Below are 60,948 nucleotides of genomic sequence, written 5' to 3' on the forward strand. Positions count from 1 at the left end.
CGAAAGAAGAAATACTAATTGGAGAAATTAACGATGAAGAATTTATTATTTGAAATTCTGATTCAGAGGATGATAATGAAACTGATAACTCATGTCATTGTAACTTTTACAAAACCATCATAGATATGAATGATTTAAGCTTAAATACTCTTACAAAAGAAGAAAGCCTGATTATCAATCTAATTGATAAAATTAGTTACCCTGAGGCTAAAAAAGAAGCATTAGTGCAATATATCAACATGGCCACAAATCCTTCTAAGCCTACCACTATAGTTTAGAATCCTTCTAAACCCTCCCTCATTCCAACAAAAGAGGAGTATAGTTTTCAAGATATTCTTAAGAGTTCAAAACAGAACCCAGGCTGATAGGGAACCTTCTACCCTTGAGTGAAAACATGAAATTAATGAAGTTCGAAACGAACTGATAACCTTAAAAGCTAGGGTTCAAATTTTAGAATTAACCACTATTACTCCTGATAGAGAAAAATATATTAACAATGAAATCGAATTTAATAATTTGATAAATGATTATCACCATGATCATCAACCACTTGAAGTTGAAGATACACTCCCAAAGTTTTAGATAACGAGGAAGGTGATGATGAGTGTAACATGATTAGAAAAGCCAAAATCCAGAGTTTTGAACACATAAACCTCATGGATAAGGTAATAGCCCAACGATGGTCCACAATAGTAAAAATAGCAGTACAAAAGGAATACAGTTTTCAAACTACTGCTATGATTGATTCTGGCACCGATCTGATTTGTATTAATGAAGGTTTGGTGCCCACCAAATATTTCAGCAAAACTACCCAAGTTTTAAACCCCACCGATGGTAGCAAAATGTTAATTAATTACAAACTTTTTGATACCAAATACAGTGGAGCAGGATATACACAGATAATGAATTAACAGAAATAGGTAACTTAAAGGAAGAATAATACAACATAGTAAAAACATAAGACAAATCTAATTACAAAGTAAAACAAACTTACATTAAGGGTAAGATACACAGATGGCAAGATGCACGGCTATGTGATATACCACCAGATATACAAGCACACTTTTACACTCAAAGCAACAAGCACACTCTAACTTTCAAAGCACAAAGCGCACTCTAAATCTCAAAGCACAAAGCACTCTCTAACTGACGATGCCTCTTATGAGAGAGGCTTCCCCTATTTATAGACTGAAGGTTGGACTTCAAAGTAAGATTTTGGAATCCGTTGAATTATTGCACGGACGCACAGACACTACAGCAGAAAAGTGAATTATTGTACAGACGCACTGACACTACAGTAGAAAGGTATTTATGTCAACCGTTAGCTACAATGAAAGATGAATAGTAATATTCTTGATGTCAGCCATCTAGATGAGTATCAACCACTTGTTATGGGATTCGTGTCTTGAGCAATTGGGAGTCTCACCGTCCCCTTTAAAAAAGCATTTTCTTTATGTTTCTATTTTTGGAAGAAAAGTAATTCCTTCACAATCGTCTCCATTCAGAGGACTATAATCCTCTTCTTCATCTTCAATTTTGGTTGATGTAGACATTTTGTCATCTTTATCATCTTCTTCTAGGGCTAGTAACAGCTTCATTTTAAGCTCTGCTTTAGTTAATCTAGGATTTTGTTGCTGCATAATTGTAACATATTCAGTTATCCCCATTTTAGGATTATCATGTGGCTAAAAGGTAGCGATTATTTTCATATAGATATTCTTAGGTTCTAAGGACTCGTTCGTATAATTGTTCCACCATTTTATGGTTATTTGCCTGTGAAGTTCTAAGATATAATCTCATCTATCCATGTCATCTTCGGTAATATTTTATGTCCATTTAATGATCCAAGGGACTTGGTATAAAGTCATAAAATAAAGATGGTAGTTTCTTTTTAAACAACGTTTGTTGTATTTAGAGTTCTCTGGGATATTTTTATTTTTTCAGAAAGAATTTGTTCACATGATCCCCATAGAAAAAACCAGTTTTTAAACAAGTTAGGGAATTCTGTAAAGTCAGTTAAGTTGAACTGAACATACCAACTATGCGAGGTTTTCGCGTTCTGATAGGCAAACACTTCATCCCATGCTTTAATATATTCAAAGTAATTGTAGGTTTTAATTTGAAACCCTTTGGTATTTAATATCCTTGGCTTTAACGGATCGAGCCCCCAATCTCTATAGGAAATGATCTTATGTATCTGGAATTTTGAATATGCAATTTTGTTGTTATTGTTTTTATAGTGGTGAACTATTGTCGCTGATCATTTTTCCATAAGGATAGCTTCATAAAATTCTTGGCACTTTTCTCCTTTATTTGGGTGCATATGGTTTTTGAAGTATATCGAAGCTATATCAGCAGGATCTGAAATTTGCGCTGACATTCCTAATGCCTTTTGGGATAGAAAACCACATTGTAGAACTCCCTTATGAACAAGATTTTAATGAGCAAAAAAAAATTCCAACCAAAGCAAGGCCTATTCAAATGAATGGTAGGTTTTTAGAAATCTGTAAAAAGGAGATTCAATACTTACTTGTTAAAAAACTGATTCAAAAAAGCTCATCACCATGGAGTTGTTCAGCTTTTTATGTTGAGAAGGCCTCTGAAATTTATATCCCAGAATTTCACAGGGAAATAGCCGTAAAATGGTGGGACAATTAAAGAAATGAGTCCTTAGAACCTGTGAATATCTACATGAAAATAATCCATGTCTTTCAGCCACAAGATAATCCTAAAATGGGGATAACTGAATATGTTACAATTATGCAGCAACAAAATCCTAGATTAACTAAAGCAGAGCTTAAAATGAAGCTATTACTAGCCCCAGAAGAAGATGATAAAGATGACAAAATGTCTACATCAACCAAAACTGAAGATGAAGAAGAGGATTATAGTCCTCTGAATGGAGACGACTGTGAAGGAATTACTTTTCCTCCAAAAATAGAAACATAAAGAAAATGCTTTTTTAAAGGGGACGGTGAGACTCCCAATTGCCCAAGACACGAGTCCCATAACAAGTGGTTGATACTCATCTAGATGGCTGACATCAAGAATATTACTATTCATCTTTCATTGTTGCTAACGGTTGACATAAATACCTTTCTACTGTAGTGTCAGTGCGTCCGTACAATAATTCACCTTTCTACTGTAGTGTCAGTGCGTTCGTGCAATAATTCAACGGATTCCAAAATCTTACTTTGAAATTCGGCCTTTAGTCTATAAATAGGGGAAGCCTCTCCCATAAGATGCATCGCCAGTTAGAGTGTGCGTTGTGCTTTGAGAGTTAGAGTGTGCTTCGTGCTTTGAGTGTAAAAATAAGCTTGTATATCCGGTGGTGTATCACATAGCCGTGCATCTTACCATCTGTGTATCTTAACCTCAATGTAAGTTTGTTTTACTTTGTAATTAGATTTGTCTTATGTTTTTACTCTGTTGTATTGTTCTTGCTTTAAGTTACCTATTTTTGTTAATTCATTATCTATGTATATCCTGCTCCGCTGTATTTGTTATTAGAGCCAAGTTCTGAAAAATTTGCAAGTTTGAAATTAGAACTAAAACCAAAGTCATTGTGACCCAAAGATCATTGTTAATGACCTGGAAGGTTAAGAAAGGTGTAGGGACTATTTCCAGTAAACTCGATAAAAAATCCAACATGAAATTAGTAAGTTTAAAACAACCCTTGCAAAAAAATTGGCTCTGACATTCCGAATGCGTTTTGGGATAGAAAACAACACATTGTATAACTCCCTTATGAACCAGATTTTAATGAGCAAAAAAAAATTACTACCAAAGCAAGGCCTATTCAATTGAATAGTAGGCTTTTAGAAATCTTTAAAAAAGAGATTCAAGATTTACTTGTTAAAAAACTGATTCGAAAAAGCTTCTCACCATGGAGTTGTTCAGCTTTTTATGTTGAGAAGGCCTCTGAAATTGAAAAAGGAGCTCCTCGATTAGTCATAGATAGAAAAAAAAAAATAATAATAATAATAATAATATATATATATATATATATATATATATATATATATTTGGGCTTGTCTAGAGTTAACAACCCCTCAAAATACAAAGGTTAAAGTTAGAAGTGTGATGTGTGTATATATCAAAAAGATGATTATTTTTTGTTTAAAAATTATTTTTATAGGTAACTTAACCTTTAAGCAAGGAAAATTGTGAAATTTTTACAAAAGTACAATGGCATATTGGAAGTTAGTATTATAGAATTTTATTCGTAGAGTGCCCTTTTCTTTTAATAAAAATTTCAACTTTTCCCTTTATGGAGATGACAAAAGTAACCTTTGTCATGTAGTAATATTTACAAAATTGCCCTTACTTAATGATGAAGATATCATAAAAAATTATTTTTTTTTAGAAAATAGACTACAAAATTAGTAAATCCACCCTTCACAACTCTCTATATCATTAACCTAAGTAATTTGAAGGGTTGTGAAGTTTAGATTATCCCAATATATATATATAAAGCCACAGTTAAGAGGTGGATACATATCACAAGAATAAAGTGGGGCCCTATCGATGTAAGACATGTGACCTTCAAAAAGAGAAGTTCAATGCATGATGTAGGATATCTTTCTTCTTTTTTTTTAAGGAAGAAAATTCTATAGAGATAGTGAGAATAGGATAGAAAAAATCTTTATACTTTGAGAGATTTTAGGAGAGAAGTATATCATGTATGGGATACATATTATTAAAAATATTTGAAAGGGAAAATAAATATATTATAATGTATATTGGATCATTAAAAATTATAAGTAAAATATAACCAATTAAACATATTTCATTCATAATATTATAATTTATAATTTTCATAATAAATATTTATTTGAGTAAATGTTCAATTGATCACTACTTCAATAATAAATACTTCAAAATAACAATAATATTATGACCTATATATTATAATATCTAATAATGCACTATTAATATAAATATATATTATAATATATTATAATATAATATTAATATTATAATAATGTAATATTAATATTAATACAATATTATAAAAATTTATAATATAAATAAAATGTTAAGAAATATATGGAATATTTTAATATTATGATAACATGATATTATACTACATTAAGCTAATAATATTATTTGATGATGATATTTCATAATGAATATTTATTTAAGTAAATATTTAAATGATCAATATTTCAATAATAAAATATTTCATATATAAATAATAATGGATGATGATGATGATAATACTAATAATAAATATTAAATATGGATATTATACCTATATGGTGTACTAATTATTATGATTATATAATATTACAATATCGTAGATTTAATATTGAGATAGTAATATGACCTCACAATAAAAGTATTTCAAATACCAAATTGAAGTGATTTTAATGAGAGTGGAGTATTTCATATGGGTAATTTTTCTTTTTGTTTCCTAAAAGGTGATAAATAAAAATATGACTAGATAAAATCTCCATAGGTTCTCATTAAATAACTAGATCGTAAGGGCGAGCACCACACAAGATAATCAAAATAAAATAGCATTAATATATTTTATTTATATAATGGGACACATGTATGTGGATGCACACTTACATATCAATTTGTTGAGACCAGTGGTTTAAAAAACGGATCGGTGCCCCACATTGAGCACCCCAAATACCCATCCGGATTGGTTAATCGACGATTCAAATTGGGTGTCCACCAAATTGGTTGGATTAAACCTTAAAAAATCCAAAAAAATTATTAAATTTTTTTATAAATGTTGTTTTTTTAGAATTCAATAAGAAATGGGGGGACTGCATCATTAACTTTCATTTTATTTCATCAATATGCGAATATTGAGATGTTCGTCAAATATTTATTAAAATCTAACTAAAGACAATATTATATATTGAAATTAGAATTATCGGTATGTATTTTAATATTTTATCATCATTTTACTATACAAATAAAAATAAATTTGAATTTTGTCTTATAATATCAATCTAAAAAATTAACAATAAATTAGGAGAATCGGACAAATCAGCAAATTTTGTTTCAAAATATTTTTTAAAAAATCATTATGAATATTTAAAAATAATGTTCTTTTAGTTTCTAAAAGAAATTAGAAGTGATGCATTATGCATTCTCATTACTTTGTAAAAAATAGATGAATATTGTGACATTATTTTCCTGTCTGGATGTCTGTATAATTATTAATTATAATATTGTTATAGACATGATTTCAAAATTATTAGAAAACGATTCCATTTCTTTTCTTTTTTTTGGGTAAGTAATTCCATTTCGTAGGATTAAAAAAAAATAGAACCCCCTATAAATTTTAACATTATGATATTAAAACAAAAAAAAATTACCCTAAAAAAATAGAAAAAAAAAAGATAATAAAATTAAAAAAATAAAAAAGTGGCTTGTTCATCAACATTGCCACAATCCAATCATGTTTATTTCTGTGACAAAAAACAAAAAAATGGCATCAAGTAGAAGAACTACTTAGAGAAAAAATGGCATAAGTCTTCCATCGCACTTGAAAGCAAGCAGGGATAATCCCACATCTGACGATGTCTGAAATAGCCATATAAAACTTGATCTGTTAGCCCACATAAAAAGTCTTGTGCTCATCATGGTGGTGGCTTGTAGGTACTAGGTACTTGCTGTAGACGTGTAAGAAATTCATATTAAAATAATGTAAACATTGGCTAATTATGGTGGTAGGTTGTAGGTACTAGGTACTTGTGGTAGACGAGTAAGAAATTTATATTAAAATAATGTAAACGGTGGCTGTAGGTATGTGTTAGAAAAAGAAAATTTTACATTAAAATAATATAAAAAATCAGGTTCTTCTGGATCCCAATATATTACTGAATTAGGATCACTTTGGACAACATCCGATTCGGAACGGGCAATTTCGATCGAGATCAACGATTTTTCAAACATTGGTTGAGACATATACATGCGGATGAACACTTTCATATAAATTTGTTATTATATAACAAAATTGCAATTTTTATAAAAAAATTATAATGATATAGTAATGATAACATATATAATGATATATTTACTTGTTTCGCGATATTTTTCATATACGTTAAATTTCCGCAATAATATACCTTTTGGAAACTCAATCCTTTTAGGTCATGAAATTAAAAGTGCACCAAGTATTGGACTTACACAAAAAAAAAGTTAAATACTATGAGACTATTTATTTTTTATACAAGGATATCACAATTACTTTTGCCCATTGGATGTGAAATGTAATAGATCAAAATATGTAAAATATTCGAGAAATTTTATTTTGGATTTTATGCCTAAAAAATGATACATACTCAACCACTTGATTTATCTAATGGTCAATGCTAATTGTGACCTTGTATCAAAAGCAAATGGTCTCATTGTATATATTTCCTTCATGTTCCTCTTATTTCTTTTGTAAGAATGCTACACGAAGATGTATATCAATTTAATGTAATCATAAAATAAAACTCATAAATAAAATAAAATAAAAAAATTTGTTACCGTAAAAACATTAAAATTGTTCAACAGTCAACACATACCCATTAGAAAATATCTATTTTGTCTCACCTTTTGGTGTCTTTGATCACATCAGTACAATATTGGGTCAGTGAGGCTAGTTTAGCGTAAAGGGTTCAAGTGTGGTGAATGTTTAAAATATCCAAGTGGTCTGCCTTGGATATTTTAACCTATCCATAATTTCTCCAGTCAAGATCAGAGTGTCTACATAAGATCTAAAAGGGAATACACCTAAAAAAGATCTTTTCACAATATCAACTTTACTCAATTCCAATCATTGATTTCTTTCTATCTAACTTCCACATATGTTTCTATCTCCATCTATCTCTCTACATCTCATGTTATTTTCTCTTTTTAAACGATAATAAAAAATAATTCATACTTATATTAAAAGATAAGCTATTTCCTAAACAAAAAGATAGATATGCTGTAACAATCCTAAACTTTCAAAAAAAAAAAAAAAAAAACTATTAATACATGACAATTCGTTTGAACATGATGGTCCTTAGGGACCATCGTTACTTTTAAAAGCTTTTATTTTAAAAGCTTTGTGTTTCCTTGCTCTTGCCACCTCCACTAAAGGACGTGGGCTTTAGGTGTTTAAAGCGTAAACTAACGCTCACACCTGTAACGTAATAAAAGATTTAGGTGTTTAAAGCGTAAACTAACGCTCACACTTGTAACGTAATTAAAGAATAAAATAATATGTTAGTAGAATTTAAATTCAGAGAGGTGAAGACTCCTACCTTAAAAAACTTATGAGATTTTTCTCTCTGGTCGAAACACAGTGAACTCTTCTCTCGAGCCGAATTTTTATCGGAAGCTCCCTCTCAAATATTTGTGTGTAAGTGACATCATCTTCCTGAAAAATAGTCTGTTTTTAATAAATAGTGATATTTCCGTCCAGGATCTTTATTTTATAAGTTTTGTGTATAAGTGACCTCATTGTCTCGAAAAATAATCCATTCTTTTTAAAAATGAAATGAAATAATTATTTATGCTTATTATCATGAATTTTAGGCGAGATAAATTTTATGCACACGTGACCTCATTATCTTGAAAAATAATCTTTTTAATAAAAATTGTGATATTTTATCTATGTTAGAAATTTTGAATGCTGTAAATTATGAAAAATAAATTTATTTATTTTTCTTGTCTATTATTAGAAATAAATGTGATATTTCTGCTTTTAGTAAAATTGTGATATTTCTTTCTACTGTTTTGAATATTCAGACATTGTAAAATTCATGTGCAAATGACTGCCTTATTATTTAAAAATTGACATTTTTGCAATTGATTATAGTATTGTTGTGAAATGTTTATTTGTGGATTGATATCCCATAAATTGTGATAATTCCGTATTCTTGAATTTCTATAAGAATTTTTCTATACATATTAAATTGGCAATTATGTTAGAATGCCTTTACAAACTGCTATCTTTCTAAATTTGAGCCCAAAATATTTGATTGGTTATTTTTGAAATGTTATAGAGAGTGACTGTTATTAATGGTTTAAGTGAAATTCATATTAATGATTTCAGTGATATGTTGAGTACATGATATTGCTGCTTTCGAATGTTTAAAGAGATTTAGAAATAATTTAAGTATGCAAGTGGACTCATCCGGTTCGCCGGTGAGGTATAAGCGGACCTATCTGGGATGCCGGTAGAGATTAAGTGGACTCATCCGGTACGCCGGTGAGGTATAAGTGGACCTGCAGGGATTAAATGGACCTATTTGGGACGCCGATAGGGATTAAGTGGACCCATCAGGACGCTGATGGGGTATATAGGTGACCTACTTGGGACGCCAGTAGGGTATTTTGTGAAATCCTTTGAGTTATGCACTGCTGTTAAAAGTGTTATAAGCATTTCAATTACTCGGATTATACTTAATTATGCATTTATTGAAAGTGAAACTGTTGATGCATTTCTGTTAATAGATCTCATTTTAGAAAATATTGATATCTTTCAATCATGATTATTTTTAGGATTATGATGATCACTTACTGAGTAGCCAAACTCATTAAACTATGGTAAACATTTTTTCAGGATAACTGCGGATTCATTTTGAGTGTTAGTCAAGATCAACCTTGGAAGATATTGTTGTTGTGCTAGCTTTAAGACCTCGCCACTATAAATTTGTCCTATCAATAGATGTATATATGTTTTGTCTTTCACATCTCAGGAATAACAGTATTGTAAATTCTTGGGGTGTGACAATTATGGTATCAGAGATTATTAGGAAATTTAAAAAGAATGTACTTAAAATCACATTTATTGTGTGTACGGACCGGGACAAAGTCAGGATCCAGAATAGCTGAGGCTAATATGGAAGGAATTCACAAAGCCTTGGAAAATGTGGTTACTCTAATGCAACATCAGATGGAAACAACTATCCACCCAGGCAGTCAATTACAGGAAATGGTGGGAGTAATATCGAACAATTTAAGAAATTGAACCCACCTTCTTTTAAGGGTGCTGTAAACCCACTGAAAGCCCGGATGGATTATGCAATTGGAGAAAATATTCGAGGTAATGGAATGTCCTGATGATAGGAAAGTGGCCTTGGAAGTCTTTATGTTAGAAGGTGAAGCACAACACTGGTGGCGAATAGCAAAAGGAGTATTGGTCAAAGAAAATAAACCCTTGACTTGGGAAGTATTTCTAGAGGCATTTAATGAAAAGTATTTCCCAAATTTTATTCGAGACCAAAAAGAAATGGAATTTCTAAAATTAATCCAAGGAAATAGGACAGTAGCACAATACGAGGTCAAGTTTACTGAATTGGCCAGGTTTGCACCACATATGGTTAACAATGAGGCAAGAAAGGTGAAGAAATTTGAAAGGGGTCTCCGGCCAGTTATTAGAAGCAGAATATCAGTCTTGAAATTAAGAACTTATGCTGAAATAGTGGATCGAGCCCAAATTGTCGAAAAAGATTTTGAAGATTACCAAAAGACGAAAAATCAGAAAAGTCATATTAGACCTACATCATCTAATCGACAACAGTTTGAAAAGCCAAACAAGAAGCCAAGGCCCTCGTCATTTCAAAACCCAATAGAACCATATAGAAAATGTGGGAAAAATCATGGATCAAGCCCTTATTATTGGAATACCGGAGCCTGTTCTAAATGTGGAAAATTAGGACACCAGATTAGACAATGTCCTAGCTTACCGACACAACTGCTTCCAAAGCAGGGAGAGATAGCTCCAAAGCCTCAGATGAAGGGAAGAGTATTTGCGACTACCGAGCAAGACGCTCAGGCCTCAAAATCAGTGATCCAAGGTACTCTTACTATCTTCCAAAAAGTAGCTCATGTTTTGATTGATCCTGGATCTACTCATTCATTTGTGTCACAACACTTTGCATGCCACTTAAAGGTAGAACCAGAACAATTAGAATACATTCTAGAGGTAGCCACACCAATGGGAAATTCAATTAACACCAATATAGTGTACAAATCATGTGTAATAAAGATAGAAGAAAATGAACTGTTGGTTGATTTAATACTATTGGAAATTCAAGATTTTGATGTAATCTTAGGCATGGATTGGCTTTCTGCATACCATGCAAGTATTGATTGTTATAAGAAAATTGTTACCTTTAGTATTCTGAATCAACCAGTATTTTACTTCAATGGTGTCAAAGAAGACTCCCCATCATATTTAATCTCTTGTATTCGAGCTAATCGCCTCCTTCGAAAAGGGTGTCAAGGCTTTCTTGCCTATATCGAAGAAGATAGGAAGGAAGAAATAAATTTTGATACCACTCCGGTTATCCGAGAATTTCCCGACTTTTTTCCAGAAGAATTGCCAGGATTATCGCCTGACAGGGAAATTGAATTCTCCATTGAATTATTGCCAGGGGTAGCACCAATTTCTAAGGCACCTTACAGAATGGCTCCTACAGAACTTAAAGAACTGAAACAACAATTGGAAGAATTATTAGATAAAGGTTTTATCAGGCCCAGTGTGTCACGTTGAACCAAGTGACAGTGAAAAATAAGTATCCATTACCTAGAATTGATGATTTATTTGATCAATTACAAGGATCACAAGTGTTTTAAAAAATTGATCTTAGATCTGGATACCATCAGCTTAAGATTAAAAGTGAAGATGTACTCAAGACAGCTTTCAGAACAAGGTATGGCCATTATGAATTTTTAGTCATGCCTTTTGGATTAACCAATGCACCGGCTGCATTTATGGATTTGATGAATCGGATCTTTAGGCCTTTTTTGGATAAATTTATTGTGGTATTCATCGATGATATTTTAATTTATTTCAAGAATCAGAAGGAATATGAGCAGCATGTAAGAATGGTATTGCAAATATTAAGAGAGAAGAAATTGTATGCCAAACTTAATAAATGTGAATTTTGGCTTGAACAAGTTACATTTTTAGGACATGTCATATCAAAAGAAGGTCTATTAGTTGATCCTTCAAAGGTTGAAGTCGTTGTCAATTGGAAACAACCAAGTAATGTGACTGAAGTTCGAAGCTTTTTGGGATTAGCAGGATATTACAGAAAATTTGTAGAAGGATTTTCTCGAATCGCAACCCCATTGACTCGATTGACACATAAGAATGTCAAATTTGAGTGGACAAGTGAATGTGATGAGAGTTTTCAAGAACTAAAAGTTCGATTAACTTCAACACCTATTTTAACTATTTCTGAGGGGAGTGGGGGATTTGTGATTTATAGTGATGCTTCACATAAATGCTTGGGCTGTGTATTAATGCAATATGGGAAAGTAGTGGCATATGCATCCAGACAGTTGAAAGAATACGAGAAAAAATATCCAATTCATGATTTGGAGCTAGCTGCAATAGTATTCGCTTTGCAAATATGGAGGCATTATCTATATGGTGAGCAATTCGAAATATACACGGATCATAAGAGTTTGAAATACCTCTTATCTCAGAAGAATTTAAATATGCGGCAGATAAGATGGATGGATTTCTTAAAAGATTATGATTATACAATCCATTATCATTTAGGAAAAGCTAACGTTGTGGCCGACGCTCTAAGTAGAAAATCTACGGGAGTCTTAGCTCATCTAATGATCCAAGAAATGAGATTGTTAGAGGAAATAGTGCATTGATATCCAACTCCGTCCATTAATGGTGTGGTAAGTATGATTGCCAATATTAAGGCAGAACCCCAATTAATCCAACAGATTCGATTGGCATAAAAGAAAGACCATCGGCTTATAACAATTATAAAAGAGGTGAAGCAAGGAAAGAGAGATGAATTCTCCGTATGTCGCGAGGATTTGCTAAGATTCAAAGGTCAGGTTTGTGTTCCGAATGATGAGAGTGTGAAGAAAGCTATCTTGGAAGAAGCACATCATTCTCGTTATACGATACATCCCGGAAGTATTAAAATGTATTAGGGCCTGAAGAAAATCTTTTAGTGGAATAATATGAAAAAAGAGGTAGCACTATTTGTGTCAAATGCCTAACATGCCAGCAAGTAAAAGCTAAACATCAAAGGCTCGCTGGGTTGTTGCAGCCTTTACCCGTGCCAGAATGGAAGTGGTGGCACATCTCTATGGATTTTGTCTCTGGCTTGCTTAGAACAAATTCAGGACATGACAGCATTTGGGTCATTGTGGACCGGTTGACCAAAGCTGCTCAATTTCTATCGATTCGCACGACGTACACTTTGGATCGACTGGCCCAGTTGTACATTAAAGAAATAGTGCGGTTGCATGGAGTTCCGGTCAGTATTATATCGGACAGGGATACTCGGTTTACTTCTAAATTTTGGACTAGACTACAGTCAGCCATGAGGACAAGACTCACCTTTAGTACTGCCTTTCACCCCCAAACTAATGGACAATCGGAGAGGACCATCCAAACCTTGGAAGATATGCTGAGGGCTTATGTTATTGACTTTACAGGAAGCTGGGATGACCATTTACCCCTGATTGAGTTTGCTTATAATAATAGCTTCCAAGCCAGTAGTCAGATGGCACCATATGAAGCCTTGTATGGAAGGAAATGCAGGTCACCCATCTGTTGGGACGAGATTGGTGAAAGAAAGCTTTAGGGGCCAGAAATTGTCCAGATAACTACAGATAAGATAACATTAATTCGTGAAAAGCTTAGAACAACTCAGAGTCGGCAAAAGAGTTATGCCGATAACCGACGGAGAGATCTTGAATTTGAGGAAGGTGATCGAGTTTTCCTAAAAATCTCACCAATAAAGGGTATTATGAGATTCGGCAAGAAAGGAAAGTTGAGCCCACGTTACATCGGACCATTTGAAATCCTAGAAAGAATCGGAGGTGTCGCTTATAGACTTGCCGTACCACCCGAATTGGCAAACGTCCATAATGTCTTTCATGTATCTTCACTACGAAAATATCAGCCCGACCCATCCCATATCTTGAAATATGAACCTTTACCGATCAGGAAGGACCTATCTTTCATTGAGCAGCCAATTTTGATACTCGATAGAAGGGTGCAAGTGTTGCGCAAGAAGGAGATTCCTTTGGTCCGTGTATTATGGCAGTACCATTCAAGAGAAGAGTCGACTTGGGAACGAGAAGACGATATCAGAGAAAAATATCCCAATATTTTTCAGTAATCAAGTACACAAATTTAGAGGACTAAATTTCTTTAAGGGGGGAAGAATGTAACAATCCTAAACTTTCAAAAAAAAAAAAAAACTATTAATACATGACAATTCGTTTGAACATGATGGTCCTTAGGGACCATCGTTACTTTTAAAAGCTTTTGTTTCCTTGCTCTTGGCACGTCCACTAAATAACGTGGGCTTTAGGTGTTTAAAGCGTAAACTAACGCTCACACCTGTAACGTAATAAAAGCTTTAGGTGTTTAAAGCGTAAACTAATGCTCACACCTGTAACATAATAAAAGAATAAAATAATATGTTAATAGAATTTAAATTCAGAGAGGTGAAGACTCTTACCTTAGAAAACTTATGAGATTTTTCTCTTTGGTCGAAACACAGTGAACTCCTCTCTTGAGCCGAATTTTTATCGGAAGCTCCCTCGCAAATATTTGTGTGTAAGTGACATCATCTTCCTGAAAAATAGTCTGTTTTTAATAAATAGTGATATTTCCGTCTAGGATCTTTATTTTATAAGTTTTGTGTGTAAGTGACCTCATTGTCTCGAAAAATAATCCATTCTTTTTAAAAATGAAATGAAATAATTATTTCTGCTTATTATCATGAATTTTAGGCACGATAAATTTTATGCGCACGTGACCTCATTATCTTGAAAAATAATCTTTTTAATAAAAAATTGTGATATTTTATCTATGTTAGAAATTTTGAATGCTGTAAATTATGAAAAATAAATTTATTTATTTTTCTTGTCTATTGTTAGAAATAAATGTGATATTTCTGCTTTTAGTAAAATTGTGATATTTCTTTCTACTGTTTTGAATATTTAGACATTGTAAAATTCATGTGGAAATGATTGCCTTATTATTTAAAAATGGACATTTTTGCAATTGATTATAGTATTGTTGTGAAATGTTTATTTGTGGATTGATATCCCATAAATTGTGATAATTCCGTATTCTTGAATTTCTATAAGAGTTTTTCTATACATATTAAACTGGCAATTATGCTAGAATGCCTTTACAAACTGCTATCTTTCTAAATTTGAGCCCAAAATATTTGATTGGTTATTTTTGAACTGTTATAGAGAGTGACTATTATTAATGGTTTACGTGAAATTCATATTAATGATTTCAGTGATATGTTGAATACATGATATTGCTGCTTTCGAATGTTTAAAGAGATTTAGAAATAATTTAAGTATGCAAGTGGACTCATCCGGTTCGCCGGTGAGGTATAAGCGGACCTATTTGGGACGTCGGTAGGGATTAAGTGGACTCATCTGGTACGCCGGTGAGGTATAAGTGGACCTGCAGGGATTAAGTGGACTTATCTGGGACGCCGATAGGGATTAAGTGGACCCATCCGGACGCTGATGGGGCATATAGGTGACCTACTTAGGACGCCAGTAGAGTATTTTGTGAAATCCTTTGAATTATGCACTGCCGTTAAAAGTGTTATAAACATTTCAATTACTCGGATTATACTTAATTATGCATTTATTGAAAGTGAAACTGTTGATGCATTTCTGTTAATAGATCTCATTTTAGAAAATATTGATATCTTTCAATCATGATTATTTTTAGGATTATGATGATCACTTAATGAGTAGCTAAACTCATCAAACTATGGTAAACATTTTTTCAGGATAACTGCGGATTCATTTTGAGTGCTAGTCAAGATCAACCTTTGTAGATATTGTTGTTGTGCTAGCTTTAAGACCTCGCCACTGTAAATTTGTCCTATCAATAGATGTATATATGTTTTGTCTGTCACATCTCAGGAATAACAATATTGTAAATTCTTGGGGTGTGACATATGCATTCTTGGGTGACAACTCACGCCCCTACTGAAACTCAAGCACAAAACTCCTCCCACCTTACTTATCCCAGCACAATTCCTATTCTTAAAAAAACATAAACAAAAAAGTAATAACACTAAAATTTTGATAAATTTCTTTGCATTATTGTCCTCAAGTTGGAAGATGCTTGACCTCAAGCTTATCGAACTTAAATATTTTAGAGACCTTCTCAAAAGTTATGCACCTCGTTACTTTTTTTTCAATTTATTTACTAAACTGATTCATCAAATGTTTCGTGCCTATCTTAAAGACTGTGAATACTACATCACACATATCTTCTTTTTTATAATTGATTTTTCAAAATTTCTTGCACATTTGGGTTAATCAGCATCATCTTTTGTATAGAGATCTACCTTTTCATATTCTTCCTCTTCAGATTGATGGCTATGAAATAGATCTTGTAGCTTTTGTTCTATAAATTTGCTAACACGCTCTGCTAGGTCTTCCTTGAGTCTCTCAAATCTTTGATATAGATGCTTCATAACTAGTTCTTGTGATCAACATAGATCTCAGGGCTCTGATGACAACTGATGTAGGGAGAAATAATAACAAGAATAATAATAATAATACGAAGGGTTTGAGAGAATATACCATCTCTCAATGTCTATAAGGGAATCCACCCAAAAAATAAATTTTCGCAAGATCAACTTTGCACAATTCCAATATCTGATCTCTTTCTTTCTAACGCTCACGTAAGGCTCTATCTCCATCTATCTCTCTACATTTCATGTTATTTTCTCTTTCCAAAAGATAATTCCTACTTATCTTAAAAGACAAGTTATTTCCTAAACCATAAGATAGATAGGTATTCTTGGGTGACAACTCACGCCCCTACTAAAATTCACATACAAAAATCATCCCACTTAACTTATCCCAGTACAATTCCTATTCCTAAAAGAATATAAACAATAATAATAATAACATTAACTTTTTTACAAATCTCTCTGCATCATTTATGTATAGAGTAGTTTGATTAGTTTCATATTTTTTTATTTTATTGGTGTATATAGTATTGCATTTTTTATGGACCACTATTTACATATTTGGGTCTGTGTTTTGTTTTAGTTAACTGCAGTCCTATACTTTTTTCTTTGAACAATAAGCATATATTTAAGTTTACAGTTCTTGTTAGTTACTTGTAGTCCTTATGTTTAATATTATTCTTGTTGTTTCATTTTTATGCTCTCAAAAAATCTAGGATATGTTTTGTATTGTGACAAATAGTAAACATTGTTATTTGATTTATTTATTACTCTAATGATACTAGGTAAGGCCATAAAATTATTGTTTAATAAATTTAGTGTATCTATACAATAATTTCAAATCATAGCCCTATAATATGTATCTTTACATATCCGATTTTTTCACTCTGTTGCCAAATTCTAAATATTCATGTTTCTATAACTTACTTTATGTTTTGGCGATCCGTATTTTTTATTGGAATCCTATATTATGTATCTTTACATATCCAACTTTGTCACTTTGTTTTTTCCAGCCAAATTCAAAATATTCACGTTTCTATAACTTACTTTATGTTTTGGTGATCCATATTTTTTATTGGAATCCTATAATATGTATCTTTACATATCCGACTTTGTCACTCTGTTTTTTTCAGCCAAATTCGAAATATTCACGATTCTATAACTTACCTTATGTTTTGGTGATCCATATTTTTGACCGGGTTTTTTCCTTTGACTTTTTGAAATAAAAACCGATTTATTATAGATGTTTTGGTTCACCGATTATAGTTCCCAACTTGCTAGCTATGCTCAAAAGGGCATGTGTAATTATAGGCATATGCATAATAGCACGCATGTTCATACATTATATACAGACACATACATGGTGCTGTCTTTAGAAAATATGTTTGTGAATAGACTGGTCTAATGTTTGAAAGAACATACAACCCGATCCAACGTTTCCAATATTAGACCGCACCATGCCCTGCAACATGATAAAAATGCAAGGTTGTTCGATGTTTAAAACACGAACCACTCTACCAATGGGGCGATTCGATTTTTTTCACATCGGGCTAGTCTATTGATATTAAAATTTAAGAAATAAAAATTAACAAAATGTCCGATGTTTGAAACATCACACTGGGGGCATAAGTTGAAAAAAATAAATAAAATCCTTGGATAGGACCTCCGTATAAATCTGCATGTTTTTTGACCATTTGTTGTAACAGAAAAATATAATGGCAATGACTTAATTTTTCCTAAGGAAAATTACATCTATGCCATTTTATTTGACTGTTATTACGTGATGATTCAAAAATATCTGATATTTAGGTGGAGGTCCTTGTCCCGTTGATTTTTCATTTTATTTTTCAAGTTTGATCAATGTTTTAAACATTAGACCACATATTAAATTTATTTTTTTATTTTATGACCACCTTTTTTTTTTTGGGTAAATCAGTGGCGATAACGAGCCTCTACCCGTTTTTTAATTTTTATTAATACTCTCAATAAAGATTACATGTGGACAGTTACAAATACAAGCACTACACAACCCTTTCGAGGGGGACATTGGCAAGGTCCCGCAAAATGAAAGGAATTACAAAATCTAGGGGATGGGCCCAACATATCATGGCTTGAGCCATAGATGCCCACTCTTTGCTAGACAATCAACGACCATGTTCACCTCCCGAAAGGCATGTGATACCTTCCAATGGTGATTAATGAAGGACAATAGCTTTGTCCTGCAATTGGACAAGCGCAGCCTTCAAGGATCTGAGCTATGATGGTAAACGATTCCACTATCAATTTAAAGTTGCTCTCAATGATGAGTGGGCGATTGTCCAACTCCTATGCAAGATAGATGCCCCAATCCAAAGCATGAAATTATGCTGCATTGTTAGAGGTGGGACTGAGAAGGGTGGAAAATGCTGCTACATAACCTCATGTATCAATCCTGATGATCCCCCCACAACCCCCAGTGCCCGGATTACCAAGGGTTGAGTCATCGATGATGAGCTTGAAGTGCCCCATGGGAGGGAAGGACCGTGTAATCTGGATTGAGGTGGGTTCGACATACCACTGAAACCTTAGTTTCATGGAGATGTGGAATTCTAATGGGTGAAAGGACCATCCCTTCCCATCTGCAAGCTTGCTGACGAAGTGGGTGATGCGCCCTAGTAGTTGCTCCCTCGAACACTTTTGACTGTCGTGGATATGTGTATTATGCTCTACCCATAAGAACCAGGCAGTAGTGGAGAAGTTGGAGAGCCATACATTGTTCATCCCCTTGGATTTGAAACGAAATTTGAGCCATTTTGTCATCATCATGGTTGGGGTTTGCACGAGTGACATAGTTTTGTCAGACCTCCGAAGAATGGACCGACATAAAACCTGTGAAAACACACAGTGCATAACAATATGATTAGTGGATTCCTCCTCTTGAAGGCAAAAGGGGCATCTGGTAACCAAAGGAAGCCCCCTAGATTAAAGCAGGGCCATGGTAGGGAGTGGAGAGTGCAAGGCAAGCTAGGAAAACCACGTTCCTCTAGGATGGGATGGGGTTTTTCAGAGGACCTTGAAGGCTGCCATAGTCTGGGTACTTTGCCTGATGTGATCCCAAGCACCGGCCACTAAGAACTTGCCATGAGTGAAGTGTATCCATACCAACTGATCTTGAGAGGGATGGAGCGGTAGTACATGGGTAAACCTCCTCCCAAGCACAAATGAGTGGGAATGAGGTAGGTGTGGGAAGGGACAACCTTTGGGGTGTGCATTGGATATAATCCGAGGCCTTGGGCTTAGTCAGGTTGCCAAGTTTCTTGTGAACCTCCACACCATACTTCTCCCATAAAGAGCTCTCTAATAGTCATGGGTCAGCCCAGAAGTCAACCAACTAACCATCTCTAACTATCTATCGCACATTACCTTGCAATCTTTTCACTCCCAAGGCCACACCCTTCCAAGCATGCGAGTAGTTTTTAGGTTGGGCATACCAGATCGATGAATGGCGGAAGTATCGGTGCTTGAAGAACCATTACAGGAGAGAGGAGGGTTTAGCAATGATTCTCCAAGACAGCCTCATCATGCTTGCATGTTAAAATCACGAGTGTGACAAATCCCAAGGCCACATTCATCAGTTTTCCGACATATAGTCTCCCAACTCACCAGCGGTAACCCCCTATTTTCTGTCATCCCTGCCCATAAGAAGTTGCGTTGGAGTCTCTCGATCAGCAATTGAAGCCAACCTACGAAGGATAAGGATAAAGTTGCCAAGAGCCTATTCGACAAATGGTTTTCCCAAATAAGACTATGGTAGTGTAGATGTCTCGGTGTGTCATGGAAGAGCGGGAGACCAAGATACTTGACAGGAAGGTTGCCTAGTCCGAACTGAAGTACATGAATCTCAAATTTGGCCGAACTCCAAAGAACATAGCCTTGCTCTTATTACTATTTAATTTTTCGCCCGTCACCCTACAAAAGTTATCAATGATATGTTTAATGACAATAGCCTCTAGGATAGAAACCTCGCAAAAGATAAGGGCATCGTCTGCATAAAGGAGGTGATTGACCCCCATAGTTACATCCTGAAGGAAAAGCAAGGGGGAGAGAGTTATTAGCAATGCTTGCCTCAATCATTCTATTAAGATAGTCTATAACAAGGAGGAAAATGTTGGGTTTATGTGGTCTTTAAAGGCCTTATGAGTGCTTGTAAAATGAAATGATATAATGGAACATGAACTCAGTGGGAGTGTGGTCCCTCATAGACCATACCAAGCAAACGATATTTGCTGATATTGAACTATGCTTGACGATCTAGGCCAGTCGGTTGGGAAAAACTCATGTTACCTGAGCATAGAGAACAAATCGAGAAGGGTTCTAATGGGTCATCCCTTGATGAAGTCGAAGCATATGCCTAGATGAGTGAGCCGAGGGACTGTGTAACCCTTGTGTGTCTTGGTGGTCTACAAAGACGGGGCCGAAACCTCATCCATGTGCCATCACACGGCATGCATATTGATAGATCATTTGGAAAAGCAAGTAAGTCACTTTTTAGGGTGAAGCGTATGCATGTGCGAGAGATACCCCTATGCACCATAGGAGTTGTGGTCGCATCAGGTCTAAGTGACATTGACTCATCTCTAGGGGAGGACCTAATATCCACAGACTGGGATTGCAACCCCTTGGTTCATCGGCCAGACTTTGGGGACTCGCTAATGAGCCCTTGCTTAGACTGTGGGTCATGGGAAACACTGGGTCGGTCTGGTAAAGCAAGTGTGGTTTGTAGTCCACAGTTGACAGTGGAGTGCCCCATGATTGTTTATTTAATTCCTAAACCATATGGATGATTTTTCCATCAAATTAATTTAATATAGTTTGTTTTATGATGGAAATTATTTTAGAATTATTATTTGAGTTTTTATGAACGCTTGGATATTTCATTTAAATATATTGATTTTACAATGGTTTAAATATTCAAATAATATTCTAAAATATTTTTATTAATTTTAAATATATAAAAATATCATGGAGGCTCATTATGCACATGGGCTCATCATATTTCTAGAAGGTGGAGCCCATGAGTGCCTCCCTTGGATGGCATGCCCACCCTTATTCTCTTTCCCATTTTTGTGGTGATATGGTATGTGGCCATATGGTTGGAAGATATTGACTAAATATTGACTTGATATATCTTTGAAAGAATTTGTGGAAAGATTTAGTAGACTTGTGCTATTTTATGGTATGCACAATATTTTGATTAGATTTAATTTATTTAATTTTTATTGATGAAAAAATGGTTTAGAAAATATGGATAATAGTTCATGCACATTCCATAATATTGATGGTCTATCTATGAAATGGATGGCTCAAATCTCTCACCCCACAAGTCACCTAAGATCAATGGTCCATATTCAATCTTACAAGAAGAGACAAGCCAAAGAAAACCCCAAGAAACCCTAATCTTATTCAAATCCTATAAAAATGGATTGTCTTTACCCAAAAATCTCTACACCTTATCTCTTGTACCTAATTCACATCTTCTCTTTCATATCCCACAAAGGGGCACGCCCCACTTAAAATTTCTCTCTCCCCCTTAAGAAAAGTTTCTCTCTGTCTTGAAAGCCAAAAAAGGGGGCACATCTCACTCTCTCATCTTTGAGATCTCTCTCTTTCACACATTGTAAAAAGGGGCTAAGGGTTTAGGCTATGAGGTTATTCTCTCTCTTATCTCTCAACTATAGATTTGTAACTAAAGGGTTTAGGGTGTAGCAAAAAGAGAATCCATCTATCTTAAACTAGGTTGCTAAGAATTCAATTAGGGTTTGAGTTTATAATCAAATGGGTTCATGTTATATTGGTGTGGCTTGGCCTAAATTTGCTTTCCCAGTTGAGATTGAAGGTTAATCATTGATCCCGCGCCATCGGATGTTGGTGACTCAGTGTGGGGTATAATAAGCCTAGTTGAGGTAATCTCCGGCATCCTCTCTTTTGTTTCTTGCTAGATTTAATTATATTGGTTTTATATTCCCAAGCATAAGAATTGTGGATACTTTTTTTGTTTAAAGAAAATTGGTTTAATAACATCAAGGTTTTTAAGATCTTGGATTTGTTAGTTTAATTTTCTTTGAAGCAAGAGTTATTGTAATAAGACTAATTCTAAGTGATCTTTGCCAAAAAAAAAGAAAAAAAAGAAGAAAAGGGGTGAAAAGAAGAAAAAAAAAAAAAAAATTTCCGGCAAGATCGCATTAGTCTTTCTTTCAAAAAACATATAGGGATAGTGGGTCTCCTTATCTGAGGCCCCTCTTGCCAATAAAATAGCCTATTGGGGATCCATTGTGCAGGATAGAGAAGGAGGGTGTGGTAATGCACTGTTGAACCCATGTGATGCAATTATCTGGAAATCCCATAGCATGCAGTATATCTGATATAAATCTCCATGAGACCCTGTCATATGCACTGTTAAGGTCTAGCTAAAGACACATATTTAGTATGGCTGAGTTTTTGTGGTATAAGGAAATGAGCTCGTTTGCCATGAGGATATTATCAGTGATCAACCTTCCCCTAAAGAATGCGGCCTGGTATGAGTGAATAAAATTGTCAAGTACCCTCTTCAACATGTTCGCAACAATCTTGCTTATGATTTTATAAAAGACATTGCATAGTCCAATAGGTCTAAAATCCTTCATAGTTGTAGGGCAGGTGATCTTGGGAATCAACCATATGAAGGGTGAGTTTACCTCCTTAAGGAACTTGCCTTTACCAAAAAAGTCTTTTTGCGCACTCAAGAGATCGGCCTTGATAAAATCTCAACTAAACTTGTAAAATTCCACTCTAAAACCATCTGGTCTTGGAACACTCTCCAATTTCATGTCCCATATGCACTCTCTAAATTCCTCTATGGAGATGTCCTTTGTTAATGCCTCACATTGCAGTTGTGTGAGTTGCCTATCTGGAACGAAGTCATTAGCCGCAGTGTTTTAAAAATCGGCGAGTCGCAACGGACTCGTCCGAGTCGAATTGGTGACCCCGTGTCGATATATGTGTAAAACTGAGGAGCAGAATTGCCGGTTCTGCACAGTACGTCGGTTCCGAGTCGAATTGGTGACCCCATGTCGATTTATGTGTAAAACTGGGGAGCAGAATTGCCTGTTCTGCACAGTACGTCGATTCTAAATAGTGAACTGCCCGCATGGCATCATAAATAGACAAGAACACCGGCCTGAACCGCCAGTATGATACGTCATAAACAGGTGAGAACCGCCATTGTGACTTGCATCACCGTGCACTGCACGCTGCGCGTGTGAATAAATCTCGCGTACGTCACGCGTGTGCCACATGACGTCATAAACCGGTGAGAACCGCCATTGTGACTGACATCACTATGCACCGCACGTGTGAATAAATCTCGCGTGCATCGTGCGTGTGCAAAAATCTCATGTGCACTACACGTGGTTCTCGCCTCAAGTTAATTTTCAAGAGCACTGATGTTCCAATTATTTATATAACCATTGTTTGTCCCACCTTTCTTCGACGTGGGACAATTCTCAATGCCCAACTTTGAGATCTTAAATCAATATATTGATTTATTATAGCATAACTTGTAAAACGTGGTGATGTGGGGAGTTGGTTATCACGTTGGATATTATATAGGAGGTTTCAGGTTTGAACATTTGTGGTGTTAACATTTTTTCTTTTGTCAAATGTCATAAAAAATGGTTTTTTTTTTTATCAAATAATGTCACAAAAAAAATGTGTTTTACTTTTGTCTTAAATAATGTCATAAAACATAATATAAAGGAAAAAAAAAAAAAATAAAGAGGAAGAAAATAATGTCATAAAAAAAGAAAAAAAACGTTTTATTTTTATCTTTCAAAAAAAATAAAAGGCAAAAAATAATATCATCAAAAAAATAAAAGGAAAAAAATAATATAAAGGAAGAAAATAATGTCATTGAAAAAGAAAAAAAGTGTTTTATTTTATCTTCCAAAAAATAAAACGAAAGAAAAAATATCATTACAAAATAAAAGGAAAAAATTAAAATAAAAGATAATACAACATGCATTTCTTGTCAAAAAACAATTTATCTTCTAAAAAAAATAAAAAGAAGAAAATAATGTCATCAAAAAAATAGAAGCAAAAAATAAAATTAAAGATAATACAATAATTCGAGATTTTGGTGGCCATTTTTTCATCGATTTAATCCATTTTTTATTGTAGTCCATGTATGATTATATATTTTATCTATGATGATTCTATGATTTTTCTTTTATGTAATGTAAATTTAATGATTAACATAAGTTCAAACAGGGAAAGAACATCTCAATATTCGCAAATTGATGAAAAAAATGAAATAATAATGTAGTACCCCTATTTCTTATTGGATTCCTAAAAAACAATATTTATAATAAATTTTAATAAATTTTTTGGATTTTTTTGAAAGCTTAATTGGACCGATTTAGCCGATTCTTGATTTGGATCGCCGATTCACCGATCCGAATGGATTTTTGGAGAGACCGATCCTGGGCACCGATCAATTTTTTAAACCATTGGTTCTAGGGGCTCGGAGCTCCTCAAAGTAAGAAACGATATGACTTTCAATGGCTTTAGGGTCTAAAATTTGAGTGTTGTTGGAATCATGAAGGAAAGTAATTTTCTCATGCTACCTTCTAACAACATAGGACTTATGGAAGAATTTTGTGTCCCCCACTTTAAGCCAAATTTCCCCTGATTTTGTCTCCACATACATTCTTCTTATGCTAGGTACTGCTTTTATTAGGATGTAAGTTGGGCTTCTTCGATGTTAAGAGCAATGTCATTGGGGTTTTTCAACTAGGATTTTGTTATGACCACCTTAGACTTTGTTAACATCATACCGCCTTAAACCTTTTAAAAAATGAGGTCTAAACACATTTAAACCTTAAAAAAATGATGTTTAAATGGGTAATTGATGTTACCATGATGTTTAAAAATACTGGCTCAGAGATAAATTTGTCAAAAAAATAAAAAATTTCAAGCGGTCCGTCCTTTCGAGTAATAACGGACGTAAATTTCCCTTCTTTTTTCTCTAAATAATAACTCAAATATGGGATTGCTCATTATTTTGTGTTTTTTCGAAGCCAAGGTTCATTGCTCATTTAGGTTTGGATCTTAATAATTGATCGATTGGATTCCTCACCTCCCTACTTCCATCATTGTTTCTACCCATTTGCAGTGCCAGGTCCACGAGAAAAAACATAGATAATCCCTACTGGTAATTTCATGAACCCTAGTTTAGAGAGAGAAAGCTGTTTGTTTTTGTTTCCTTCTGTGCGATAAACTGTTACAGAGAGAGAGAGAGCTCTTTCCTTTTGTGCGCTAAACGAGAGAGAGAGGGGGCTCTTTCCTTTTGTGCGCTAAACTGCCGAGTATATATCCATTATTGCGGGAAATTTTGAATTAACTGGTTCTAGTCTTTGATGTTCATGTTGGGCACCTTCTAAACTCTTGATTTAGGTAACGTGATTTTTGCTCAGATTCGGAAGACAAGTTGGGGTTGAAGGGACAGATTCCCTTCTCTCTACTTTACTGGTATGGGTAGCCTCTTCATTGCTGTTATTACTATTTTTATTATTGAATTTCATGTATCATCATCTTCTTCTTTATGATAATTATCATTCATAATATTGTTGATATATTAACACTCACAGTATTGCTGATTGGTGTTATTTTTCTCACTGTAACTGTTTATTATATGGGCAGTGCGCATTTGGAAAATGCCAGACGTGCAAGCTTCTGTTAATGAGTTAATCTCCAAGCTAAAGAGACGGTCTGTGCTTACTGTTTTACTGCAATTTTAATAAATATAGGATAATTTTATTTTTCATGTGTTCTCTTCTGTAATTTCTAGGGTTTACTATTGATGTTTATCACGTTATTATTATCATGTTGTTAACTTATTAGTCTTATTATGATTGATTGATAATTGTTTGATTAATTGATTGTTACTGTTTTGTTTTTGTTGTTGCTGTTGTTTGTTGGTATTTCCATGTTAATTTTACAAATTTTTTGCATTCATTCATTATTTCCGATAATGGGTAACAGTCAAGTCGAGGGATCGCATGCTACTGCAAAGGAAACCGCCATTCTACTTCGAACAGTGGTTTCACAACATCGGGGGCCCAATGCTAACCAGGCTTCATCGTTTATTGATGCCGTAAAGGCAGTAGGATCACAGCTGATCACTGCAAACCCTGTTGGTATTCTCTCTTAAATGATGTCATTTTCTCTCTTAAATGATGTTGTTTAACTTCATTTGCTTTTGTTTGGCCTAATTTTGTGATAGTTGATGAATACTAAGGTTTTTAAAGGATTATCGTTGTTGGAATTATCTTGGGTTAAAGAACACCTTTACTTTTCTTGGTATATATATCTTTGTTGTATGCCCCTTGTTTATGTTGATGCATATCCTTTCCTGATACGATGAAGTGCCATGTTTCGAAGTGAAATCACGCAGATTTTATTTTTTATTTTTTTGATAGGTGATAATCTTAAAAGAGAAACAAAATGAGATGAAAGGACCTGAAAAGGAAGGCCTTGCAGTGGCATTTGATCCAATTTGAATTGTGTCAGGTCCCTCAAAGGGACCCAAATATACATTTCAGGAAAAATCCTTTTCTTCTTCTTTTGTTGGCTCAAATTCAACTCAATGAGACACACAATATTCACTTGACATGTGAAAACTCCTCTTTCATTTTCAACCATCATGTCTAAATCAATTACCACATCATTTATTATATGGTGATTGATGCTCTCGGTGGCCATGTTTGGATCAAATAACTATGGAACTTTTACTCTTTGACATATTCGTGAAATGAATTTAAAAGTTTCTTACTTTTAAGCATATTTCCATGTTTGTCTCAATTTGTTGCAACTTGGCTATACGCTTTCCCTTCATGTCAATGGAATATTACTCATCAAACAAAATTGAACAAAAATTTGAGTTGCAATAGGGTATTTGACTATTTGTTGGTTCGACAGAGCTAGCAGTAGGTAACATAGTGAGGCGTGTTCTGCACATAATCAGAGAAGAGGATCTTTCTTTGGCAACAACTGGTATTGGGGGTTTGAGTGTTTCTGCTGGAAGTGACGATGATGACGAGACCGATCGGAATGGTCGCTTGATGCTTTCTGCTGCCTCTGTTGCCGCTGCTTCCAGGAGTGCCTTGCGTGCACCATCCTTGCATACGCTTCTTGAAGACCTCCCTGACCAGTCGGGATCTCACCATACAAGTTCTTCAGGGGGAGACTCTGAAGGGAAAAGCAAGTGTAAGCCTACTTTTCCTCTCTATCTCTCCTCCCCCCCCTCTCTCTCTCTCCTTGTGAAACACACACATACATGCATGCATCTCATACACAACCATCCATGTGAAGATAGATGCAGATTGTATGTGGCAGTTTATACTCTATTGTAGAAATAACTGTTAGTGAAGACTAGTCTATGATGTATGCATTGGACAAAAAATGTGGAAACAGGCTTAAAATACTGAAACCTTGAAATACAATTTTATGAAACAACAACTGGGATGAATAGAGAATACAATAAGATTTTTTTTTTTTTTTTGAGAAAAAGGTGACGATATATTATAAATGTAGTATTGTTACAAAAAATCCTCATGAGGAGTAAGGTGTCATGGCTGCCCACAGACTGGGTGCACGTTTACAAGAAGTTTAGGTAGAGAAGAGGAAAGAGGAATAGAGTGCTTGGGGGAATATAGAGTGAGAAGAGTGTGGGAGTTATGTTTGAGGGAAGCAGGGGGCTGCTGAAAACCCCTGCAAAAAGGAAACTCCTTAAGGAGGAGGCGCTATTATAAAATGTGCTGTCAAAAAATCATGCTGTTCAGAAAAAAAGGGGTGAGGGGAGGAAGCAAGAAAAGGGGTGAGGAAAAGAAGAAGAGAGAGAAAAGGAGGGGAGAGAGGGAGGGAAAAAGGGAGAGGACTAGAGTAGGCCCAGTGTAAGAGGGCAAGAATGAAAACCATGAGAAAAGGGCAGCCCACATACCGGGTGCCCAGGGAAGAAGGGGAAGGAGAGGCAACCCACAGCCTGGGTGCTTAGACAATAGAAGTAGAGGGGTAGAAGGTGGGAGGAGGGACAGCCCACATACTGTGTGCTTAGACAGAGGAGATATAAGCGATAGAGAGATAGAAAGAAGGGAAGGAAGAAGGGGGGCCTGGGGGGGTAGGCTGGGCACTCGGACCATGGCAACGGAGCTGAGCATCTCCGAAAAACCACCTGCAAAATGGTAAGAGCAAGGGAGGGGGCATTGAAGAGAGAAAAGACAGCGAGAAGAGCGAGAGAGAGGAGAGTGAGAGGAAGGGGTGGGGGAGAAGAAGAAACAAGATAAAGAGAGTGAGAGAGGAATGAAAGAGAGGCGAGAGAGTGGAATTGAGAGAGGAAGCACACATTAGTTCAAAAAGAGAATTTGTTAAAGGAGGGTTCCTTTGCAAGGAGTCTCTTTCCTGGGCTAGCGATGCATTAGTGCTAGCCTCCTGCTAGATATGAGGAAGGCGACTTGAAGAGGGCCCTGCACAAGTGGTGAGGCACCATGGATAACATGCAAAACCTATTAGCCCATTGGATAACGTTGTAGCTGTCCCCTTCCACAATGAGTTCATAGACCTAGGAGGGGTCAAATCTTGAGAGACCTTCAAGTAATGCATTTGCCTCTGCCCAAGTGGAGATAGCCATTGAATACAAATATATATTGTCACAAATTGTGTGAATCATTGCCTCAAATAATTTTAAGAAAGTTAAGGATGATTAATTTGAAAAGAATGGATGCAAGTATCAGAAAATGTAGACATTCATTTTCATTCAAATATTAAAAATCACGAGGCCCATTTTGCTTGGTTCTTTGGACAGTTTTGAGTAGCATGATTAATTTGCATTGTTGAATTCCGATTACATGTATCAAAAGAAAAAGAAAAAAAAGGATGAACTAGAAGTATCTAAAAGAAGTACTTCACTACCATATGAAACTTGCCCACTTCATCGAACCTCTAATATCATAGGCAATTTCGTGCCATTTTAAATATGTCTAACACACTGGATTCTTATCAAATGAGCAGAATATATGGAAGAAGGATGAATTAGATTATTCTCAGGATCATAGGAAGATTAAAGTAGTTCCACAGATGAGATAAAAATAGCTGGAGAACCCATCAAGGAATTATCACACAAACATACACAAAAAAAAAAGAAGAGCCTGCGTTGAATAGTCGGCTCTCATCATTAAAGTTTCACATTGGTTGGATGTCTTTACTTATCAGTTTTTCTTGGTTCTCTGTTATTTGTTTAATTAAAGAAGTGGACGTTCCTAATACATGATATGTGCATTGTAATTTCAGTTGAATACCTTTCTCTTGTAAAGCTCAATAATGATAGTATTATGCAGTGCTAAAGGATATGACCATTTTTCTTTGCAGCTGCTGATAAGAATTCGAAGAGCTGGAAGTTGAAGCAGAGTGTTATTGAGGCAATCAATGAATTGATTGAGGACATAGACAATTGTCATGCACAAATTGCTGAACAAGCATTGGAGCACATACACCAAAAGTAACCTTTGCTTACTGCGTCAAGAATCAAATTTAGCTTTTTAGTCTTATCAAGCTTTACAAATGCCATGGCCAACTGATTTGTCGATAGGCTTGCTTTTGATTGTCACCTTGTTGGGTCAAGTTGCCCTTCCCTTGCTATCTTTTGATTCCTGAAATTAGTCAACCCTAAAATGTTTCCTTTCATTGTTATAAATTGAAAGTTTGGGAAGTTGCCCTGAAATTCTTTCAAAAATGAAAATTGCTTTAATACAATCAGCATGATAAAAAAATCTGCTTAAATTTATGATCATTTGTGATTTAAACTTATGCATGTATCTTGTAAGATGAGTTGCTAAAGAGAAAGGAACATTTTATATTTTGGATCAGGATACTTTACTAACTATACACTCTCTTCTTTATTTGTTAGTACTTCAACTTATGGATACGCACACACACAGAGACTTTGTACGAAATTTCTCCATGATGCATGGGGTATCATGACATCCTACAGATTGGGTGCTTTATAACTGTAATGGAAAGGAAGAATGAAATGTGGGACAGTAGGTCCCACTAGGGGACTGAGTCAGTGAATATGTGGTATGGACAAAAATGGTAGGTATACAAACAAAAAGAGTGGTGGCCTGAGGTGCCTAAGTGCTGCCTGTGATCCCCTCAGTTGCTCCTCTCACGACGAATTAGCATCGAGTTGGCTTCATGTCGAGTATGCTGGAAGGAGACTGGGAAATTGCTAATGGAAAATATTGTTATAAATATGAGCAAGTCACCAAGGACAAGGAGCTGAGTGGGAGGCCCAAGCATGACATCTTTTGAGTTCCCTTCAACTATGAGATGTCATCCTCGTGACAGGTTGAATCTCGTGATGCTTCGAGAACGGCCATTGTTGTGTCGACAGTCTCGATGAATCCTGAGAAAGAGAGGATTGTATATCCATGTTTGTATCTAAAAATTCCCCCAATAGTATTTGGAACCTACCAACTCAAATCTTACTTCTGAAATTGGGTATGCTACTCGTCCTTCTACGTAAATTACATTAAGTGTGCTATTGTCATTACAGAGCCTTGAAATTCCACAACCAACACCCTCCCTCCTCACCTGCAGGTTGTCTAGTAAATCTTCCAGAATATTGGCTTCCCTGATAATAGGATTAATCCATGTTCTAAACGATTGTTTCCCTGCTCAACAAGTGTGAAGTGTCTAATTTCCTATGAAGCTCTTGGCAATCCTTAGCCATCTAGATGCATGAAGCTGATGCTTTTCAATGATGAAAGCTTGCTGAAATTAGTGTAGGAAAACTTGGGCTAGGAGGGCTATTCACCCTGCCGGACCCTAACCAAACATATGGGAAACAGTTAAATTTTGCCAACCAGTATGATTTTTTTTTTTTCCGTAACTGCCTTTATAGAATTACACTCCTACCAATTGTGAACTTCTTATGAAGGTCATGATCATTAGGTGGACTTCAAACCTTGTGGTTTCTGCAGCAAAAATCATTAGAGAAATGAGTGACGAGAGAGAAGAAGAGAATTCTACCGCAAACACCCATAAAGGAATGATGCCACAACCTTCAGTCAAGAGAGAGAACCAGCAACGTGCGACATCGAAAGGATGATTGGTATTTTTGTTCAAAGTAAGTCTAAAATTCAGTCCATGTGAACGGCTTCATGTGCCTTCTTTTATACACATAAAAATGCAGATAATCGAGAACCCTAGTTCTTGTGCATTTTTGCCTCCAAGCTTCCAACCCCTCTAAGGAAACGCAAACCTGATCTAATTCCCACATTCCTAAGCATTGTATACGCAACCTTCATCAAATTCTACGATTCAAGGACTCCTGTGTACTCTCCAAGTGGAACAAAAAGATAAAACTAAGTAAATGATACATCCCTCAAAAATGAAATAATGTCCCCCTTCCCCTAAAATAATAATAATAATAATAGAGAAAGTCCAAATGAAGAAGCCAAATTGAAGCGATGGTTAATCCTTAACAGCATCACTCCCTCCCTACTGAAAATTACTCAACTGCGACGAGCTTGCTGCATCGTACTCTTCAAGAGTTCTCTTATTGGCAGCCCTCAAGTCAACTTCTAGAATCCATGTACTCTCTGGCTGAGGTTTTCCCATCCACTGAATGAGAAACTTTCTGATATTTTCCTTGGAATAAAAGGCACCAGAAATCGCCTAGGTGGTCAGTCCCTTGGCTGCCTAAGTGGCATTCTGGTCGCCTAGGCAGGTGAATCATATTTAATGCACTCCTAAAACTATGACAGTGTTGGGGAATGTTAAGTAAGATTTGATTTTGATACCAAACCCCCTTAACTATTATCTTTTAGTAATAAATAAATCTTTTTTTTGTGCTTCTATTGTATTGTGCACACATGCATGAGTTTGAAACTTGAATTAGTAGAAATTCAGAAGATTGAAACTTGCCCAAAAACTTAGTTGAAATAAAAGAACAATCACTTTAGTCATACAATATTGGGAGTATGGATATGTACAATGGGTCACTTTGGCCCTTGTGGATTGAACGGTTACATGCTATTCCATACAAACAAAGACAAGTCCTAGAAGGTCTATGAGCGCACTCCAAAAACACAAGAAAACAAATGTCAAATTGCGATTGAGATTCAAGTTCCACATCCTTCTCATAATCATCGCCTCCATCTCCACCATCTATCACTTGTGTTTGATGCCAAGCCCTCGATCAGAGTCACCCCCTCCTCGACATAGTGCTTTTCCTATCTCGTTTGAGTCAGCGTCCTCCACCTCTATTGATCTTCCTTGAAGATCTAGTAGTCACATGGGGCTTGATGAGCTTCCAGTGGGCCCACGAACTTGGCCCCAGCTCAAAATCTCTCTAGGGAACACCTGATCATCTCCAGCATTGATCAGCCAATCACTGAATCATCCATAACTCGCCAAGCAATAAAATTGATATGAAAGCACTCATAATAGTGCCTTTTCAACATTTGGTTGTATTGAACATATACAAGATTAATCAGTCTCTTCAAGTTTGGTTGTCGTTTCCATATGGTTTTTTTGGATAATGCATGAATGCATGATTTGTAATGAATAATGCAAGTTAGGGCTGCCCCTGCCCCAAGGCATATGAGGGCTTATTAGAGTTGGAGAATTTAAGTTAGAATTTAGAAATTAGCAATTGCAATGATCTAAAGTTGCATTAGCAACCAGATAAGTTGCAAGTCAGGTTCTTGCAAAGGGCCATCCTATGCAAGTTCTTGGCTTGTCACCATGTGTGTGTGACCTACCATAGAGCTCCATTATAAAAAACAGATTTATATAATACATACTTTATAACAGTTTTATAGTAGTGTGGTATTATTATATTTATAATTATACTTCTGATATACTATTATGCAAATCAAGTACTCAAAACACAAATTCACAATGAAGGATATACAGAGGTTAATTGGATGGATTTTAGTTCTTTACCTTATTGCTATATTTGTCCCGAGTGACTTCATTGAGAACTTACATATTTAACCGTTGCGAGGTTTAGGAGTTCCACAGCAGGTGTCTCATGCTGGTCATTTTGAATTTATACATGATGAATCCTTAAGTCAACATCACAATCAATTTAAAAGTAATAAGGGTTGAAAAAAATACCATATTGCATGCAAGGGCCATGTGGCTGGTTGTTCCACTTACAATCCACAATCTCCAAAATGGGTGAATGCTTTGGCTCATAATTCTGGGAACCTTGGGGGTAAGGCCATGGTTCCACCTTAGGAACTCGATCCCTCTGTTCCTCCAAGGGATCTTAGAGGGAGCTGGATTTAGAGAAATAAGGATCTTGCTCAATATAAAATGGGATCTCGGCGGTGTGCATGCTTGAAGAGCTATTCTACTAATTGAACTACTTCTCCTCTCTTTAGTATTATAGATTTATTTCTTTAGAATATGTTAAACTGTGGTGCATATCACATCATGGTATACTTGAATTATGGTATTACAATTTAATATCACAGTAATTCAATTTATAATATTATTAAACGGTATTATTGTAATAAATTGGAATACCATAATTATGGCATTAGCAATAAGCTAAGGTGAATGATAATGGATCATGCGGGCATTGGCTTGATCCTAATTTTATCATATACTATTAATTGATCTTATTTTATGTATAATTGAGCTTAGATCCATCCAAGTTAAAACCTCAACCCTAGTGACATGGGATCTCGCTCCGAGGTTTCCTAGGTTCTAGCTCCTTGACTTGTTGAACGTACGAATCTCGATCCTAAACCCAGGGAGCTTCCATTCGATGGGGTTTGACGTTCCCCAAACCTATCCCTCTCCTGAATCAGCTCCCGCCTCCAACAACTATGCTTTGGCTCATCTTATAGATCTTTGATATCTCTTCCTTGGCAACCTGCATTGCCTCGTAAATATGACCCATGGGTAGTCCTGTCTCACTATCCACCATGTTCAAGACCTTCACTAAAGCATTTACTTGGAAGGAGTAGGCCACCTCGTTCCAAAACTAGGGTTGGAAAACAATATCAGACACTCTTCCCCTTTGCATGCTTGGACCACTTGCTCTTGGCCCAGTCTTTAGAGAGAAATATAGCCTCCCAGAGGTTGTCTTTTTTGGGCTAATATAGACTAAAGGGATGAATAAATAAGTGGCAAAATTTGTCACCTCTGGCCTCACCACTTCATCTATGCACTGATCTACTATACTGGAAATGATATTTGCGTTATGGGTTTCACATTCATCGGTGAACTTTGAAGATATTGTCCCAGTGGACCAATTCATCATCATATTCATGATATTTCTCCCCTCGTAGCAGTCCATGGAGCGCGGGATCGAGATTCTGGGGCGAAAGCGGACCCCTAGATGGAACTATAAGTCATGGAACTCGCTCCCTTCCCCTAATCGTGTACGAAGCTCGCTTCATTGCCCAAGGAACTTCGAGCTCTACTCACTCCTCGCTCTCGTTCCCGTTCCCATAACTTCTCACGTTCCCGTTCCCGATAACTATGGTTCAACAACCCATTCAAGAAAAAAGAAGAGCTGTATTAGAATGACTCCGCCTGATGAGGCCTTATCCCTCTCTTTCCCTCCCCTCCACCAGAATTACATCCATGTGCTTAGACCTTCCCCACTTCTTTCCACTATACCCACACCATCTCCTGCCCCATCCTTATCCCTACCTTCCCATCCTGCAGCCTCACCTCTTCCCATCCAGTGGCCTTGTTCCAGCATTCCTCCACTCTTTGCAGAGAAGCGAGTGGCAACGTTATCTCCTTGACTGGCCAACACATCTCGTTGCAAAGGCAGAAGCTCCTCTCTTCCTTGGTGTGCTATTTCAACCCCAAAAGCGACGATGTTAGGGAAATAGAAAAATTGGGTCAAAGCTTTTAGAAGAAAGCCCGACCTCTCTTGCTATCGGCTTTTGAATGGCTTCGTTCTTTTCACCTTCCCCTTGGAGTTATCTGTTAAACGAGTCCTTGAATACTACCCTCCCTTGTTCAAAGAGCCACTCTATCTGTAGAAGCTTGGTCTTATATCTCGTGAGCTTTCAAAAAACAGATGATCTAGCTCAGGGTTGTAAATATCCCTCTTCACGTGTGGCAATCGTCCACCTTTAAGGTCATTGGCGAGAGCTATGGGAATTTTTTATCGATTCATTGGAAGTCGTGCAAATTCCTACCCTTGGCTTATGTTCAAATGTTGATCAAGGTCTTGAAACCCTCAATCCATCCCCTCTAAACTTTGGCTGCACATCGAAGGTGCTTTTTACTGCATCCGCATTTCTTGGGCCACAGCCCCCCCCACCTTTGGCTGCCATGTTCAAGGACAGGGTGATGCAAACCCTCTTGCGGACCACAAGGCTGGACCATGGTCACCAAGCAGCAATGTTCAAAACAAAGAGGCGGCCGCCTAGGCGTTTTAGGGTCCTGGCCGCCAAGGCAGGTGCCAAAAAACAACATGGGGTTGGAGGCTCGAGGGGAGTTCGGGGGCATCTATTTGTGTGTGTGTGTGCGAGCGAGAGCTCATATGTGTGTGTGACTATGTGAGATAGAGGCCTCGCGTCGAACAATTGGAGGGCATCTTCTTTTTCCTCTTCTTCAGTTCTTCTTATCCATAGAGTGTGAGAGAGAGAAGGGCCTTGAGCCCTTAGCTAGGTTTATTTTTTTAAGGGCGCTTACACTTTTTTTTGGGTGGCACTTGGTTTGGGGGGGTAGATTTGCCTTGCAAAACCCTTCCCCCACCCTCTTCAGGGAAAATTACTTTTTTTGCCCTTGGCCGAAGGCTTTTTTCTTCCCTCGGCCAAGTTGCTCCAAGGTGCCCGCCTTGGCGGCGCCTTGGAGAAAGTATGCCTAGGGCACCCACCTAGGCCCCGCCTAGGCATTTTGTCCTGCCAGCTACTGCCTGGGCAGCTAGGCAGCCGAATTTTCAAACAATGTCAGGTGGCATTGGAGAACCCTTAATCACAACCGCAGGACTCACCATTGCAGGGGACAATGTTCATCCCAACCGATCGACCACTTTAGACTGTCCAACGGTTGATATTGCTGCTCCCCACCCTTTTCCTCCGTCTTTCTTGGTCATTTCTCCAAGGGCTGAGACATTGCCCCCTCGTCTTCCACTTCTCTCTCCCTTCTCGGCCGGCTGTCCCTTAACTTGGCCCCAGCTAGCGATGTGTCCTCATTACCTTTCACTGCTGGCTACATGTGCCCTCTACTTGCCCCCTCGAGATCAAAGTGTAACCATCCTTTGCTTGGTTTCTCTTATCGGCGAGACACCTGTCTTCACCTCCCCCCAGCCCACGTGATCCCCTCACCTCCCTCTCTCGTTCAGCCGCCTTCCCAGCATGCTCTCCGGACACCTGTCATTCCATTGTCTCTCACAATTTCTACCTTGGCATCCAACGATCCTCTTTCTCTTCCTTGCCCCCCCCAAGGCCTCATCATTGACGCCCCATCATGTGGTGCCTGCTCCTGAGGCCCTTGCTTTACCGCCTGGCTTATCATGCATACTGCATGGACCTTCTTTCTCATCTTCCCCTTCCTATCCCAGGGTGGGCCTCTCTCTCTCCTTGTTGACCTGCTTCAATCCCAACCTCTTGCAGACATAGATCCCCTTTCCTCCCCCCGCTCGACCCCCATTCTTCTTAGTGGTGACCTCGCCCTCTCCTGCGCCTGCTTATTCCGCGTCTACCCTCCCCCCTGCCCCTTCTGCCTCTCACATGTTCTCTCTTCAGACTCCCCCTCATCTACTTCCCTCTCTCTCCCCATGGCTCACCAACCCCTCTCTTGGTTCCCAGCCACCTCTTTCCTAGGTGCCCACACCTCACCCCTTCCACTTGTTCCATCCCACCCCACTTTTCCCCCTTTCGACCTCCTCTATTCCCATGGAACCACTGCTGCCTTTTCTCATCCCCTCCCAACCCGCCATCTTTCCTACTATCCACCCACCTTTCCTTGGCATAGCACCCCTTGTTCCCCGTCCCTGGTTTCTTCCAAACTTGCCCCACCCAAGTGCCCCTTCTTACTTCACCTACCACCCGCTTCCTGGCTCCAACTCTTACCTCCCCGAACCCCTTCCCTTGGTATCCTCCCTTCTCCTTGGCTCCACCCGTCCCCCGCTTCTTCTACCCACCCCGCTTGCTGCCACCCTGGATCCTCCTCCCCCTTTGTCTTCCTTGGCTTCCATCTCCATCCCTGCACCCTCAACTCCCTCTGCTCATGCCCTTTCCCCTTCCTCGCCTCTATACCCCATCTGTTTGTGGCCTTCGGAGGCCGTAACCCTTCCCCCTAGTTACTGTCCCCCAAGGCTCCACCACCTCCAATGGTTGCAGGTTTTGCCACCCTTAGTTGCTGCCTCCCCCTCAGCTCCACCACCCCAACTGGCCCAGCCCTCCATGGCCCATCCTTTCAGCTCTTTCTTAGGCTCCCTTGCGTCATCACCACCTTCGGTGGACTCGAGATTTGTCAATGACATGGACAGGGTTTAGGGCGACATCCAACAGATCCTCAAGGTCATGGGCTTTAGGTACGATGGTTCTGAAGCGGACATTGACGCCTTACTCAAAGCAGACGCCCAAACTAGATTCAAAGAAAGTAAGAAAGGTAAAGGGAGGTTTCAAATCACAATTTTCAGAGTGAATTATGACCCAACAGCTTCTTCTTCCTCCTGTGCTCCTTCTCCTGCCATGGTCTCTGCGGCCCACTAACCCCTCGATGCTCCTCTAAACGTACTAATCCCAACCCCTCCCTGTAAAGATACTTATCTGAAATATTAGGGGTCTAGGTGACCCCCTCAAGCGCAACTTTGTTTGCTCTTGTCTAAAATGCTCCTCCTTCCATTCTCACTCTGATTGAAACCTAACAACCCTCTCCCTCTATGGCAAATTCGAGAGGTCTAGGGTAGGAGGCGGAGGCCCTGCCAATGCGTGGCTCTTGAAGCCAATAGAGACTCAAGGGGCATATGGTTCTTCTCGAACCCTGCCTTTCATGCTCTTTCTTTCTCCCACATCACCTTATATATTGTTACCATTTCTCTTACCAGAGTTTCCGACGAGCTCCCCTCGAAATTCATGGCCGTCTACAGCCCCAACTCCGATAACTCCTGAAACATTCTTTTGGGAAGAACTCGATGAGATCGCTACCCATCCCCTCTCGAGATGGTGCCAAGGCAACGTCACTAAATGGTTTTTCGAGAGGAGCTCTAGCTTTAGAGTCTCCCAAGCGATGTTAGATTTCTTGGACTTCATATCTAGGAGTGAACTCATTGACATTCTCCTCCAAGGTGTTGTTTTTACCTGGTCCATCCACTCAACCTCCCCCTCTTTCTAAACTGGATCGTTATCTCTCTGGCCTTGAGTGGACTCCACCTTCCTTGGTACCCATGTCACCACCCTTTTGAACCCACCTCTAATCACAAGCCCATATTTCTTGACACCCAACCTGCCTCCGGAGGCCCTAAATCATGTCGTTTTGATATGGCATGTCTCGAATATCCTCTTGGTGGGTGTCTTTCTCCCACCAAGTCCATGGCTGGGCATGCTTTTGGCCCCAAATGAAAATCCAGCTTCTCAGGGGCTTCCTTAGGTTTTGGAATCGTCAACTACCTGGTAACTTTCACACCCTAAAAGAAGCTCTTATTCACTCCATCCACGAGTTGGATCTCATTGAGGAGTCCCAGCTACTCAATCCAAACGAGCTACTCCGTAGAACCCAGCTCAAAATTGACTACCAAAGTACCCTCAAGCAAGAAGAAATCTATTAGGCCCAACGGTTCATAGTCAAATGGCTGTAATGCTGGGACTTGAACACATCCTTCTTTCATAAAATTGCCAACTATAGGAGAAGAGATAACACCATTACGTAAATTAAAGTCCAAGGTGTTGTTTTCCATCAATCTCCTCTGGTCGAAAAGGCCACTGACTTCTTTAAGTAGTTGTTTGAGTTACCGTCCAAACCCACTCCTAGGATGCGACCTATCGTTTCTCTTCATGCCCCCAGCTCAATGGCTGGAATGCCCCTTATCTGAGGATGAGATTCTTAGAGCCATCAATGAACTTGGCTACGACCAAGCTCCAGAATGAGATGGTTTCCCTATTGCCCACTTCAAACACTTTTGGGAACCACTCTGTGTAGAGAGAATAGATAGAAGTCTAATCCACAAAGGCATGAATGCCACTTTCATCGCTCTCATCCCCCAAGGTGGAAGGGGGTGACGAGCTTAAAGATTTCAAATCCATCAGTCTAATCAACAGCTATTACAAAAATTCTGTCCATGGTTCTTGCCGCTAGACTCAAGGAGGTCCTGGGCTGGGTCATTTCCCCGCATCAAGGGGCCTTTGTCATGGATTGCCAGATCCTCAACAGGGTCCTAGTGGCATATGAGTGCGTTCAGTGATTCAAAAAGCAGACCGCTCAGCGCCTAGGCGGTCCGAAAGGCTTGGGCGCGTCGCCCTGGCCTAGGCGGCCAAACTGGGCAGCCGCCTAGGCGGTACGGAACCTAATTGGAGTACTTTTGAAGGGGTAAGGCTATAAGAGTAATTTTGTATAATTTATAAATAATACATGAACCATAGATATTAGATTTTAATTAGTTTCATTTGATTTTGTTAGATTCATACAAAGAAGAGGAACAAGTTTGAATCAAAGAGGCTCAATGACCTAGTCTATGTCAAGTACAATCGATTCTTAAAGGACATGTTTGCCAAGAGAGATAAGAGAGACCCCATCAAATAAAAAAAAAATGGACAATGCTATAGAGTGGTTAGTTGATGATGATGAGGTCGAGGGGCATGAAGGATTGACATGGGACATGGTCATAGTTGCTTCAGGGACATCAGCTGACCCTCCTAGGGCCACTAGATCTTCTTCACAGAAAACAAGTGTGGAGGAAGAGGAGGAAGAAGAGGCAGATTTAGAAAAGACGGAAGAGGACGGGGACGATCAATATGTTGAGGAGGGTGACGACTCCGATGAATATGATGCCAATGCGGCTGACCCAAAATTTTCTGATGCTGAATGAAAGATGAATGCTGAATAATTATTACACTTTGAACTTTGATTGAAGTATTGAACTATTGAAGATTCGTTTGAGTCTTCAAGTATTACTTTCATAGTTTCATAATTCAATTTTGTTTTCTTCCTCATGGTGGTGTACTGCAGTACTGGTTTGATACTATTTGGTAAATTGGTTTGATAATTTGGTTGGTTGGTAAATTTTAAGTTTTAGTTGGATATGGAATATGAATCGACTTATGGATTATGGTTATACTTATGGAGTGTGTGCTAAATGCTAATATGTAGTATAATTTGAATTAGGATGTGCCCTAAATACCTAATTTTTATTTTTTATACAATATATATAACTGACATAACTGCATAATCCTTTTTGGATTCAACTGGGCTGCCTAAGTTCTGGGCGCCCGCCTGGGCACTGGGCTGCCTGGACCTCCCGGGCCGCCTAGGACCTGCCTAGCGCTTTTTGAAACACTGAGTGTATTTGTTCCTGAAACTGCTCCAAAATCTTGGGGCTCATCATAAAGTTCGTTTGGGAGAAGGCTTACGGCCACGTTGGTTGGGCCGTCCTGGACGAAACCCTTCTTAGGAGGGGTTTTGGCAACCAATGTAGAACTTGGATTCGCAGCTGCATTTGCAACCCTTTCTTCTCCATTCATATTAATGGCTCACCTAAAGGTTTTTTTCCCTTCGTCCAGGGGCCTTTGGCAAGGAGACCCCCTGTCCCCCTTTCTCTTTGCCATCATAGCTGAGGTCTTCAATAGATCCAATGCTAGATTGTACCAACATAGGCTACATGGCATGCTAGAGGGCTTCAAAATTGGTAGTACTAGTCGTTAAAGATTTGGATAGTAGTAGATTCTGCTATAGTAGAATTTGTTATTCCTATGAACCCTAAGAAGTAGAAGATTTCCCCTTCAGGGCTGCCAAGCTGCCTCCATACCCTGAGGGGCCTCAGTTACCAAGGGAGCACCCATCTGCGTTTAGCTTGAAGCTACCTTGGGGTTGAGGGGTCTAAAGGGGCCTCAGTTTGAGAGATCTAGGGGCTAACATACAATGTTGTGCCAATTTCTCCTAAGGTCCTCAGCACTTAGACTTTTAAGTTGTGGGAGACACTTTGCCCATGAGATGGTGTCGGCTGTAATTTGCTCAAAGATGGCTTGGGGCAGTTGGCGTACCTCTCAGAGGGTTCCAGCGTTCCTCTCCTTCCAGAAACCCCAAAGCAGTTTGAAGACTGAGGCAGACCACAAAGAGTGGCTGACCTTGGGGAAAGGAGGGGAGATCCATGCAGTCTGAGTTGCCTTACAGACTGTGGGGTGATCCAATGAGTCTGAAGAACTGAAAAAGGCAAGACCGAAGACTCCTGGCAACTTCACAGTGGAGGAAAAGGTGGTCAATATTTTCTTCCTCTTGGAGTTACATGCATCAGCGACTTGGGAGGTGTAAGCCTCTCCTTTGAAATTGGTCAGCAGGTAGCACCCGGCAGTGGGTTAGGGTTTATGAGAAGGCTTGGGCCTTGTGCGGCACCAGACGGGACCAAATTTTGGAGAAGAGGGAAACTTGGGGAGGGGCCTGCAGGAGAGAATATTGTAGAATGAACCTATCGTGAAGGTTCCAGATGGAGTAGAGGTCAACACCACTTGATCCCTCCCTTCTAGGGCCATAGATGCTAGCAGGAAAGAAACAGGTGCTGAAGTGCTTCGCTTTCGGCGTCCGTGAGGCTCTGTCCAAAAGCAGAGCACCAGACCAAGTTTGCCAGCCCTGGTTTGCTACCAAGTCCTCAATGGAGGCATCTTCATTGGTAGCAATGGCTCGGAGCTGAGGGCACCTGCTACCTAAGTCGATATCTCCCCCCCAACAGTGTTTCCAGAACTCGACTTTGTTGCCCTCGCGAGTTAAGAACTTATTGAAGAATCAAATCTGAAAGCTTGGCTACACTTAGCAATATGAGTCCAAGTTTTGGAATATCTGTGAGGGGGGGCATTTTGGGGAACCATCTAACTTCGTCGATACCATATTTATCTGCTATGACCTCTCTCCATAGCTAGGACTCTTTGGTAGCTTTGGGGCTGCACGCTTTTTCCCACGCAAGGAGGTAGAACTTATTGTTGCCCTCTGCCCCAGACCACAGGAAATTTCTCATGAGGCTTTCTACCTCAAATACTACTGAGGCTGGCATCTGAAATAAAGACATGCTACGGATTTGGATGTTTGCAGAGTTGTTTTTATCAAAGTGATCCTGCCTCCTAATGCAAGGTATTGACCTTTTTGGTTTGCGAGTACTTGCTGAAAGTTTTCTACGATTGGGTCCCAAATGCGTTTTGGGCAATCCCCACATGAAGTAGTACACTGAGATAAGAAGAGGGGAGGTACTTTGTAGCGCAGCCAAAATGTTGAGCCAATGCACTGACCTTGTCTTGGTCTGTACGGACCTCTAGCATCTTGATTATGGACATGTTAACCTTCATATTTGTGGCAATTATAAAAAAAAAACCTTCATATTTGTGGCTATTTTGAGCTTCTGAGGAACAACCACAGGTTTGTATATTTGTGTGGGGCATGCTTTACAAAAGATCAGTGTCATCTGCGTAGAGTAAGTGGGAGATTGTGGGAGCAGCTCTTGAGATCTGGAAGCTACTGAGGATGCCTCGGTTGAATAGTCTGGAATGGATTGGGAGAAAAATTCTCCCATTATTGAGAACAAGTGTTGCAGGCCCCTTGTAGCTTGAAATATCCTTCAGGTAACCCATTGATGAGAGCTGAGAAGATGGGGCTGGAACCACGTATCCAGCTTCTCCATTTGTTACATAACCCCATTCTTGACTATATCTCCTCTAAGACCGACCAGTAGACGTGGTCCTAGGTCTTTTCCGAATCTAGTTTAGAACTACCGCTTTCCTGCTTGAGAGGTGTCTGGAGTCGTGGGTCTTGTGAGCCAGGAGGGCCCTGTCCAAAATTTGTCTATCTGCCACGAAAGCCAATTGGGACTTAGAGATGGTTGTGCCTAACAAAGGCTTAAGTCTGGTGGCTGGCACTTCTGTGAGGATTTTATAGGATGATTCCAAAAGGCTGATGGAAGGGAAATCTCTCATCTTCACCGCATCTTCTACTTTAGGACTAGAGCAAGGAAGGTGGAGTTCAAGCCTTTTATGTAGTCGTCCTCTATGATAAAATTCATAAAAGAAGGCCAAAAGGTCAAGGGCCAAGACATCCTAGAAGTAGTTAAAAATGACTATGAGGAACCCTTTGGTCCCGGGGCCTTGTGTTCAGTGCCTTGTCTTCGGCAAGATCTGATATGGCCTGTTTGATTTTGCTCTCTTGTAAGGGATGCTCCAACAAGGCAGCATCTGATTGCGATAGAGTGTTGAAGGAGATGTCAGCCATTCTGCAAGTTGCACCCTGAGGGCAGGAGAAAAGATATCAAAAGTAATAGATGATGGTCATGTTGACATGTTGGGGATTGGTAAAGACCCTATCACCAACTAAGATATGGGTGATGGCATTGTTCCTTCTTCTGGAGCTTGCAGACTGGCAGAAAAAGGACGTATTTCTATCTCCGTGTCTGAGCCAGCTGACTCTAGACCTCTGGTACCTGTAGTCTTCTTCGTGTTTCAGAGCTAGTGAGATATTGGTTCACGCCTTGAGCCATTGCGGCCGTTTGAATTCTGACAAAGGCCTGGATTCCTTTAGGGTGTCCAATTTAGAATCAAAGGTTTGCGGTTGTTAGGGCGAGACTTTCTCCAGAGTTTGAGAGAGGATTTAAGGAATTGCAACTTTTTTGTGAGATGGAAACCTGCCTAACCAAAGAGAGTAAAAGAAGACCGCCATTGGCGAAAGTTTTGTGCAACATCTGATTCCTCCATCCACTGAAGCTTGAACCTAAAAGGTTTGTAGGGTCTTGGGAGAGGGTCAGTATCTAGGGGGATGGGCTTGTGGTCCAACGTGGTTTTGGGGAGGGCACAGGAGAAAGAACCAGGGAAAATAGATACCCACACATTTGGTAATAAGAAGAAATCAAGTTTGGTTAGGAGAGGGTCTCCTGCGTGGTTAGACCAAGTGTAAGAGCAGCCTTCTAGAGGAATATCGAGGACAGAGTTTCTCCCAGTCAAGTTTGAGAAAGCTCTCATGCACAGAGGTGACCCCCTTCCTCTGTTTCTCTCATGGGTCCACCATATTACATTGAAATCTCTTCCCAGGAGCTAGGGGACTCACTGATTGGGGGATTCCAATTGAAGATCCGGCCAGAAGTCCTGCCTGAGGATCGAGAAGTTTTGGCCATAAACAAAGGAAGCCTTCCGCAGGAGGCCTCCAGAGGATCTGGAGGAAGTTAGAAACAGCCTAACAAAGAGGAGAATAACTGATGAAGAGTAGGTTCCCAAATGACCCAGATGCTCCTACCACCTCTTTGCCCTCCCATTGGCAAGGTCTCCTGCCCCAAATTTCCCTAACCTCCATGATAAGTTACTAAAAAACTCACAGCTAAATGATGTATTCTATATCTAGGAAGTTCTGAGCTGCTCTAGTGCTGTTGCTTGAGATGCTGATAGGCCTGAAACATTCCAATAAGTCAAGGTAGATATGTAGAGGCCAAACAACTAAGTAAGAAGAGGTTCAGTTTCTAACATGCATTTTTATGTTAACAAAACAACGGTTTTTACAAAGTTTGAGACCTGTATTCTACACTGATATTTTCCTTAATTTATGAGAGATGAATTCTTTTGCATTCTATTTATTAATCTCTAATAGTTGGTGTGCCTTCGAGGTGTTGATGATTGTTGTTTTTTCCGTGCTTCACCAGTGAGGTGATTTTAACTTTGGGTCGTTCTAGAACAGTGAGGCAATTCCTATGTGAGGCAAAGAAAAAACGTTCCTTTCAGGTTTTTGTTGCTGAGGGTGCTCCTAGGTTTGTATGTCAACATTGAATTTCTTAGATTTCTACTGAGTAAGTTACTTTATTTGGTATTTCTCCTCATGATAAAAGTTTGTCCGGTTTCTTTCTTGAACAATACAATTGCTTAGATATCAAGGACATGTCCTTGCCAAGGAGCTGGTAGCGAAAGATCTGCAGACCACAGTCATTACAGATTCAGCAGTTTTTGCTATGATTTCTCGAGTGAATATGGTAAGTATACGTCAGAGTATTCAAATAAAATGATCATTGTTGTGTCTGTTTTTAACTTGGAATCCTTCACGTGAAGGTGATAGTAGGCGCTCATGCAATAATGGCTAATGGAGGAATCATTGCTCCTGTGGGGTTGAATATGGTTGCACTTGCTGCTAAAAGGCATGCTGTACCATTTGTTGTAGTGGCGGGCAGTCACAAGGTATGTTCGCATCTACTTTTGTATCTCTTTCAGTGAATGATTGAATCTTGGAATTGTTGTTTCTTTCTTGTATGCTGAGCAAAGAAGTGGCTTGACTATCATCATTTCTGCAGAGGATTAAGTTTTAATTTCTCTATAATCTGCTTCTACCATTTTACCCAATTTATGCTGGATATGGATAAGAGACATGATACATAGGACTTTATGAATTGTTATGGACTGGAGAAAACTGCATGGAATAAGCACTAGACGGTGTCTATTTATGATACACAGAGAAGTAAACTCTGCTGAAAATTTTGTATGTGTGAACTTGAAAGGTGTTCTGAAAATTTTAGCTTTTTGAGTCTCATAAAGGATTTTATGATATATACTAGTCATGACATTGTGCACCCCATTTATTTATTGTGATACATCTGTCTGTGATATTGTGTGATATATCCCACAGTAATATGACACAAAGCTATTTTCAACATAGTTGAATAAGAAAGAAGCTATAGATGTATGCCTTTTTCCTCTTTCATTGTATGAAGCTGTATTTCTATGGTCTTTCAATAGTTTGGATTTCCCACTTTGGCAGCCTGATATGCGTGTGTCTCTGGCTTGCCCAAAACTACCTGATTAAGTTTATGACCTCTAACCTCCACTCAATCCTCCTCAGCAACCTGTGATGCAAAGAAAACAAATCGGTTTTAAGGTGCATTTGCTGCTAATTGTTTGGTTGTAAGTTGGACTCGCTTCTAAGAAACTACCTTCAATTCCCTTTGTGTATTTGGAAGAGGGGCCAGTGGTATTATAAGTTGAATGTGACCTCTAGCAGTATTCCCATCCATTACTGTTATTCTTTTGGATTCCTGCAGGAGCGGTTGAAAGATTAGAAATGTCCTAAGGCATTTCAAGGGAACAATACAGAGAAGTTTCATGTGATGAATTGGAATCAAGTGTGTTATCCAAAGGAAATCAGCAAATTGGAGATATCTCAAATTCCCTTGTCACTTAAATTCATTTTAAGGAAATAACATTCCCCTTCTTTCTATTAGCATGAGCCATTTGTGAGTTGAAGCAGTGGTTTAAAAAACGGATCGGTGACCCGGATCGGGCATCTCAAAACCGATCCGGATCAGTGAATTGGCTATCCGGATCGGGAATCAGGCAGAATCGCTCGGATTAAGCCTTAAAAAAATTCAAAAAAATTATTAAAATTCATTATAAATGTTGTTTTTTAAGAATCCAATAAGAAATGGGGGTACTACATTATTAACTTTCATTGTTTTCATCAATTTATGAATATTGAGATGTTCTTTCCCTGTATGAACTTATGTTGACTATTAAATTTACATCACACAAAATAAATCATAGAATTATCATGGATTAAGTATATAATCATATATGGACTACAATAAAGAGTTGACTAAATCAATGAAAAATTGGCCACTAAAATCTCGAATTGGCAGAAAACCCTAATATGCTAAAAAAACCCAAATTATTACAACCTAACTAACTATAATATTATATACCAACAATATTTTATAATTATTTTATTATATAAATAATAACAAATCCAAAATATTTTATAATATCATCTAATTTAAAATGTATTAGTGACACCTGTAAGAAAAATAGTACACTACATGATTTATAATACAAAAATTAATAAATAAAATAAAAGATTTGGTTATCAATGTAGAAATTATTAGAATGCATACCAATTTTCTTTAATTTTTTAGGTTTCTAGAATAAATTAGTGGAAGAGATTGTTAGTAGAAAGAGAGAGATTTCAATCGGCCTCATTGTATGAATCCTATCTTTAAATTAATATTACTAAATTTATGTTAAAGGCCATCATGTTATAAAAATAAATATAATTAGACCATTTATTCCTAGGTTGTATTAAGAAATACCTTTTAGTTTTTTGACAAGAAATACTTATTGTGTTATCGTTTATTTTTTTTTAACAAGAAAAATACGATACTTGTTGAATATCTTTTTTTTTTTTTTGGGACAAAAGAAGAAGATGTTGTACTACATTTTTTTTTGCTTTTTGTATTACTTTTTATTTTTTTTATCCTATGAGCTAGTACTAATTTTTTAATCCTAATTAATTAATTATTACTCATATAATGAAATAATACCATGATATAATAGGTTAATAGAGTTTTTATGTTTTTTTGATAAGTAAATTTAAATTTTTTTGGTGAAAGATAGGGGTGATGGGCACCTAATTATTATTTTTCATAATTTTTTCTTTTTTTATCATCAAATTTCATTGCCACAGTCGGACATACAACTTTCTTATTCATGACGGGCGTACACTGTCGTGCGTATACCATCGCGCGTACACCATCTCACTGCAATTTATCCCAAGCTAATAATATTTGCCAGCGTTTTTTCAACTCACAGATATATCCCACATCGAAGCGATGTGAGCAGAATGAATACTATAAAAAAACCCAACGATCTGGTTGCGTTGAATGTTGTCTTGGCCATGTGAAGCATGCGTATTGCACATACAACTTTCTTATTCATGACGGGCGTACACTGTCGTGCGTATACCATCGCGCGTACACCATCTCACTGCAATTTATCCCAAGCTAATAATATTTGCCAGCGTTTTTTCAACTCACAGATATATCCCACATCGAAGCGATGTGAGCAGAATGAATACTATAAAAAAACCCAACGATCTGGTTGCGTTGAATGTTGTCTTGGCCATGTGAAGCATGCGTATTGCACATAGAGACTTTTTAAGCTGGCAATCACGTGGGGGGAGTAAACAAGAGTGTCAGATGGCATAAAAATTTGTCAATCACATTTGGCAATCACGTGGGGGGAGTAAGGTGGAGTGCCAGTTGGCATAAAAGTTTGTCAATCACATTTCAAAAAAACCAGGGTGGGTGCATAAAAAGAAAACCGGATTGAAAAATAAAAAAGTAGGAACCGCCCGGTTTTACTGATATTGCATTTAGATCGGTTATCACCGATACCTGATCCGGATCGTTCGATTCTGGATCGGATCGGTGATTTTTGAAACACTGGGTTGAAGTGATGGGGGCTTAAGGACAATAGGGAAATGGGTGGATGGGAATGGGACCTGTGTAGATTCATTCTCTAGACTATATAAGGATTGAAGGTGACTTTGTTCAACAGCTCTTATTGACTTTTTGGAGGAGATTAAGGTTTAGATAGGTGGATTGAAATTTGATGAGAGGCGGCCTCATTATGAGAAGAATTATTGCTGTATTTTGAAGCTAACCCCAACATGGATGCTTCAGTTAGGAGTTGCTTTGAGAGAGATGGGAGGCAAGTGTGCTTTCCATGTATATGGAGGAGCTCTAGCAAAAGGGAGTATGAGGAACTTCAACAATAGGGAGCATAATACAGATATGCATAAATATAGCTAGGTTTTCTTTAGGCAGCTACAATGTCTTTTCCTCTTAACCTACTCAACATATATTGGAGTTGGACACTCATTCCCCTTGCATTTTAATACATCTGCCTTTTGAGTAAGGGCAATTTCTGTCAAGGGGTAAATAGATCTTTTAGTGGAGGACAATGGCATTTTAGTAGTGGTTAAGAAGTAAGTAATGCAGCATGTGAGTGATGTCACACACCTTGTAGATGATATCACATCCCATGTGGGTGATGTCATTCTCCACTATAACTAATAAATGCTTTTATTTAAACAAAAAATCTAGTCTACCCTTGATTAATTGCTTAAAATACCCTTAAGTAAAAAGTTATTATATTAAGGAGCAAGGGCATCAAGTGTCAAAATTGTGGGATTTCATGGAATGTGCAAGTGGCTTTCAAGCTATACAAGTTGTGGGCAGTGAGAGTTATGGCTAGCATGTCGCTGATCCAAGCCTTGGGATTTGGCTGTTCAAGCATCGAATGGCACACTCACAATGTCTAGGGTTTGTGCTATGGGGAATCATGCATGGACAACACAAAGCCCCTTGAAAACATGCTAGTGGCGGTTTTGTGTAAGGGCAGCCTCCTATATGTAACGGGGTTTTAGCAAAATTTTTAAGTTACATTTTCTGGGAAACATGCTTAGAATTATGCAAGATTTTCTGGATGAGTAATAGAGGTTGGATTTTCGTAGGTTTCTTGGCTGATTTAGATTTAGATGCATGAGAAATCCTCTAAACTCTACTTTGATTTCCACATCAGCCATTTATCTAGTTACATAAATATCAGTTTTCTCAAGACGGGACGGTGAGGGCACCGTGACCGTTGAACCAGCTAGACCGGTTCACGAGTAGGACCGACAAGGTGATTTAAAATTTTTAAAAATTATAAAAAAATATATCAAAAAGCAAAAGATAGGGAAAATAAGAATAGAATAAATCTAGATAAAGTATAAAAAAATAAAAAAGCTAAAAGCAACAAATAACCGTCAAGTAACAATAATTCAATACTCAAGCACAAAACATGATGAATGGAAGTAAACAAGAGGCTTATAATGAGGCATAGAAAAAGTTCAATACCGACTACTTTTGGAATTTTTTTTTTGCCGTTTTCTGATTTTTCTCTTAAGGGCTTTTTCAAATTGTAAAGGCCCTTCAAATTAAATACCGTGATTGGGAGACAAATGCAAAAACAACACAAAGCACAAAGTATAAAACTTTCGTGTTTTTTGCAAAAGCCGTTAAAAAGACCAAAAAAGGAAATAGAACACGATTTGTATTTCGCATTTTGCTTTTCTGTGTCTTGCAATTTCTGTTCTTACCTTTTAAAGGATTTTACAATTTGTAAAAGCCCTTAAAATTCAAAACTGAAAATACAAACAACACGCTCTCGCTGTTTTTGTTTTTTTTTTTGATTGCATGTTCTCTTTACTTTCAAGTATCTTTACAATCACAAAATGAAAAATCCCTCAGAAATCAAATTTGCAGAAAAAAAAAGGAACATTTTTTTTTTTTCTGCATTTCAGTTCTTATTTCTTGAGGGCTTTTTTCAATTTGTATTTTGCTAAAGTGCTTAAAAGTTGAAATCGAAAACCAAAAAATGCGCCACATATTTGCCTTTTCATTTTATATTTTCAAAAGAATTTCACAAATTATTAAAGCTCTTATAATTTTACAAATATTTGTAAAGTTTAGCAATTTTACAGAATTTTTTAAACACATAAAACTAAAAAATTAAAATGATGCACAGAACTTTTTTTTTTCCTTGCATTTCAGTTATATTGTTTTAAGGGATTTTATGAATTGTGAAATCCCTTCGAAAGGGTCAAAATAAAAATGGAAAACAGAAACAAATGTGCACACAATTTTTTTTAAAAGCCCTAATGTCCTAAATCAGAAAAAGGAAAAAGTTGTAAAATCTTGACTTTTCTTTCCTTTTCTAAATCAAAAACAGAAAAAGCCTACTTTGGGGTTGAATGTTTTGGCTTGTTGCTGGATTTTGATCTGGACAAGGACAAAAAAAGAAAAAGTGTGTGTGTGTGTGTGTGTGTGTGTATATATATATATATATATATATATATATATATAGTCAAAATTGACCTTTTCTTTTTTGCCCATCAGACCGGCCAGTCTAGACATTGGACTGCCAAGTCCACCTGTCCATGACCACTTCAATTAACAAGCCGGTCCAGGAACCGGCCTGGACCAGAAAGGGTACTGATTTGCCAGTTCCTGGTTTGAACCTGCTGATCAGGTCTGGTTTCGACAATATTGGTGAAAATCGGTTTGGTATAAAGGGTTGTGGGCCAAAAACTAGAGGTTCTTGCATGTGGGACTTGAACTTTGATACATAGAAGTTTTTACTGATTTCTGAAGAGAGATAAAGATCTTTTATGGATTGGTAACTAAATTTCATTGATATCAAAATTGATGTACAACCAAGTTGGAAAAAGAAATATATTGTTTGACTGACAAATTTAAGTTATCCATGATTGATCCCCTTCTGCTTTTTTTTTTTTTTTTCCATCTTTCATTAGATGCTCCTGTTGTCATTGGATTGTAGCAGTTCAATTTCTAAGCCATATTCATGTATTGAACCCTTGACATAGTTTGGTGAGAAAAGAGTGTTACATTTGCTCCTCTAAACATTGGTTTGAAATTTTGCACCCATATGATCACGAATTTGGAGCCTCACTAAAATATAGGATACCTTACTGGTTGTAACACCCTCACGATTAATTATCTATATGAATTTTGGAATAATACTTGGGTTTGATTGGTAAATTGAAGATTGTAGCATTACATCCAAAGTTCAATTCCTCCTGCTGAATTCCCCTATTAAAAACAAAACATTATCTGTGAATGCCTTGTGAATGCCCCCTGAATATTTTCAAGGGCCCACAATTTGTATCTTTACAAAATAGTAGTGGTGAATTCCATGTTAAGCATGGAGGGATCTCGTGAACCCTTGCTTACTGAACTGGGAATCCCAAATACCGAGATCCCACCCAAGATCATGTACATGATTAGCTAAATGCAAAGTAGACGAAATACAACTATAAATTTGGTGCAAGAAATAAAGCAAACATAAAAATCACACCACAACAACACACAATTTATGTGGTTCACCCATAGGTCTACATCCATGGCCTCAGCAACTAGAAATCGACTATCATAATGAAGATTATAGTTTTGGGTTATAAGAGATAATACCTATCTCTAAACATCTGTAAAAGACCATCACCGATGTTCCATTCTCAACCCGCTCTCCCGACTGAACACCACCGTCGATCAATACTTTCTTTCCCACTGCAATACCGCTATCGGAAAGATAACTTCGAGAGCAACCGAGAGATTTTCTCTTTGGAAGTGGAAGCCTTACCAACCCAAAACTCATGGGAATACCGCCTCTCTCTCGGATGCCATGTCTTTCTCTCTTGGAGCCCCATCTCCATATTGGAGATCCATTCCCATAACCCCCAAAGGGGTGACTATAAAAAGGATGAGTATTATGTATTATTTAGCCCTCTTATATCGAGATCACTTTCTTGCTTCCCCAAGAAAATCCATTTCTTTTTTACCATAGTACCCTTAACATTTAGAATAGAATATGGATAGGTGATTTGGTTATCACCAAGCCCAACAATCTCCACTTTGATAGAAAAATCACTTTAATTGCCTTGGCAACTTTCATTGAATAGATTTCTTGATTTCTTTTCACTTGCCTCCATTTTGGAATTTTCACAAATTTGCCTCCATATTTCTCTACTTTAAACCATGTATCCATCAAACTCCACCATTCATCTTTTTCTTAATGCAATCCTTAGCGACGTACACTTTTTTTGCTCTGATACCAATTAGTAAAAGAACATCCCCAATTTTCCTTTCTAAACTCACTCTCCCGACTGAGCAACACCGTCTATCAATACCTTCTTTCCTACTGTAATACCGTTACTGGAAAGATAACTTCGGCTCGAAAGCAACCGAGAGATTTTCTCTCTCTAAAAGTAGAAGCTTTACAAACCCAAAACTCATGGGAATACCACCTCTCTCTCGGAGACCATGTCTCTCTCTCTTGGAGACCAATCTCCGCCTTGGAGATCCCTTCCTATAACCCCCAAAGGGATGACCCTTAAAAGGATGAATATTATGTATTATTTAGCCCTCTTATATAGAGATCACTTTCTTGCTTCCCCAATAAAGTCCATTTTTTTTTACCATAATACCCTTAACATTTAGAATGGAATATGGGTAGGTGATTTGGCTATCACCGAACCCAACAAAGCAGGTCATTGGGAGCATTTTTAAGGGAAAGTATATTATGAACCAGTGGACTATGGCGAACAATACTTCATTGAACTCACCTATAGGCAATAAAATAATGGGTGGGGATGGAGAGAGGTTGGAGCTTGCCATTGGAAGTATATTGTGTTCTGGTCTATGATTCCGACCCAGCAGTTTGGACTTCAAATGCACATTGGTCTTCTGTAAAAGGATTATATCATACTATCTTCATCTTTAGATGGTGCTCAGTGGCATTGTTTTACACGGTAGTTATTTGGTGTTTCACGGCCCTGAGCAACTATCCCACCCTCGTGCTGTTTGGATATCCCAATTGGGGTTGTGCTTTACTTAAAAATTAAAGGCCTAAACCAAAATTAGACGTATCTCGCCTTTTTGAGCCAGAGTAGGCAAATTCCATCTACAATAAAAGACAAATGCATCCTAAGAATTGGGAAGTGTATCACATGAATGCATTTAATTTTTTCACCTACAAAAAAACTACTGCTCTGGATGAACAAAGTTCTCAAGTTTCTCCTCTCTTGTCAGAAAATATGACAATTATTAGCTATGTTAACATTTCAACTGTACTGATTTGCGTGGCAATCCTGATCGTGGCCATCTGACTCTTTAGAGCTTTTGATGGTTGTCAACCAAAATAGAAGGAAAAAGCACATCCTATATCCCAGCGTGCTAAGGAACTATCGGGGGAATTCGTCCTTGTGTTTCTTAAATCTGTGCTTTTTGTCCTTGCAGTTGTGCCCACTGTATCCTCATAACCCTGAGGTTCTGCTAAATGATCTCAAGTCCCCTTCAGACCTGCTCGATTTTGGGGAGTTTTCAGATTGCATGGATTATGGAAGTGGAAATGGTGCCCCCTTGCTTCATGTGGTTAATCCCACGTTTGATTATGTGCCTCCACAACTTGTGAGCCTATTTATAACTGATACGTAAGTTTGGAACTATAAAATTTCTTTCTTTTAGTACCAGGCCATGCTGATCTCTCTCACTTAATGGTTTTGATTGATATATGATAAACATTCGTGATGCAGTGGCGGACACAACCCTTCATATATGTACCGGCTGATTGCAGATTATTACTCAGCTGATGATCTTGTCGTGCAACAGCAGAGATTTGCATCAAGGAAATAAATCAAAATATATGCTTTTTATACTCCTCACCAAAAGAGATAGAGAGAGAGAGAGTCACTGAGCAAGCAGCATCAATTTGAATATGGTGAAATGGCGTGATCTTGTATTCGCTTTTTCTGGGTCAGTCACTGGGTGTGGGACCTCGTTGTAGATGTCCTTTTCGCAATTTTTTGGGGTGTAATTTGGTTTTTCTAGTTGATTTGCCACTATGAATAGTATGCCCCTGATATGTGCCTTTTAGAAATTAGCACTACTTATAGCAGTCACCCCAGTGCTACTATTTCACTCTTGAATCTTCCCCTCTATTTGTTGAATGTCATAAGAGCCAAGGCAATAGTGAGCCCTACTTTTTTGTACCTTCTTGAAGGGAGTGAGAGTTTGGAGTTGCAGTAACCCAGTATGGTCTTCTTTCTTGAAGGATTAATTGGATTTTGGTTTATAAAAAAATGGGCTAATTGAATTTTAGCCTGAATTGGAACCGTATTGAGAGATTTTTTAAGGTCCTTCTGCAAGTAAAATGTGGTCTGAAAATGTTAAAAGTATTATATTCATTAGAATCTAATTGAAAGGAACGAGGGTCATTTTACTAAAGGTGTGGTTTTGATAAGGTTGCAACCTTAAACAATCCAATTAAGGCGCACTTCAAAATTTTACTATAATGGTAATTTTGGTGTAAATAAATTTTTGCGATTATTTGAAAATTTATTTTCACATTTAATTATAAAATTTTAAATTCCAAAAATGGTTAAAATCAAGCGTATTTACAAACATATGAAAATCTTGAAAATGGATGGTGCAGATAATGTGTTGTAAGATGCATTATTGTTTAGACTTAAAAAAAAAAAATTTCTCATATTCATACATCTAGATTTCGATCAAGATGATCAATAAGAGGGTTTTTCAACACTAGAACAACCTTTTTTGGACGGATTTTTTAGGTACGTTCGTAATTCTACATTTAAGGTTGCAACCTTATATGAACTTTTTCTTTGTACAAATGCATTTTTATTCGGATTACTATCGCAATTTGGATAAAGATGGATATATTGTAAAAGCCATATTCCCCTCTGGTACACCAAGCATTTTTAAATTTTCAGGTCAAGCATTGCTTCATAACCGAGTGATTATTTCTAATGTCTACTCTTTTTTAAAATCTATTTATTGGGTGTTGTTCGCATAGGCCTAGGCGTACCTCAAGGGCTTGTTTTATACAAGGAAGGTCAACGTTGTTGCGTACCTCAAGGGCTTGTTTGATACTAGAAAGGTCAACGTTGTTTGGAAATTGGAAGTTTTTTTTGTTGGGAAGACAAGATTGGACGATTTGGGTATTTGTGTTTGATAACTTGTTAATGTTAAAAGCAATTTTAGGCAATGTTATCAAATTCGATTCGTTTTGGTTGAAGAGGTGCCTTTGGATTTTAAACATAAATTGAAGCGAAGAGAAGCATGGTGTTGCAGCTTTGGTTAGATTGGGGCCGCTGCAGGTTGCTTCGGTATGCTTTACGTTTGCTTCAACCAAAGTTTCCGGTTGCTTCGGTCAAAAAAGAAATACCGATATAAAAAGTATTTTTTTATTTTAATTTTTTCATTATTTTTATATTATATATATATATCTAATTTATTTATATTAAATTAGAACAAAAAAAAAAGGTCTGAAATCTTCCCCCGAATCAATCGAAGCAACGAATTGTTTCATTTTTCTCATCAAATTCAAGAAGACTTTGAAATGAATATGACAACATTGATTTCAGGTACATATGTTCGACAACCTGGTGGAATATAGTTATATTTATTTAGACATTATTTAAATATTATTAAAATATAATATAATATATAATATTTAATAATGTATTTTATATTTGTTTTATTAATATATATTTGTATCATATATTCTATTGTAAATATCTATTATATAAATAATATATATTATATTATTATATAATTCAAATATATATTAATAATTTAAAATACAAATATATAATGTAATATATTTTATATTTATTTTATTAATGTATATTTTATTATATATAATATGTAATATCATATATGATGTTTATGTATAATAAATATATATTCTAAATGATATAATATAAATAAAAAATATATATAATATGATTTATTATAGTACAACTATAAATTAACAATATAAATATGAGGGAGGCAAAATAAGGTTCGAGAAAGAAGTCGTCTTCAAGGGCCAAGCTCCTATTTTATGTTCATTCATTTTAAATGGAACTTTTTGTTTTTAACACAAGGAAGTAAGGAAATTATGGGGGAACTTCTTTATTGTATAAGTTTCGTGCGTCAAACACGGGAGTCGTAGAGTAATGGGGAAGTTCTTTCTTCCTCCCCCATTATCAAACATGCCCAAAATTCATTTGCAATCTATGATGATTTCAAAATCTATATCTAACCTTAATTATGAAATTTGAAACATTAAAAAAGGTTTAGATTTGACAGATTTGTAAGCACTCAGCAAATAAAACGATCAACTATAGGATATATTACTTTAGGGCTTGCGGTCATTTTCTTTGTAGATCCATGATTGTCTATGGTAGACATTGACCTGAATCATCAGGTGGTTTATGCGGGTGGGCTTTTTAGGTTTTGCTTACTTTTTATTGTAAGATTCATAGACCGCATTGGAAGGGGGCACTGCGGGCCAATCATAGGACGCTCAAGCTAACTCTATCAGTGAATCTGTTGGAGCAGCCACCCTACTACGCGAACAACTATCCTCGCAAGCATTTTCGCCGGCAGAAGCTAAGCTAGCATTCCTTCTTTTTCGAGATCCATCCATTTCCTGGTACCAGTTTCCCCTCATTCAAGGAAATAAAGATTGAGATCGTAGTGTCTTTAGACACCAGCGGGCGAGTCTTTAGCTCAACTGAAAGGAGAAGCCAAGACTTACCAGACGACCTGCGTGGGAGTAGCCTCGATAGACACGGCTAAGGACTTGAAGCATAAAAAGCTCCTTGCAACTCATTTTGCATTTCTTTGAAAGTGAAAGAATTTGTTCTTTGGATCTCTAACAAAGGAATGCCCCCTATACTATGCCATTTGATTGATTAAAGTTCCATGTTGCTCGCCACAGCTCCATTCTACGAGACCACTCCCTACCTCTGTCTTCATTGGTTCATCTAATAAGTTACTCTTGGTTCTGGAACGGGATGGAGTGATTTCAGGGGCCGAATCAAGAAGCCCAGCCTTGATCATCGATCGGGCGGTTTCCTCGTACTCGTCCAGTCCTACTACATTCCCATTCGGATTTTAGAGTTGGATTCGCCTTCCCTTTTCCGTTAGTAACCCGAAGATGACCCTTTTTGTTTTGATATGTGCCTCTTCCAAGTTCTTACCCTGCCTCCTCGAAATAGACATGAAGTGTTCTAGGTAATAGCCTCTTTTGGTTAGAGATAAAGAACTCTTTTGAGGTAAAGGACCTCCACCTCGAAGTGGATGAAAACAAGCATGAGCAAAATGGAAATGTTCATCAGAAAGAAAGAGCAGGGCAAGGAGGCTAGTATGTGAAAGACAACTAGTTTTGATGATCAAGTATTCCGTATTATAAAGACTGCCTGAAGGGAGGGCTACTACCACTGGAAGACTGAAAGCTCATTAATGATAATGGTGATTTTCCTGTATGCTCCGAAAGCTTTGGGGGACCACCTACCACTAGTCCTTAGTCAGAGGGGTTTACTGCACAAAATCGTCGGGACGCCACCTCTGTTACAACCCCGCTCTTGCCCCTTTGCCATACATGCCGGAGGGCAACAGGGTACGGGACCGCGACTAAAGGTAGAGAATGCCACTCAAGTGGGAGTGCGCTCAAAGCTTTTGAAAAGAATGAATCAAAGCAACACACGAAAGAAAACAAAATTCTAAACACAACCATCAAAAGCTGGGCATACTAAAACCAAAATATATATATACAAGAGCTCCAAGGTTATTACAAATATGTCCAAGGCACTAAAGGCCAAACAACAACTACATAACACCAAAACAAAACAACTATATGGTCAAACTGCCATTTAAAACCTACAATAAAACCAAAGCTTCTTCGCCAAGTTCGGGGCTCCAACCGTCAACCGCGATTGCCCAACCGTCCGTCCTCAAACCGCGAGTTATCACTCTACATTGAAGAAAGTCGAGGGATGAGCTACAAAGCTCAGTAAGTAGATCAAAGTGCGAAGCATTCCTGCCTATACAACGTTATTCATAATCGTCTCCAAGATTCATGCAGGTTTTACAACATGGAGATCATGCATCAGAAGTTTTTGTATTAGCAATGTGTCATGAGTAATTTCTTTCATGATGGAGCAAGCACAAATCAGTTATCACATGAGCTAACATTTTATCAAAGCTTTCCGTAATAGATCAATAATTCAAGCAAACATATAATGATTGCAGGCAATCTTAATATCACCTTCTCGAAGTAAAAGCCCTTGCATCTGGCCAAGCCAATCCCATTTATTAGGACTTCTACCATTACTCGGGAGGGAAGATAATGACAAATGGATGACCCATTTCGTAATGTTTTCACATACACACATAATCCCCAATGCGCTTTGGAGCTTTTGATAGGTGGTGGCCTTACAAGACACGACCCTCATTTACTCTCTAACTGGAAGGCGTTACACCACCAATGGATGACCCATTGTGTAGTGTCACTTATACATATATTGGGGGGCGCGACTCACCTATATGATTCACATCCTAACTTATTTCCTATCATCAGGAGTCAGGGAAAGATCTCATCTGCCAACATAACTTTATTATCATATCATATCACATTCTTATCTTACCATATCATACTACTAATAGATAGCCCATTGCATCGTGCTTCATATCACCTCTATGCCATTTCTTATTATAACCATGCACATTCAATATTTCATAGGTACACCTTATTACAATCATGCACATTCAACATTTCATAGGCATGTCTTATTACAACCATGCACATTCATCATTTTATAGGCATGTCTTACAACATGCTTTTATATCATAACAGAGCCCATCTCATTATCAGGCATTCTTACCTCCACAGAGCATACTTTATGCACACATGTATGTCCAAAGCAAAACACAAATCAAAGGGCTCATTAAAAACATTTTCGAATTATTTTGCTGGTTTGAGAAGTGAACACAGTCCACCTTTAAGAGCATAACTTCCAACCATAGAGAATTTCAGTATGATCCAAAAGCCAATTTTAAAGTAGACTTACTCATCTTTCATGTAAAAAGGGTTTGAACTCATTTTGACATAATTTGATTAGTAACCAATCTTACACAAAAACATGTAACAGTTCTGAAAAAGTTCATGCATTCACAACAGTGATATCTTCATAGGACAAAGGCCATAATTTTCAAACCACAAGGAATTTTGTTTTAATTCTAGAACCACATTCACTCATATTTCATTCAAAAGTGATTAGATCTTATTTTGACATAAGAAGGGGGGCTACTTATGAGCAAAGAGGGGGAGGCAGTAGGCAAGTGGCATGCAAGGAGCACACAAGTGGCATACAGTGGCATACAAGTGGCAGACATGTGGCATACTAGTGCCACATGGCACTCTCGGCAGCAACACACACGACACCATGATAGTATCGTGCACGGCAGCATCCTCCTTGGCAGCAATGCTCATAGCAGTAACGCGCATGGCGACGACGAGCACGGTAGCTTCCTCCTTGGCAACAATGCTCACGGCAACATCGCGTACAACGGTGATGCGCACGGTGGTATCTCGCACGGCAATGCCCTCGTCACGCACAGTGGATTCCTCATGCACGTATGACGCCATAAAAGTTCGGTCCCTTACATCATCCCCCCCTTAAAAAGGATTTTGTCCTCAAAATCATACTTCTGTTAATCGAACAATTGGGGGTACTTATCCCAGATCTCATCTTCTCGTTCCCATATCAACTCTTTTGGTGAATGGTATTGCCACAAAACATGGACCAAAGGGATCTCCTTATTACGCAATAACTTCACCCTTCCATCTAGTATCACAACTGGCAGCTCGATGAAGGTCAGGTCTTCTCTAATCGGAATCGGTTCATGTCTCAAAATATGGGACAGGTCGGTTGGTACTTCCTTAACAAAGATACATGAAAGGCATTGTGCATGCTTGCTAACTCGGGTGGTAGGGCAAGTCGATATGCCATGCCTCTTACTTTTTCCAGAATCTCAAAAGTTCCAATGTAACGTGGGCTCAACTTCCCATTCTTACCGAATCTCATAACACCCTTAGTT

At 37.7% G+C, this 60,948-nt stretch overlaps 1 protein-coding gene across 4 annotated transcripts; it reads left to right on the forward strand.

The window, feature by feature from the left end:
• The first annotated feature begins 25,466 nt into the window (after nucleotides 1-25,466).
• On the forward strand, nucleotides 25,467-55,176 carry LOC18425762 (NagB/RpiA/CoA transferase-like superfamily protein). Of its 4 annotated transcripts, none has more exons than XM_006830298.4 (11): nucleotides 25,467-25,680; nucleotides 25,923-25,997; nucleotides 26,169-26,235; nucleotides 26,511-26,665; nucleotides 27,447-27,734; nucleotides 29,892-30,021; nucleotides 45,328-45,432; nucleotides 45,549-45,651; nucleotides 45,728-45,853; nucleotides 54,298-54,491; nucleotides 54,594-55,176. In XM_006830298.4, exons 3-11 carry the CDS (start codon nucleotides 26,183-26,185, stop codon nucleotides 54,691-54,693), a joined length of 1,254 nt encoding a protein of 417 aa, XP_006830361.1. In that variant the 5' UTR covers nucleotides 25,467-25,680; nucleotides 25,923-25,997; nucleotides 26,169-26,182; the 3' UTR covers nucleotides 54,694-55,176. The 4 variants fall into 4 exon arrangements, with proteins under 4 accessions (XP_006830361.1, XP_011629405.1, XP_011629406.1 ...); XM_011631103.3 differs by having other exon boundaries at nucleotides 25,943-25,997; XM_011631104.3 differs by lacking the exon at nucleotides 45,328-45,432.
• Nucleotides 55,177-60,948: the final 5,772 nt, after the last annotated feature.

This window comes from Amborella trichopoda, chromosome 1 (genome assembly GCF_054954075.1).
Source record: "Amborella trichopoda isolate Santa Cruz 75 chromosome 1, AtrichopodaSantaCruz75HAP2 v2.0, whole genome shotgun sequence".
Taxonomy (NCBI): domain Eukaryota; kingdom Viridiplantae; phylum Streptophyta; class Magnoliopsida; order Amborellales; family Amborellaceae; genus Amborella; species Amborella trichopoda.

What these genes read in the sequence shown, in the direction of transcription:
- LOC18425762 (XM_006830298.4), top strand. Translation starts at nt 26,183, where the DNA reads ATGCCAGACGTGCAAGCTTCTGTTAATGAGTTAATCTCCAAGCTAAAG. An exon ending in CTCTGAAGGGAAAAGCAAGT is followed by an intron (nt 27,735 to 29,891) that starts GTAAGCCTACTT and finishes TTTTCTTTGCAG; the next exon opens with CTGCTGATAAGAATTCGAAG. An exon ending in TAGTGGCGGGCAGTCACAAG is followed by an intron (nt 45,854 to 54,297) that starts GTATGTTCGCAT and finishes TTGTCCTTGCAG; the next exon opens with TTGTGCCCACTGTATCCTCA.